Source organism: Phascolarctos cinereus, unplaced genomic scaffold (assembly GCF_003287225.1).
Source record: "Phascolarctos cinereus isolate Bilbo 61053 unplaced genomic scaffold, phaCin_HiC Scaffold_2;HRSCAF=192, whole genome shotgun sequence".
Lineage (NCBI taxonomy): Eukaryota > Metazoa > Chordata > Mammalia > Diprotodontia > Phascolarctidae > Phascolarctos > Phascolarctos cinereus.
In genome coordinates this window covers 347,643,856-347,715,944 of record NW_027555625.1, presented here as the reverse complement: position 1 = coordinate 347,715,944, position 72,089 = coordinate 347,643,856, and the positions used below count along the sequence as shown (strand labels likewise).

At 39.0% G+C, this 72,089-nt stretch overlaps 1 protein-coding gene across 3 annotated transcripts; it reads right to left on the bottom strand.

Moving 5' to 3' along the window:
- Window positions 1-39,413: 39,413 nt before the first annotated feature.
- On the bottom strand, window positions 39,414-61,659 carry CUNH5orf15 (chromosome unknown C5orf15 homolog). Of its 3 annotated transcripts, none has more exons than XM_078150366.1 (4): window positions 61,449-61,659; window positions 45,770-46,314; window positions 41,747-41,895; window positions 39,414-39,602 (listed from the first exon to the last, which is right to left on the bottom strand). In XM_078150366.1, exons 1-3 carry the CDS (start codon window positions 61,606-61,608, stop codon window positions 41,764-41,766), a joined length of 837 nt encoding a protein of 278 aa, XP_078006492.1. In that variant the 5' UTR covers window positions 61,609-61,659; the 3' UTR covers window positions 39,414-39,602; window positions 41,747-41,763. The 3 variants fall into 3 exon arrangements, with proteins under 3 accessions (XP_078006492.1, XP_020846835.1, XP_020846834.1); XM_020991176.1 differs by having other exon boundaries at window positions 41,762-41,895; XM_020991175.2 differs by having other exon boundaries at window positions 39,414-41,895.
- Window positions 61,660-72,089: the final 10,430 nt, after the last annotated feature.

Sequence of the window (72,089 nt, the reverse complement as noted above, 5' to 3'; positions counted from 1 at the left end):
CTCAAGGGTGTCTGGGTTTAGTTATTGATATTAAACTGGGACTGTTTAGGGAAAAAAAAATCTCTGAAAGGAATTAGAATTTGATCCAGCTGCTCCCAGCATAAGTATGTGCACCAAGGAAAAGAGGCTTTTTTAGTCCCTACTACATAAGTACACTGGATTTGTACATAAGTACAAAGAATTTATAATTTCAGTATTTTATAAGTGTGTGGAGTTTCTCTCCTCAGCTGTGATGCAGATCATACATGAGCTATGACTTATCAGATAACTCTTAAGGGGTTGCCCCAGACATTGAGTGATTAAGGGATGGCTAAGTGGCACAGTGGATAGAGTGCCAGGCCTGGAGTAGGAATACCTGTGTTCAAATCTAGCCTCAGATGTGTGATCCCGAGCAAGTCATTTAACCCTGTTGGCCTGTTTCCTCATCTGTAAAATGAACTGGAGAAGGAAATGGCAAACCACTCCGGTATCTTTGCCAAGAAAACACTAAACGAGATCATGAAGAGTTGAACACAACTGAACAGTTTGAGAGATTAATTGAGTCGCCCAAAGTCACACAACTGCTAAGAATGAGAGGCAGGATTTGAATCCTGGGTCTTCCCACCTCCAAATCTAGCACTTTGCTGTTCCCTTATTATGCTGCTATGTGCAGATATAGTTTCCTTTTTATTCTTGAATTTGTTCTAAAGCTATTAAACCAGCAGCCATTCCAAGATGATCCTGTTCAGGTCTGACACAGCTCTAAGCTCAGCTAGTTATATACTGTGCTTTGGGTAAAGGGGGGAGAGGAGGAGAGTGGAGATTGGAGACCAGGGAAGGCCTTCCTTCTGGACCTTTCGGTTTAAAGAATACCATTCAAACAGCTCAGGCAACTCTCTTAAGCTGTAAAGCCAGAGCTAATGCTCTTTGGGAGAGGGCATTTCCTCAATGGGAGCTTTAGCCCCACTGGTGCAACTGACCAGTGAAATCACAGATGGACCAAAAAAAAAATCATGACAATATCTCACGTTTGTAGAGTGCTTTAATGTTAACTAAATGTTTTCTTTACCACTACCCTGTGAGGTAGGTAGACCAATAATATTTATTTTACAGATGGGGAAATAATGTCTGTCCAGGTATCTGTCCTTCATGTGTGAATGGGCTTCTCAGAATGCTAAGGGGCTACTTTATATAATCTCTCATTATATTACTTAGGCAAGCACCTCACCTCTTCCTCCCTGATTACCTGAATCAGATGGGAGGGACTAGAAGACTGTTGCTGATATTCAGGCAGCCACGCTTTCCTGTGGGCCAGTTTTTTGTCATGCAAATCATCTACTCCATAGCCACTGTATTTTATATGCAGCCTCTACAAAATAGCTTCTCCAACCTTTTCACAGAGTGAGATCCCTTCCTCTCCCTCCATGTGGCAGGTAGTTAGGAATTTAACAAGCATGTCCACGGTCCTCTCTGTATCCTGGAGTTCACTATCCAGTATATAAAAACATTCAAGTCCATTAACACAGGGCTGATTCATCTTTTAGTTGCCAAGACCATTAGAGGCAGGTCCTCTAGCTCTCTCTAGTAAAAATCTATGCTTTCACTTCAATGCAATGACCAAGAGGGATTCCAAGGAACCAGTGATAATCTAAGCTACCCACCTCCTGAAAGGTGACAAACTCAGAACACAAAATGAGACATATATTTTTGAACATGGACAACAGGGGAATTTGTTTTGTTTAGTTCTATACATTTGTTACAAGGGATTTTAGGTAATACAATGTATAAAGCACTGGGTTTGGAATCAGGTAGACTTGGAGTTCAAATCCAGCCTCAGACACTAGTTGTATGATTCTGGGCAAGTCACTTAATCTCGTTCTGCCTGAGTTTCCTCAGCTGCGAAATGAGGATAATAATAGCACCTACCTCACGGGGTTGCTGTGATTAAAAGGTGATAATATTTGTAAAGTGCTTAACACAGTGCCTACACATAGTAAGCTTATTAAATTCTTATTCCTTTTTTTCTTTCCCTTTCCTTCCCTTCTCTTTTAAATTGGGAGCAAAGTAGCTGGAAAATAAAAAAGCGCGTTAGTTGGAAAAAGATAAAATTTTAATGGAGGAAGAGGTACTTTCCTAGAGCAAGTACCTACCATCGTCCTAACAACTTTGCAATACGTTCCAGCTGTTCAGAGGGTTCATCTCCAGGTAAGTAAACAATCTAGGTCTCTCCCTGCCCCATATGGTCTGTTAGCTCAGGCTTTGCTACTTGTTTCAGGATCCATCTATCACCTGAGCCCACATCTCTTTGGGCACAAAGTCACCAGCTAAGAGGGTGCTTGACGTTCCAGAAATACAGAGACATCCTCTACACTCCATCCTTCCTTCCCTAAAGAAGACTTCAAATTTCATGAGCATTCTGGACCTGTAGTAGCAAGATTATTATTGCTATACAAACATTCACAAACATCTCACACAAGATGGCAGCAACCTTGTCCTCCTTCCTAAAAACCTCTCCTAGTATTTCAAACACACTCAGAGGGTTCATCGAAATCCACAGAATGTTTTCAATGGTACCCTCATCACAGTTTCATTAGTGCTTTCCCTCCACCAAAATCAATGGTCTGTTGTTAGGATCCATACTCATCACTGTATACCAACCTCCTAATAACCGGGATGTGTTGTTCACCATTTGAACATACAATAAATCACAATTGCATAAAGCTTCCTAAGTTTATACCTGACTGGGCACTTGCAAAATTGCTGTCCCAACTGGGCTACTTCTAATTTTGAAAGCTTGTGCTGAAAAGGAAATCGAATTCTCATTGAACCTAGGTGTCGTCCTTAATCTCTCTCTCCCTCTCTCTCTCTCTCTCCCTCTCTCTCTCTCTCTCTCTCTCTCTCTCTCTCTCTCTCTCTCTCTCTCTCTCCCCCTCCCCCCAATACCTAGTCAGTGGTCAATTACTGTAGTTTCCACCTTTGTAACACATATTTAGTGTTTGTGCATGTGTGTGTGTGTGTGTGTGTGTGTGTGTGTGTGTGTGTGTGTGTATGTATGCTCCCTTCTCTTCTCTGACACTGTAACCACCCTGGTACAAGCCTCCATTACCTCAGACCTCGACCACTGCAATGGTCTGCTGGTTAGTCTAACTGTCTCAAGTATCTCCTCACTCTAGTCCATCCTTCAATTAGTTGTCAAATGGATCTTCTGAAAATGCAGGTCTAATTATATCACCTCTCCCCCTATTCAATAAACTCCAGTGGCTCTGTATTGACTCCAGGATCAAATATAAAATCTTCTTTGGCTTTCAAAGCCCTTCATCACCTGGCCCCTTTCTTCCTTTACAGTCTTCTTATGTATTACTTTTCCCTTTACGTGCTCTACAAATGAATGTCACTGGCCTCCTTGCTCTTTGACTCTCATCTCCCAAGTCCAAGAGTTTTCTCTGGTTATCCCCTATGCCTGTAATGTTCTCTCTCCTCATCTATGACTCCTAGCTTTTCTGGCTTCCTTAAAGTTTCAGCTAAAGTTCCACCTTCTACAAGATTTCCCTGTCCTCAATTTTAGTGCTTTCTCCCTGAGATTACTTCCAATTTATCCTGTATATAGTTGTTTATACATAGTTTTTTGCATGTTGTCTGTGAGCTCCCTGAGAAAAAGAACTATTTTTTCTGCCTTTCTTTGTATCCCCAGTGCTTTGCACAATGCTTGGCACATGATAGGAGTTTAATAAATGCTAGCTGACTAGTCAAACCCCCAAATTATGTCAGAGTTCCTTCCAGACATGAATGTCCCAGGTACACTCTGGGGAATGATTATTCTCTGGCTTATTGCCTCTTCACCTATTTGAAAATTCAATATCTGGAACTAATTTCCACCACCACTCTCTCCAAAGACAGTTATCAGCTAAGCTTGAAAGCACATAGCTCAAACATATTACATATTAAAGGGCATAGAAAAGATTTGCATCAAAACTCTTGGATTCCTAGGAATCACCCTCCTCTAAAGATTTATACCATCTCTGTGATTCACAGTAGCAACTTTGAGTGAGTCCCTCTGAAGGTAAAAAGCTGTGGTTTGTTCATCCACATTGATGCTCTTCCTCAAATTCCTTTGTCTATCCCACATTTCTCTTTTACCTGTAATTCACCTCTTATCTCTAACCACGTTCCACCATTCCACTGCAGCTTTTCTCTCCTCCATTCAGGTTTTCTGGGTTCTCTTTGTCTTCATCACTGTTGTTGTTCTTCACTTCCATTCCATTTAACTCTGCTCCTTGAGTTTCATCTCTCCTCCACAAGTAGTGCCTGCTACTGTCTATTCAAGAAACTAGCTCTTGACTAGCTAGCTTCTAGAAAGGTTAACCTGTCACTTCAACTGACAACATTACAACTCTTTCATGCCTCCAGGCCCTAGTAGCTCCAGTCTTCAGAAACCTCCTAGTTCCTTTTCACATAAATCTCCAGTCCCGTCTTTGACTGTTCAAACGTCCCCAGAACCTGGACTATGTGCTTCCTCCTTACGTTAGCACCTTACACTGAGTCTTAGGGTCTAGAGAGACACTCCTATTATCACTATACAGGCATACTTCATTGTATTGTGCCTTATTTTATTTTGATTAATGGATATTGTATTTTTTTTTACAAATTGAAAGTTTGTGGCAATCCTGCATCAAACAAGTCTGTCTGCACCATTTTTCCAACAGCATGTGCTCACATTGTGTCTGTGTCACATTTTGGAAATTCTCACAGTATTTCAAATTTTTCATTATTGTTATATCTGTTATTGTGATCCGTGACCAGTGATCTTTGATGTTACTATTTTAATTATTTTGAGGCACAATGAAGAATACCCATGTAAGATGGCAAATTTAATTGATAAATGCTATGTGCATTCTGACTGCTCCACAGACCAGTCATCTGAATCTCTCTCCCTTTCCTCAAGCCTTTCTATTCCCTGAGATAGAACAATATTGAAATTAGGCCAGTTAATGACCCTACCTGTAAGTGTTCAAGTGAAAGGAAGAGTCAACTCATGTGGCAAACTTCATTGTTTTCTTATTTTACAATTTTTTTAATTTGCCACAGCCAGTGGCAAAGAATTAGAAATTGATGGGATGACCATCAATTGGAGAATGGCTGAACAAATTGTGGTATATGATTGTAATGGAATACTATTCTGCTGTAAAAAATGATGAGTAGGGTGGTTTTAGGAAAACCTGGATTTGCATGAACTGATGCAAAGTGAAGTGAGTAGAACCAGGAGAACATTGTATGCAGTAACATCAATATCATATGATGATCCACTGTGAATGACTTAGCTGTTCTCAGCAATACAGTGATCTAAGACAATTTCAAAGAACTTATGTTGAAAAATGCTATCAACCTCCAGAGAAAAAAACTGATGGAGTCTGAATGCAGATCAAAGCATACTTTTTTAACTTTATTTTTCTTGGGGTTTTTTTACCTATTTTTTTCACATGATCAATATGGAAATATGTTTTGTATGACTCCACATGTATGAGCTTATGTATCAAATTGCTTGCCTTCTCATTGAGGGGGGAGGGAAGGGAGAAAGAGAATTTGGGATTCAAATTTTTTTTTAAATGAATGTTAAAAATTGTTTTTACATATAACCAGAAAAAATAAAATATTTGAAAATAATTTTTAATTTCAAAGAATGTTTCAAAATAAATTGCCATAGCCACCCTAACCTTCAGCAACTACCAACGTCATCAGTCAGCAGCCATCAATATCGAGGCAAGACCCTTCCCCAGGAAAAATATTACAACTTTCTGAAAGCTCAGATGGTGGTTAGTATTTTTAGGAATAGTGTTCCTTAATTAAAGTAGATAGATAGATAGATAGATAGATAGATAGATAGATAGATAGATAGATAGATAGATAGATATAATATTACTGAAAACTTAATAGACTACACTATAGTGTAAACATAACTTTTATATGCACTGGGAGAAAAAAAACTTTGTGTGACTCACTCTATTGTGATATTTGTTTTATTGTGGCAGTTTGGGACTAAACCCACAATATCTCTGAGGTTTGCCTATACTTGTCTTCCCATATTCCATATTCCTCTAGATCAGATGGGGCAAGTTTTGCAAATTAACTGAGGCTGGCCTTTGAGAATATCTATGGACAAAGAATTCCTCACACTCCATTCAACTGTGTAATGACTCCAAACTTAGGTTGGTTTTCAGGTGACAAACCAGTTCATCATTAGGACCACACTCAATGACTTTCTAGTTTGGTAGCATCTGTCAGTGCTTGCTTTCAACCAGTGAAGGGTCTTGACTCATCTCATAAGGGAATTGTCATAAGGAACTATGTTTGTTTAACCTGAAAAAAAAGAAGCCTGGATGAGGAAGTATGAGGTGGGAGGTGGGAGGGAGTTGGACATGATAGTTCTTTTTGAGCATCTGAAGGGTTTTGGAGGAAGGATTAGACTTTCTCCTAAAGGTTCGTGGGCGAAAGGTTTAACCCTTTCTTACAATCAAGGAAGATCTGAAAGCTTAACTGTACTTTAAAGAGCAGCTTCAGAAGCCAGAATTAAAATTTCCCCTTCCCACAAAGTCATTCTTATTGCTCTCCTTGATTTCCAGTTCATGTCAAGCTATTAGAGATGGCCATCCATCAAAACTACAGCTTCTCCTACTGGAAACCACCACAGTTTAAGATGTCTGGCCAGCTATGTGCTGGAAATAGAAGCTATGATTTCAAGCCCTTATTTGACCTTCAATGGAATTAAATTGTTCACTCGGTCTAATTTATTTACCCTCAAGTCGTGGGAAGTAATCACAGAAGGTGGCCTTAAAAATACAAAAGAGGGGCAGCTAGGTGGTGCAGTGGATAGAGCACCAGCCCTGAAGTCAGGAGTACCTGAGTTCAAATCCAGCCTCAGACCAAATACTTGACACTTACTAGCTGTGTGACCCTGGGCAAGTCACTTAACCCCAATTGACTAAAAAAAAAAACAAAAAAATACACAAAAGAAATCCTTGTTGTTGTTCAGCCATTTCAGTCATGTCCACATCTTCATGACCCCATTTGGGATTTTCTTAGCAAAAAGATTGAGTGGTTTGCCACTTCCTTCTCCAGCTTATTATGTGAGAAAACTAGGGAAATAGGGTTAGGTGACTTGCCCAGGGTCACACAGCTAGGAAGTGTCTGAGGCCAGATTTGAAGTCAGGAAGAGGAGTCATACTGTTCTCAGGCCTGGCACTCTATCCATTGCACCACCTAGCTATCCCTCAAAAGAAATTAGCGACAGATATTTAAATAAATAGGGATTATATCATTTATGGATCAAATACAATTATAATTATATATAAAATAAAGTATAGTACATAAAATAAATTATAATAGGACTGGAGCTGTGATTTCATTGATACAGAAAACTTTGGGGGGGGGGGTAAGGCAATAGGGGTTAAGTGACTTGCCCAGGGTCACACAGCTAATAGGTAGTGGTGAGTGTCTGAGGCTGGATTTGAACTTGGGTCCTCCTAACTCCAAGGCCTGAGCACCTTCCACTGAGCCACCTAGCTGCCCCCAGAAAACTTCTGGGTGAAGAAACTCCCTTTACCAATGAAAGTAAACCCCTTCTCTGCAATTTATAATTGTAGAGAGTCACCTAGAACAGAGGTTCTCAAACTTTTTAGTCTCAAAACTCCTTTATACTCTTAAAAATTATTGAGAACCACCCCCCAAGAGTTTTTGTTTATGTGGGTTATCTCTACCAGTATTTATCATATTAGATATTAAACAACTTAGTATTATTATAAAGATAGTTTTGATTTCAAAGACTGAGAAGTTAGCTGACTCACCCAGGATCACATGGCTAACACATGTCAGAAGCAGGTCTCAAGCTTAGGTCTTCCTGACTCCAACGCTAACTCACCATCTACCCTGACACACTGCCTCTCTGATAATATGATGATAAATCAATCGCAAATTTGAATTACTTTTGGCCATGATTTTGAATAATGAAAAGGAGTAAAAGATAGACCACAAGATCCCCAGCTGCTTCTTTTGATGAAACACTAGGGCAATTCCAAGCCCCCATATCTGGTAAGGAAGTGGATCATCATGGATGATATCCAAAAAGCCCTTTCCATCAAGATGGGGTTAGTCTTCCAGAGTCCCCTCAGCTAAAAGAAAAGAAAACACACACAGCAATTCCAGAAAAGTATGAGTCACAACTTCATCCAAATCATCACATAGCCTCTGCTGTGCCCCATCTTTTTCTTCTGATTCAGTATAGCAATACCTGCAGTCAGCTCTAAATTATCTGTGCTTATGGAGCGGATGTTGATAGATAGCATCAGGTTTGTGGTTAAAAAGAGCTGAGTTCAAACCCCACTTTTGAACTATATCAGCTGTGTGAATTTGGGCAAATCCCTTAACTTTTCTATCCCAAGTAACTCCTTATCACTTATCCATGAAGTCCTGGATGAGTTTCAGTTTGTATTGTATAAAGAAAATTCCATACCATGAGTTTCCCCATGCTGGCTGAAATCACAGAACTTTCCTGCATTGATGGATGTAAAGGGGCTCATGAAACAAGTAATCAAGCGGCAGATTATGTCTTCTACACAAACTGGCCTTGTAATTTGCAGAGGCAGCATGATATAGTGGAAAGAATGAGAGCTTTGGAGTCAGAGGACCTGGGTTCAAATCCCAGATCTATTCTGTAATACCTATGTGAATTTGGACAAGTCACTCCCTTTCTCTGGCTCTCTGTAAAATAACAGGGTTGGCCAAGATGATCTTTCAGCATCCTTCCAGTTCAAGATACTAATAGATCTCATCTTTTTTTCCCCTCTTTTTATGGCTGATTCCCTTTTCTAATTACACTTCTCTCAGGCTAGCATTCAGATTCATTTGCCTTCCCTGGACAGAGAAAAGAAGTCTAGAATGCTAGAAAAGAGTTTGGAAATAAATTTTCTCATAGTTGATTGACATATGGATAAAAGTTATCTTTGAAAGTCCCTAGAACCTTTCAGGGAACTATTCAAGATGCTCTTAAAAGAGTTTAAAGGTCTCAGAAGCTCAAATTCAGAGAACTCTGAGATTAATGTTTTAAAGAGTCACCTTAATTTTGCTTCTCTAATGTTTCTAAAAGATAAATATATATCACCTTTGGACCATAGCTATATAGTTTCTCACTGGCAAACTGGTTTTTCCCCCTTTGTGGTACACATGAGCTTTCAAATTCATGAACACACTGGGAGTGTGTATAAGTCACATTCCCTCCCTCCTCCCTCTCCCAGGAGATACTTGCCCACTATGTAAATGAGGGAGGGAGGAGGGATGAAAAGAGGATTTTGGCAAGTGAAAATTTTTAGATGTGTCCCTCTGGATACTTATAAATACATTCAAACCTCACCAAGATAAATTCCCACGAATAAGGGATGGTTACCTTGATCATCCCAGGGCAGACAAGAAGGGCAAAGCTGACCTGTTATACATCCCATGGTTCCAAGGCAAAACAAAGGTTATTAATCCAAAATTCCTCTTTCTTCATCCCCGGTTATTGCGCTCTCTCTCTCTCTTCTCTCTCTCTCTCTCTCTCTCTCTCTCGCTCTCGCTCTCTCGCCAGAAATCCCATATTTTCAAACATAAAAAGAAAAAAAAACTTCACCCTTGCTATTAGCCATATAGATTCACACATCTGTAATGTTCACCCCAATAGGAGTCAAAAATATTCACAGGCTTGTGAATAGTCAAATTAGTGCTAAAAAATGCAGTGACGACAGCTGTGTTCAGAGGCTATTTTTAAGGGTGGCAGGATCTGAGATTCACCAGAGCTGAGAACTGTGGTTCTAATAATTTTTATTAATTTTGAAATATGCCATTCCTTCCAACCACCCCAGCTTTTTGACTCATGCCAAATCCATTCACAGCAGTGTCTTCAGCATCCAGAGGCTGACACCACAGTACAGAGAAAACAGTCCAAACCAGCTGCCATAAGGATATTCAAATTGGTTTTTAAATCTTCATTATTCTAATCTGTGCAGGGATTCTAATCCCCAGTGAAAGAAGAAAGTGATGAGGTACTTTCTTTCTATCCACTTATCCTTCCTACCTGTGTGTATTTTAAATATAATGAGCTAGATTGTAAAAGAGACATTTCAAATAAGGTTCAAATGAGCCAAGGGGCATAATCACATTTTACGACCTTTAGCCAGGTAATCGAGACTTTGCAATTAAAGCCAGCAGTGCTGGGAAAAGTAGGTAGGTGTTCCTCTGGCATCTCAGTAGGCATAGTGACTGCCTAACTGACAGTCTCCCATCTGCTGCCATGTGCCAGCAGAGTTTTGTCCCCAGGTTCTGTGAATTGATTACCAACAGGTGCATCCCACTTGCTCAAGAGAAAATAGCTCCTCAATTTGCTCCAACTTGTTAGATCAATCCCAATCTCTGGGAAGTTCTTTTGGTGGCCAGCTAGGGAAAATACTGGGGATAGGCGGTGCTAATGGACACACTCAACAGATCAGAGATGGGATTTCTCACTTGCTCTCACTGTTCTGTCCATCTAAAATGCCATCCCCACTAATCATATCCAATTCATAGCCAACCTTTAGGCCCAGATAAAGCCCTGATTCCTCCACAAAGTTTTTCCTGAACATTCCCACCCACAAGAATTTCTCTCTATTCTAAATTCTGACAGAATCTGATAATACTCTGAAGACTACCTGATACTATCCATTCAATTAAGCAATGACTCAAGATGCATTTATGATCTTTTATCTATCTATCTATTATCTTTCATTTATTATCTCTCCCAGAACCTCTATTTAAGGAGGATTCTCAGCCTGGCACTATCTATTCTTTTCCTACCTGCCTATATTCCTTTGCACTATATATTCCTTCTCCCCACCTTTTCAATTTCCTTTTCAGTTTCCTTCTTGTCTTCCTCTATTAGCTTGTAAGCTCCTTGAGATGAGGGACTTTCTTTTTCTTATTTATATCCCCAGTGTTTAGCACAGTGCTTGGTATAAAGTAGGTGCTTAATAAATGTTTATTGGCTATTTTTTATTATTATAAGCCAGACACTAACAAGGCACAGAGGATATGAAGACAGAAAAGAAGCAGTCTTTTCTCTCAAAGAGCTTACATTCTATCAGAGGAGATAACACGTCCACATATAAAGATATATAGAATAAATACAAAATAGATACAAGTCTTTGGGTGGGTATAGGGCACTAGCATCTGGGGATGTCAGGAAAGGAATTCTATAAGAAAAAAAGGAGCTAAGTCTTCAAGGTAGTAAGGTACACTATGAGGTAGATGGAGGACAGAAATAAGTATTTAATAAGAGCCTACTATATGCCAAATACTGTGGCTTTACAAGTATTATCTCATTTAACCCTCAAAACAAGGTAGACACTATTATTATCACTATTTTACAGTTGAAAAGACTGACACAGCAAGCAACTTGCCCTGGGTCACACACTTAGTAAGTGTCTGAGGACTGTTTTTGAATTCAGAACTTTCTGACTCCAGCCCCAGGACTTTACCCCCTATACCACCTAGCTGCCTCTGGGGATTAATGAGAAAAGGATGCATTCCAGGACTCAAGGATAGCCAGTGCAAAGGCAACAAAACAGGAAATGGATTGTCTTGTGCTAGGGACAAAAATAAGGCCAGACTGGCCAGCCTAGGGGACAGTGGGAGAAAGGGGCCAATGAATAATGAGGCTGGAAAGGAATAAGGGGGCTAGGTTTTGAAGGTTTTAAAAGGTAAAGCTGTGTTGTTTCTTTGTTTCTCCACTAAACAACTTAGCACACAGTAAATGTTTGGAATATTTGTTGATTCTAACTTTATTTACTGTTTCTGCCAAAGGTAAAAGTGAAGTAGGAAATGTTGACTCATCCAGAATTACCCCTATAGGTAGGTGGGAAATGTTTTGTTAATGTGTTCTGATTAAAATGAGATTGTACTCACTGCCATGTAAAAATGATTTGTAAACCTTAAAGTACTATATAAATTCCAGCTGTTCATATTCTGTATATTTTTTTCTCCTAAGCCGAAATGCTGATAGACAACTTATACTGAGAAAGGAAAGAGAAAAATTCAGGGTGAAGGGGTGGGAAATGACACCAGACAGCACACGAACTTTTCCAGCCTCTAGGACAGGAAAGTGTTTAATTATAAAATCATAAAATCTCTGATTTGGAAGGGATGTGTAAGACCATACAAAGAAAGGCAAAAATAAAATTAAAAATTCAGTTCCTGCTCTCAAGGAGTGTGCATTCTAATGGTGGAGACCATGTGTAAATATCTAGGTACACAAGATAAATACAGATTATATGAAAATAATTAGTAACTAGAAAGACCAGGAAATGCCTTTTGTAAAAGGTGGGATTTAAGGTAAGTCCTAAAGAAAGCCAGAAGAGTTGAAAGTAATGGGGCAGAGCATTCCAGGGCATGAGGACAGCCAGTGCACAGGCATAGCAACGGGAAAAGGAGAGTTGTGCTGGCTGAGCTACAAATAGACCAGTGTGGCTAGATCAGAGCACAAGGAGAGGAATTAGGCATACAAAATTTGGGAAGGTAGGAATGGGCAGACAAAACTGTCTGGTGGGTTGAAAACTAGGCCAGACTACCACAAGGGATCAGGTGATCATGGGACAAACCATGAAAGAAAGATTACCAGGTTGTGGCTGGGGGGAAAAGGGGTCATCTTACTTGATATAAAACTCCCTGTCTCTCTCTATAAGATCCTATAAGATCCCTAAACACCAGAGAGAAAAGGAGTCTACTACCAGGGAAAGTGACTCCCTGCCACTGGGTTAGTCTCTATTTCATGGTATGTCACATGGTGTTCTGACCCCATGTGATAGTCTGATATGATAATCTAAGCAATTCAGCCTCTTATTTTAAAAAGCCCTACTCTTCACAATAATTCATGAAGTAGCATGCTACAATAAAAAGAACACTGACTCTGAAGATACAAGATCTAGGTCAAATCCTAATCTGACTCTTACTACATGTGTAACCCTGGGCAAGGCACTGTCCCTGCCTTGGCCTCAATTTCTTCATCTGTAAAATGAAGGGGTTAAACTATATTGCCTTTGTCCTCCCTTCCAACTCTGGATATATAACCCTATGAGATATCTTTCACTTTCAGTTTGGGTTTGTTGTTCAGTCATTCAGTTGTGTCCAACTCTTCATGACCCCATGGACCATAGCACACCAGGCCCTTCTATCTTCCAATACTTCTCAGAGTCTGCCCAAGTTCATATTCATAGTTTCCATGTCACTATCTATCCATCTCATCCTTTGCCATCCCTTTTCCTTTTGCTTTCAATCTTTCCCAACATCAGAGTCTTTTCCAATGAGTCCCATCTTCTTATCATGTGGCCAGAGCATTTAAGTTTCAGCTTCAGTATTTGACCTTCCAGTGAATAGCCTGAATTAACTCAAGTGACTGATTTAATTTCCTTGCTCTCCAAAGGACTCTCAAAAGTCTTTTCCAGAACCACAATTTGAAAACATAAATTCTACAGCACTCAGCTTCTCTTATCCTCTCACATCTCTGATTCCATTACCGACTTGGATGAAAGCAGAAGAATTTAGATGAAAGATCTGCCCTCCAAGGACAGGGAACACATTGGTTTTGTTTCATTATCATTAATGACACATTTTTATATGACCCACAATACCCACAATAGTTCTAGATACTCAGCAAATACTCAAAAAATACTTTCTGATTAATTAGTATCAATAGATATTCAGGATCCATTGGCAATAGGTGTGCCTATTCTCTAAGTTTGGTCAGTGAGAGGGGAACAGAAGCAGATGATGGTGGGAGTGGAGGGAGGGTGGTGTCAGCACTGAAGGAGGTCAGTGTGTGGGGAGACCTCGAGCTGGAAGAAATATATGGAACACAAAGCTCAAAGAGGACATCTTGGAGCTTCCCCTGGGGCTAGACTTACAAGATCCAGTGAGTCTAAAACAGGAGGTAGAAGAAGTTTCAGCACCAAGGGCAGAACCACAGTCTGAGGCTAGACATTCATTTTAGATGAACTAGGCAGGTATTAAGGAGAACACAGAGAAAGAGGACACAGTGGAAGAAAGGCAGGCAGGGTGGGAAAAGCAGAGAGAAGAGGAAAAGAGGAGGAGATGGCTGGAGAAGAAAAAAGGGAGAAAGAGGAAGGGGGAGTATAGGGATGGAAAAGGAAAGGAAGTTGGGAAAGAGAAGGAGACAAAGACAGGGAGAAAGGAAGAGAGATAAATAAAATGAATTTGTGAATGCATTTGGAAACTCTCAAGTGTTAGAGCATGGGGATCTATGGAGGGAGGCAGAGGCTTGACATTCAGGGGTGACACCTTGAGAGGACATATAGAGAAGCCTATCTCTCATGCAGGTAACTGAAGAAGGGACATTAAAGCCCCAGTCTGTGATTCTGAAGCAAATACTGCTATGGTCAAGTCAATAGAGAAGGCCTGAAGTTCAGAAGAAAAAAAAATTTGGAGCAGGAAGGATTTAGTAAGGAAGCTTTCAGAATTTCATATTTAGAATTGGAAGAGATCTCAGAGGCCATCTAATCCAATCCACTCATTTTACAGGTGAGGAAATGGAAGTCCAAGGCAATTAAATGACTCACTCAAGATCATACCGGTAGTGAGCATAACAGTCATTCTAGTAAGGCTTGGCCTTTCAAGGGGTCACTAAAGAACTAGAAATTATATTTCTTCAATATCAAGAAGAAATTAAGACATTGAGGACCTGGAACTAGGAGGTAAATTTTCTATTACAGTTGCAATTTTAAAATTCTCTGGAAAGAGATATGGGGAGAGAACTGGGGACAGAAAGTTGGAAAAAGCAAGTGGCAGTAGGAGCAGGAGAAAAAGCATCATCAGCAGGAGATGGGGGACACTTTCCAGGAGACTGATTGTAAGCCTAACTAAGTAGATTTACTACTTTCTCTGTTTCTCTCCCTTCTGTTTTATTGCATGATTCAATGGAAAGCATAGTTCATTACTAAGTGTTTCTATACTATCTTAAATTTTGCTTACTGGTTATTTCTATTTTTAACAATGGTTTTCTAGATAAAGAAAAGTAATTTTAATTGTGTCCTTAGTTAGAGTTTTGCTATAGGGTGTGATAAGTAGGGGAGAGAAGGGGAAGTTTGGATAATTTATTTTGCCAACATCAACTTTCAGTTTAGATTGCCTGGGGACATAGAATAGTTTATGAATTGCATTTATAATTTGTATTTTTAAGCTTTATAGCTTTGCAGAGAAAGGAAAGTATGTAGAACTGAGACCTTTCCCATGTACTAGAACCCTCACATATTAATTTCATTACCTCCAAAAAGTCAGGTATAAGAAATATATAGAAATATATGTCAGGAGAAACAATCCCAGTCCCAAAGACAGAGTGCTTTTCATCCAAACTGTCCACCTCAGAATTTGAACCCAGGTAATCTGATTCCAGAAATAGTATACTTTTCACTATCCCATGCTATCTCCTGGGAACTCTGGACTCTCACACCTAGAGCTAAAGCTTGAGATAGTAGACTCATAAAATCTGAACTCCAGAGCTTTCTCCACCAGCTCCACCAACTGGACCTCAAATTGGGTTAATTTCAAGGACAAAATCTGTCATAAAATGTTCAATAAGGATCAGAGATTGCTGAGAAATACCCACACCTGATGGCCTATAATTTATGTGGAGAAATGTCCACTTTAGCTTGCTGTGTTATTCCTTCTTTCATATGTTGTTTCTCACAGTGTGTAGAAATGCACTCAAACCTTAAGAAGTGCCGTGGTGTAATGGATAGAGTTCTGGATTTAAAGTCAGAAAGAATTGAGTTCAAATCCCACCACAGACACATTATCTGTACAAGCTTGGACAAGTCTCTTAGCCCCAACTCATCTATAAAATGAAGGAATTGGAGTAGATGGACTCTGAGTTCCCTTCCAGTTCTAAATCTATGATGTATGATCTTCCCTTCAAACTAAGATAAATGGCAGGTAATCTAGCAAAGTAGAGAAGGGCAAAAACAAAAGCAGGGGGAGTGAGAAGGAATCAAGTTAGAGGAATAGAGCCCCATGCCATTTACAGCACTCTTACCCACGATGGCAGAACCCATAGCATGTACAATACCCCTTCCTTCTAATCCCTTACACCTGTCTCCCTATGTCCACAAGTTTCAACAGACATGTACCATACCGTAAATAGGACACTTCATAACCAGGTCAATCCTAGGAAGTGAGGGTAGGACCACTCAAAGCACAAAAATCTGGCTGAGTAACTCAAGGTGATGGGTTCCTTGAAGAGCCATAAGAATGTTAAAGAGTTCAGAGTTAGAAGAGACCTGTGAGGTCAGCTCAACTCCCTCCATAAAACTCAAAGTAGTTCACCAAACAAATTATTTATAAATATCAATCACCTTTCATAGACTCGTCTTTGACAGACATCATACTGATAGATCAAAGGAATGCCATACACGAAATATTCATCTGAAAAAAGTTTCTAATGAGATTCTTATAAAGAAGAAGCTGAAATCTGGGTTAGATCCATGGTGTCAGACTCAAATAGAAATAGAGCCACTATTCCATACATAAGGACACCTGTAGGCCATATATTGATTTAGTTTTTAAATGTGATATCATCTATGTTTTATTGTATTTTTATTTAGCTTGTTAAATATTTCCCTATTAGATTTTAATCTGTCTTGGAGGCAGAAATGTTGTGGGCCTCGTGGGGCCTGCTTGCCACATGTTTGACACCTCTGTGCTACATGTAACAAAGTTCGGTGAACTAATTGAGTGAGACCAAAAGAGTAGTAACAAATGAATTAATATTGATCAGGATAGAGATCTCTAGTAGAATGTCCCAGGAATCTGTCTTCAGTTTATACCGTTCAACATTTGGTTGAAGGTATGGGATGATGTGATTATCAAAATTGTAGATGATTACAAAACTGAAACAGTCAGCTAAAAATCAGATGATGGGATTGGAATACAAAAAGATTTTAATTGGAGGGAAACACTGGGTTGAATATAATAATATGAAACTATGTGCAAAAGTAGGAAGTAGTTAAACTCCAAAACCCATTTATGCATGTACAGGATGGTGAATACGTGACTAGACAATAGTGAATGTGAAAAAATATATTGGAGATATTAGGCGATCAGAAGCTCAATTTGAATCAATACTGTGACATGACTAGCAAAAGTAAGGTATTAATGGGGCAGCTAGGTGGCACAGTGCATAGAGCGCCAGCCCTGAAGTCAGGAGTACCTGAATTCAAATCCGGCCTCAGACCAAACACTTGACAGTTACTAGCTGTGTGACCTGGGCAAGTCACTTAACCCTAATTGCCTAAAAGTAGAAATAATGATAACAATAAGAACACCAACACCAACAATAATAATGATAATTTTTAAATAAGATATTAAGATTTTAGGTAAACTTAACAAAAGTATAGTGTCCGGAATAATAAAAGTGAAAGGACCTCTATCTTTTATAGTCAGAGCACATGCAGTGATAGTGAAGGGCTTTGGGAAGGTGGAGGAATATACGATGGAAACTTAGTAGAAAGCAAATTGGATCAGGAGCCAAAGGACATCATTTCGAATTCCAATTTTATCATGGCATAGATAGATGACCTTGGAAAAATCATCTCTTTGGGCCTCTGCTTTGTTTGCTTGTTTGTTTTTGTTTTATAAGCACTGTGACAACTTTGGGAATTTGGGGATAATGTCCCTTTTAAAAAAAAATTATAGTATTTGATTTTTTCCAATTACATGTAAAGACAAGTTTTTAACATTCATTTTAAAAATGTTTTGAGTTCTAAATTTTCTCCTTCCCTCCCTCTCCTCCCCCCTCCCTAAAGTGGTAAGCAATTTGATATAGGTTATATGTGTGCAATCACATTAACATATTTCCATATTAGTCATGTCGTGAGAAAAGAAATAGACCAAAAGGGGAAAAAAATTAAAGAAAGTGAAAATAGTATGCTTCCATCTGCATTCAGAAACAGTTCTTTCCCAAGATGGGAGTAGAATTTTCCATCCCAAGTTCTTTGGAATTGTCTTGGATCATTGTATTGCTGAGGAGAGCTAAATTATTCATAGCTGATTATCAAACAATGTTGCTATTACTATATATGATGTTCTCCTGGTTCTGCTCATTTCTCTTTTCATCAGTTCATGTAAGTCTTTCCAGGTTTTTCTGTAGGCTTCCTGCTCATTATTTCTTATAGCACAATAATATTCCATTACATTCACATACCACAACTTATTCAGTCATTTCCCACTTAATGGGCATCTCCTCAATTTCCAATAATTTTTTTTTCGGCTAGGCAATGAGGTTAAGTGACTTGCCCAGGGTCACACAGCTAGCAAGTGTTATGTGTCTAAGGCCAGATTTGAACTCAGGTCCTCCTGAATCCAGGGCCAGTGCTTTAACCACTGTGCCACCTAGCTACCCCTCAATTTCCAATTCTTTACATCCACAAAAAAAAACTGCTATAAATATTTTCGCACATGTATGTACTTTCCCCTTTTTTATGATCTCTTTGGGATCCAGACCTAGTAGTGATATCAAGGGGGGTACATAGTTTGCCCTTTAGGCGTAGTTCCAAATTGCCCTCCAGAGTGGTTGGATCAGTTCTCCACCAACAATACATTAGTGCTCAATTTTCCCACATCCCTTCCAACATTTATCATTTTCCTTTTCTGTCATATTAGCCAATCTGAAAGGTGTGTGGTGGTACCTTAGAGTTGTTTTAATTTGCATCTTTCTAACCAATAGTGATTTAGAACATTTTTTCCTCTGACCATTGATAGCTTTAATTTCTTCATCTGCAAACCACCTGTTCACATCCTTTGACAGTTTGTCAATTGGGGAATAACTTGTATTCTTATAAATTTGACTCAGTTTTATATATTTGAGAAAAGAGGGCCTCTCTTTTGTTATCTGTAAAATGAGAAGTTTGAACTTAACGATCTCTAAGTCTTCTTCCTGCTCTAAGATTATATGCTTCTATGAAGTATTGAGTTCAGATCTGAGCACATCATCTTAGAAGAAATTTTAACAGAGATCCAAGTGACCAGAGAGGTATCTGGAGACATCTGGAGAAAAGTGAACAGTGAGAAACAAAGCAGATAATTAGATTTAATTACATAATTGGATTGACTTTGACTTAGGGTGAGGCAGCATGGAGCTATTTACCAATTAAAGGCACTTGAGCAAATAGCTGTCATCCTGTCAAGAGAAAAGATGATGCCCACAATAAAGAAATTAAGCCTCACTTGGGCATCCCTATGGCAATCAGTTTGACACTGCGGTTAGCCATGATAGTTATCCAAGCAAGCTAGGAAAAAGAAGAAAAAGTATGTAGAATCTCATTTAGGCAAATTTGAGAAGTAATGAGAATGTTGTAGAAATCTTAGGGAAAAGACAACATTTGCTCTTCTACCAAAACACCCAGATATGAGAAATGCAAGCTGATCTCTGACCTAGGGAAGACTAAAAGGGCTAGAGGAAGACTTACTCCAACACTTCAATGGATCTATGATCTCACTGAAATTTCTATTCCCTCCTCTCACATGCAAATCTCAACGCCTAGGGGTACAGGTAGTTTTTCATTGCAAGGAATTATGGAATATCCAGAAATGATAGGTTTTAGATTTAACAAATGGTTAATTCAATGATGTTGGAGAATGAAATGTGGATTTCTGGACAATGGGATAAAAATGAGCTCTTATGGATGGAATCCACTTAACAAGAGCTGGTAAAAGCATATTTGCTTTCAGTTTTACACATTTGATGAAGAGGGAGAAAAGAGACATAGTTTATACACAGATCTTCTATCTACCATAAAATGGTGAATAGAATTAGCAATTAAGAGTAAGAGAAGAAAGGACCTATCATTCATAGGAAACAATTTCCAAGAAGAAAGCTACAATAAAATCTATGATATTATATGGCAATACATGAATGTATGAAGCAGATTATCAGATTTAATCTCAAGGAGACAAAGATAACTTCGTAAGTATGATGCGACTTAATGGGATGAAAAACCATAACTGGCTTATAGCTTTGGGAAAAAATGGATAATCTGGGGAGATGAAATAGTATTATATACTAAGAAGATATGGGGGCAGCTAGGTGGCATCAGCCCTGGAGTCAGAAGGACCCAAGTTCAAATCCAGCCTCAAACATTTGCTAGCTGTGTGACCCTGGGCAAGTCACTTAACCTCAATTGCCTCAAAAACAAACAAAAGTACAAAAAGAAGATATGCCCTGCATCATAGAATCACAGAATTTCAGAGTTAAGGGTGCATTCACAGCCACATAGTCCAATATATACCCCAGGTCCCCACTAATACATAATCTGAAAAGTGGTCATCTAGTCTCTGTTAAAAGATCTCCAACGGAAGATGTGGTAAAATTGGAACACTAATGCATTGTTGGTGGAGTTGTGAACTGATCCAACCATTCTGGAGAGCAATTTGGAATTATGCACAAAGGGCTATAAAATTGTGCATACATACCCTTTGACCCAGCAATACCACTTCTAGGTCTGTATCCCAAAGCAATAATAAAAATGGGAAAAGGACCCACATGTACAGAAATATTTATAGCAGCTCTTTTTGTGGCAGCCAAGAATTGGAAATTGAGAGGATGCCCATCAACTGGGGAATAGATGAACAAGTTGTGGTATATGAATATAATACAATACTATTGTGTTATAAGAAATGATAAGCAGGTGGACTTCAGACAAACCTGGAAAGACTTGTATGGACTGATGCTGAGTGAAGTGAGCAGACCCAGCAGATCATTATACACAGTAATAGCCACCTTGTGAGATGATTAACTTTGATAGACTTAGCCCTTCTCCATAATGCAAGGATCTAAGACATCTCCAAAAGTCTCATGATGGAAAATGCTATCCACATGCAGAGAAAGAACTATGGAGTTTGAATGCAGATTGAAGCATACTGTTTGCTCCTTTTCTTTTTTCTTATGTTTTGTTTTGTTTCTTCTTTCTTGTGGTTCCTCCTATTGATTCTAATTCTTCCTTACAATATGACTAATGTGAAAATATGTTTAATAAGAATGCATATGTAGAGTCTATATCAGATTGGGGAGGGAGGCAGAGAAGGAGTGGGAAAAAATTTAAAACTCAAAAGCTTATGGAAGTGAATGTTGAAAACCAAAAATAAATCAATTTAAAAAAAAAGAAATGATGAGCAGGTGGACTTCAGAAAAACCTGGAAAGACACAAATTCATTCTGAGTGAAGTGAGCAGAACCAGGAGAACATTGTACACAGCAACAGCAACAGCAACATTGTGCAATGACTAACTTTGATATATAAGACTTTACATTTATCCCTATTTAATTTCATCTTATTATCCAAATACTCTAGAATGTCAAGATCTTTTTGGGATCCTGAATTAGTCAACCAGTGTGTCCATCATCCCTCCCAGCTCTGAATCATCTTCAAATTTTGAGATTGTACCATCTATTCCTTTACCCAATCACAGATAAAACTATTAAACGGAAAAAAGTTAAGTATAGGTCCCTAGAGTACTCCACAGGAGACATCCTGACAGGTTGCCATTGAATCATTAACCATTATTCTGAGTCTAGCCATCTAACTCTCTGGTCCATATGTCTCCATAATCTCTACAAAAATACCATGAGATACTTTATCAGAGGCTTTGCTAAGTTCTAGGTAAGCTATCTACAGAATTGCCCTTATCTACCAGTTTAGGAGCACTGTCAAAAAAAAGGAATTAAGTTTAGTCTGGCGTGACATATCCTTGATGAAACCATGTTGGCTCTTGTAATCACTGCTTGCCTTTTTAGACACTTACTAAGCAACTCTGATGATCTATTCTAGAATTTTTTGAAGAATCAAAGCCTATAGTTTGCAGACATTTGTGATCCCCATTTAAAAACAGGGACAACATTGGACCTTCTCCAATCCTGTGGTACTTCTCTCACCTTCCCAATTTTTCAAATGTTGCTGACAATAGATTTCTAATAGTAATCAGATGTACCAGTTTTTGGTAGTTCTCATATATATATATATATATATATATATATATATATATATATATATGTATATATATATATGTATTATATATGTGGTATATATATATATATATATATATATATATATATATAATATATATAGTTCATCTAGGAGATGACTTCAATTCACTACTGGAAATTAGGTTTATTTTTGTTGTTGTTTAGTCATTTCTTAGTCATGGCTGCCTCTTCATGACCTCATTTGGAGTTTTCTTGGCAAAGATACTAGAGTGATTTGTCATTTCCTTCTTCAACTCATTTTATAGATGAGGAAACTAAGGCAAACAAAGTAAAGTGACTTGCCCAGGGTCACACAGCCAATAAGTGTCTGAAGCCAGATTTGAACTCAGGAAGATGAGTCTTCCTGACTCCAGGACCAGCACTCTAGCCACTGTACTCCTTAGCTACCCTGTTAGCCGTTTTTTGTTACCCACGTGAGTGAATCTAGAAATTCAAAAGGGAAAAAAATGGGCATGTAGGTCAATATCAACTAAAGAAGAAAGAGAAGCAATATTTTCATGGGACATATTGATCAATGCTCATCTGCATTGGTAAATGGAGTTTCTTCACCAATGAAATCACATGTCCAGAAAAAAAAATACTATAGACCACCCAGACAGAAGAAGGAATTAGTTAAGGAAATAGATTACAAACTTGAAACAGAGGCATATGACAGAGGGATAGCAGTGGAGAATTCCAACTATCTAGACTTCTGCTGGAGTCTAGACTCTGCTAAATGTCTTTGATCCAGGGAACTGGCCTTCTGGCTGTTCATTGAACAAGATGCTCATCTCAGATTTTTTTTCTGGTTGCCCCCCAAACTTGGAACACTCTTCTGCCTCTTCAACTCTGTCTACTGACTTCCCTGACTTCCTTTAAGTCCCAACTAAGGCCTATCTTTTATGGGAAGCCTTTCCCAAACCCTCTTACTTCTAGTGCATTCTCTCTGTTAATTATTTCATATTTATCCTATACGTAGCTTGCTTTGTATATATTTGTTTAAGTGCCGTCTCCCTGATTAGATTGCAAGCTTCTTGAGGGCAGGGACTGTCTTTTGCCTCTTTTTTGCACCCCTAGTACTTAACACAGTGTCTGGCACATAACAAGCATGTAATTGATAGAACAAAGAAGAGTTTATTGATTGATTGATTCATTGATTGATTGAAATATGAAGAGCAGTTGATTTATTATTCACTTGCTTTAATGATAATTTCTTACTTCAGAAGGTAAAGGAAGAAACAAAAGAACCTAATGGTTTGGACCTGATTCTGACAGGAGCTACTAAAAGCAGAAATAATAGAAATCATAGTGGAAAAATTCTATCACAGAATTTATGATGGGAAAGGAGAAGAATCAGGAGTAGTCTGAAATTCATACTATATGTTTGGAGAGTACATGCCAAATGACTCAAGCCAATTACCTATTATAATGTAGGAAGAATCTGGCCCAGGTGAGATGATTAAGTTCTCAAGAGTAAAATACTAAAGACATAAATATCTTTCCAATGAGAAGAAAAAGAGGATGCTACTCAAATGTGGGTTCAGCAGCTCAGATTTTTAAAAGACACATACAAAAGATGCAAGCAGTAAAGGGTGTGCTGGTAAATGTTTAACTACCAGGCTTTGGGGGGGAGAGGGGTGGAATACACTGCAGGACAAGCTTTTAATTTTAATCTACATTATTAATATTTTTCCATCACTTTCTTAAGTCTGGACATTCAACAAAACAGTAAATCAAGCCCTGATTTGTAGCATTTGCCTTTGGCAATTGCCAAAGTGTAAGTGCTTATACCAAATATTTAACAATCTTCTTGGGAACCAGCTCAAGCTGGTTCCAGCATACCGCTACAGGCAATGGAAGGTAACTGAGGATTAATAAGAATAGCAAAAGAAGAATAGCAAAGCCCTGTAAAAATAGTATTAGAACTCTAAAACCTAGAATGGGCTGAGGATAGCCATAGTGATAAACCCAAGCAGAAGGATTTTTTTTTTTGGAGGCAATGGGGGTTAAGTGACTTGCCCATTGTCACACAGCTCGCTAGTAAATGTCTGAGGCTGAATTTGAACTCAAGTCTTCCTGACTTCAGGGCCAGTGCTCTATCCACTGCACCACCTAGCTGCCCCAGAAGGATGTTTTTGAGTTAAGTTGGGGCGTGAAGAGAATCAGAGGAGGAACAGGACCACTGTTCAAGGTGACTGAGATCATAATAGAACTTAAAGCTTACTCTGGAAAGGACCTCAAAAGCCCTCTAGTCCAAATCCTTCATTTGACACATGAGGGAACCCAGGTCCAAGAAAGTTAAGCAACTTGTCCAACATCATACAGGTAGTAAGTATCAGAGGAAAAATTTGAATTTCAATGTTCAGACATCAGAACCATCACTCTTTCTCTAACTTTGTTCCAAAGAGAATACTTTGATAAGAATAGAATAAAAATAATTCATAGAAGATAAACAAGGTGGTAAGAGAATAACTAGCTGGCCTAAGTGATTTCAAGTCACCAAACATTGATAAATTATACCCAGAATACCAACAGAATTAGTAGATATGATTGCTGAGTTACTGATGGTGATCTGACAAAAAGCATAGAGAACAAAAATTTTTTAAAAAACAACCCTGAGAGACTAGAAATGTCATGGGTCTAAAAAAGCAAATGTTCTTTATTTAAAAAAAAAAGGAAAGAACAAATACAAATTCTTTCAGGAAAAATTATAGAAGGCATTTTTTAAAAGGATGGTTCATAAGCATTTAAAAAGGGAGACAAGGATCAGTAGAAACTAGCATGGCTTCACAAAGAACTGTTTCCTTTTTAAAAGAATTACTGACCTAATTGCTGCAGGAGATCACATATTTGCAGTCAGAGTTTGTCAGCAAAAATAATAATAAAATTAATCTCTAGATCACAAAGTCCATACTCTGAGTGACAGTATTATTTTTAATTTTTTAAAGTGCTTTACAGGCCTTCAGCCCACTGAACTAAACAGAGTTCAAGAAGCACACAGCGCAAGTATATAACCAAAGAAAATACCCAACTGATCCATGCAAGACCTGTTCGAATATGTGTGTGTGTGTGTGTGTGTGTGTGTGTGTGTGTGTGCGCATAATTTTACTAAGCAACAGGAAGAATAGTAATTGTCTCTTGGATGTGAACTGTGCTTGATACTTTTCCAAGTGCTTTCATCTCCATTATGTCATCATTCATATGATGCTTCTTGAGGGTCAGGAAGGAAGGACTTCACTGCAGGCTTTTAGGAAAGGTTAGGATGACCTCCTAGAGGCGTTGTGGAGGAGATTCTCATTCTGGCACAGTGACCTCTCAGTGGCTCTAAGGAATGCACAGGAGCTATTTTATCTGAAATTTAGAGATTAGTACACTGTGACTCAGAGATTCGTGTAACATAAAAAAAAATCACTGGGACAGGATTAAAACTCACATTGCCTGCCTTCTGGTTCATTGCAAAATTGTCTGTGTTATCAAGCAACAAGCATTTACCAAGTACCTACTGTGTGCTGGGCACTGGGGTTATAATTATCAAAAAAAAAAAAAAGAATCCCCACTCTTAAGAAGCTTACCTTCTTTTGCAGCAGAAATAGTCTTCCAACCTGCCCAGAAATCTTCCATGACCAGAATTACCCTCTTCCCTTCAGAGGTGACTTAACCAGTTCCTGAAAGCTCATTGTATCACAAGGCAGTCTGAAACCCAGACTTCTTTTAAAATGACTTTTGTGTGTGAACAAGTGTATAATTCAGAAGCATAGGTTCTCAGGGCTATAAAAAAGCTTAGACATCGTCTAATCCAGCCCCCTCCTCTACTTTAGAAATGAGAAAAGTGAGGCCCAGAGAAGGGAAAGCATTTGCCCAAGGTAACCTAGCTAGTAGGTGACAAATGGAATATTAAATCACAATTCTCCTACCTCCCAGTTCAGAGACTTTTTCTGTAGACCTGGGGTTGGGAGGCAGGGTCCAAAGACTCTATGAGTAGGTTTCAGGTGGTCCATGAACTTAGATAGAGTAAAAACAAATTACATCCTTATTGTAACATGATCGATTTCCTTTATAATCCTTCATATTTTATGTATTTAAAAATGCTATTATTAGAAGTTTGTCTTTAGGCTTCACTGAAGTATCAGAGGGGTCTATGACACAAAAAATTTAAGAACCTCTGTTCAAGGACACCATGTACATACAGATAAATATTCTTTAATACTTCAAAATATCTGTAATTTCATCAGTTTGGGCAATTTCTCCAACAGCACTGTTCACAGTTTTTTCTACACCTTAGTGGATGATATATAGTATATGTGTGTGTGTGTGTGTGTGTGTGTGTGTGTGTGTGTGTGTGTGTATGTCATTATGGCAAGAAAAAAAAATCACCTTTTGAAGAGCTTCTAGTAATTACTTTCTCCAAATTTAGTGAGATGTATTATCACTAAGATAACAGGCAAACAGTATGTCACTGGTCTGTAGGCAAAGCATTTCCATCCCAGCAGGAATTTCAAGAGTTTTCATTTACTACTCTGTGGTAACATATCAGAGGATGGCTTTAGTCTGGTGAACAGGTTTTTATATTCAGTGCCTACCCTCTCTCACAGATTTTCAGTGAAAATCACAGTGAGATGATGGATATAAAGATACTTAATACAAATACAAGAGACTGGATTTTTTTTCTTTTTTGTTTTTTTTTAATCAACCAATTTACTTATCACACAAACAATCTTGATAAGATCTAAATCTGAATGACTTTTGGAAAAATGCCAAGAACTCTTGCTGTACCAGATACCCCAAGAAAGCATTAAGGAGAAGATAAGCTATTCCACCTTTTAAAAAATTGAAAATGTAGCTGTTTCTAATTAAAAGGAAAATTAAAGAGGAGAAAAAAGAGAAGACTGAAGTCCTCATGGAGCTTGGGCAGATGCCTTTAACTTTTCTGTTTTCTCAGCTATTATTGATGTAGTACCTGGGGTACCTCTTCTTACACACAAGGACCCCAGAATAGCCATCACAGGTTGAAGGTATTCTGTGGGTTCATATTCTCTCAAAACCATAGCTCACAAGACTTCACCAATGTTTGTTTTTTCTCCAGTTATCCAGAGGGCAGAATTAATTCAAACAAAAGATGTTTAATGAAATAACATAGTAGAGAAGTCACCATTGAGCATTTACCCCATAAATCTGGGGTTTATTCTCACACAAATACATGCACATACAGAGGAGAAAGGGGGAATACATAGAAATCATAAATGAAAGGAACATATGAGGGACTGCTTCCCCAAATCCCACTCACACCAGAAGGCCAAGTCCACAGACAGTGGCTGCTTCTCATTAGTCTCACGTCTTATCAGGTACCACTGAGAGGCTAAGGTTTATATTACTATTATTCATAAGCCCCCACCAGTGTGCTCCCAGTTATTAATCAATTGGAAGTATGCTGGAAACAGCTCTAACCACTTCTTAAGCTTTCATTGTTAAATTTTCCCTGTGAGCATTTACACCACAGAAATCAGCAAATACTACAAACCAGGACTGGTTTATTGTTTTATTGATTGTCTAAACTTAAGAAAGTGTTAATAATGCATATTAAACTTTTTTAAAAATCTATGTGTACATAGATTATTTTTCTGGAGAGCTTGATTGTTAAACATTTGCCAGCACACTCCTACTTTACTCCTTAAACATTTCTTAAGGTCAGCAAGAATGCAATAGAAAGGTCAGGAAATGGAGAAATCACAAGACTAGAGGGCTGATGGCTGTTGAATAATAATAACAATAATAATAATAATAATAATGTTATTCTTGTTATTGATATAGTGCTTTAAGGTATGCAAAATGTCTTACATCCAGTATCTCATTTGAGCTTCACAATAACTCTAATTGAACTCCATTAGCCTTTAGAAAAGGTATTTACTGAGAATACATACCGAGAACAGTGGTTTCAAAAACGTTTCCCCATAATTCTTGCCTCACACACAAAAGGTTCCTGGGGAAAATGGGCTCGTGATTAAAGTACAGTGATAATAAGACATACATGTAGACGCAACACATGTAGCCAAAAGGAAGACATGTGACCAGAGCACATGCTTTGGCAATATTTTAGCCAGTGAAAAACCTGGTTGTCTCCCTATACTGAGATTATTTGGGCCTAAGGAAGCAGGTGAAATATTTGAGGGAAAATGTTTAAAGGAGAGATGTTTAAAGAGGGGCTGCAAAGCAGCACAGTGACATGCCCATCCAGAAAGTGCCCCAGACTGCATCATTACACCTGAATTCTAGTCCTGGAACTGCCACTAGCCTACCACATAGCCCTGGGGAAGTCACTTCACATTTCTGGGCCTCCATTTTCTCCTCTATGAAACCAGACATTAGACAAGATAGATCAAAGATTTCTTCCAGCTCTATGACCCTATGGAACACAGGACTCATGAGTAATATATTCCTACAACGTATTCTTTTTTTCTTTTTCACCTATTTATTTCTGCCCTATTCAGGCTTCTTAGAAACACTAAAAAACAAAAAAAAAATTGCTAAGGAAAACAGTCTTCATTTCTCTAATTTAGGTGATTCTGTCTAATATCAGCAACTCTAGGTTTTGAGACTTTCAACATTCAGCAACAGAGAGTAATCTCCAGTGTTGTTTTTGGTCCCTTTTAGAGTGTAGTCACACTGCCCCCTCCTGGAAAGTAAGTAGTAATAAAACTAAAATCAAAACAGTCTCAGAACTGGAAGTCACATTTATCTACCTTAAAGATCAACTTTTATTTTACAGAGGGAGAAACTGAGGACCAAAGAAGGGAAGGAACTTTCCCAAAGTCATAGCAAGTAAGGGGCACAATTAAAACTAGAACTAGAGAGTGGATTTTTTGTTATTGTTATTCAGTAATTTTTCAGGTGTATCCGACTCTTCCTGACTCCATTTAGGGTTTTCTTGGCAAAGATACTGGAGTGGTTTGTCATTTCCTTCTCCAGCTCATTTTACAGGTGAAGAAACTGAGGTAAACAGGGCTAAGTGACTTGCCCAGGGTCACACAGCTAGTAAGTGTCTGAGGCTGGATTTGAACTCAGGAAGATGAATTTTTCTGGATAGGCACTCTATCTACTGCACCACCTAGCTGCCCCAGGGTGGATGTAGGATGTTATTTCAAGGAGTTACTATTATAATGATCTGTCACTCCACTGCTCTGGATCTCAATTTTCCTGTATAAAATGAGTGGGGCAGCTAAGTGGCTCAGTGCCAAGAAAACCCCAACTGGACTAACAAAGAGTAAAACACCCTGTATATATGTTTGTGAGGAGTGTTTGCCCTGGAGTAGAGCATTTGGCTTCAGAACCCATTTCTGACTTTCACTATCTATATGAACCTGATTATTTTAGCTCTAAATCCTTTGGTCCTTTTTAGGTTTCTTTCCACTGCATTGCAGGGCCTCCCTTCTAGATCAGGAAGGTGTTGATAATTTTAACACTTAATGGGCACTTACTACATGAAAATTGCTCTGTGTGTGTGTGTAAAACAGAGACAGTCAGTGTCTTGCAGGTAGGGAGGCATCACAGTGTGCTAGAAAAAATGTATGTCCTGGAGTAGAGGACTTGGCTTCAGATCCTCTGACGTGCTCACATCTGATGTTCTCCACCTACGTGAACATAAACAAGTACTACCTTGAACCCCAGTTTTCTTATCTACAAAATGTGAGAGTTGGTCTAGATGTTCTGACCTACACAGGTCAGATTACACTTTAGGAAAATCACCTTGGCAGTTGAATAGAAGATGGATTTGAGTGGCGTAAGATTTGAGACTGAAAGACCAATTCGAAGTTCATTGCAAAAAAAAAAAAGACTAAGATCTCTTCCAGGTCCACAATTAGATCTAAAATACTTACTGCTTAATTGGGAATATAAGACTAGAACACAGAAAGCTTTTAGAAAACAATACAAAGAAGTTTATTAAGCAATTACTATGCTGGGTAGCTGGGGATACAAAAGCAAAAATGGACCAACACTGTTGAAAATACCTCAAACTACAAATCCTAAGGTAATGCATCTGTATTTCCTTTCTCCCAGTGGGCACCCTCATGGGATACTGAAGCCCTTTGCCTGGACATGGAGAGAATCTATTTAACTTTTTTTTAATTTTATATATTTACTACCTTCTTGATGTCACTGGTCCTCTTCGAGAATGAAGGACAAATAACAATATCTACATTGTTTTTAAAAACATGTTAACTACAAGAGAGAGAGAGAGAGAGAGAGAGAGAGAGAGTGAGTGTGTGTGTGTGTGTGTGTGTGTGTGTACTTAATAGAAATGTTCCAATGAAGAGGAGAAGAAAAGACAGATTTTACACTAAGGTGTTTTGCCAGAGTTCTATCTCTGGCCCAGAGCTCAAAACTAAAATGAATACAATTTTGCTATAACTTTTCAAAGAAAAGAAAGAATAGTTATAGCAGGCAATGAATCAGTGGTAGGTTAAGGGACTAAACAGAGGTAGTTGAACTTTCCTTATCACACTACATCCTATTGCTACACATGGAATTTGTGCATTTCTACCTATTTCTTGACAGATCAAACCCAGTTAAATTTAACCCATGGTGGATAAAAACTATGAGTGAGTTCTCACAACCTAGCTATTTTAATTTTAATCAAGATAAAATAATTTAAAGACAAGTAGCTATCAGAATAAATCATTTAACAAAACAATAAACCTGGTGATTAAAAACAGGCTGAAAGAACCCACAACAGTGATTTTGATCATGTTTTGAAGGCCAATTGTATATGAAATCTCCTTCCAATGTATTGGCAGATATCTAGTCCTAAAATTCATCATGGACAAGTAATCAGCAAGAAACATCTTTAAAGAAAAGCTCATCCATATGATATCATTAGCACATTACCTGTTCACCTTTTTTCACATGGTCACTCTCCATAGAACACTCTGTGTTATACTGTGCTATTACTATGGAAAACTAATTTAAAATCTCCTCTAAAATACATTGGGAAAGACCTGAAACAGGGTAGGAAGGTGGTTCCAGGGTAAGGAGTACCTATGACAAGCTAGAAGACTTGCTGTGGGAAGCAGCTGTGCTGCTATCTCCCAAAATGAAGTTGGGGTTTCAGAGTGGTTCAGGAAGCAGGGCTTGTTGAGGTAGGGAAGTAGGGAGAAAGGGTCCTTCTTCCTCCCTAAAGAGAGGAAACAAAGCCAGTGTTTCATAGTGTTCATTAGCACAGTCAGACTTAGGGAAAAACAAGAGTGCTTGCTTTCCTTCCCTTGCAGGGTCCACCTCCAAGCTTTGCGACAAACCCAAGACCATAAATGGAGGAGAAAACATGTAAATACCTAGGTATACACAAGATTAGAAAGTAATCTCAGAGGGAAGGCCATAGCAGCTTGAGAGACCAGGAAAGACCTCTTGCAAAAGGTGGATCTGAATTGTCTTAAAGAAAGCCAGGTAAACTAAAAGGCAGAGGTGAGGTGGCAAAGCATTCTGGGTATGGGGGTTTACCACTGCAAAAACATGGAGAAAGACAATGGAGTGTTGCATGAGAGAAACAATGAGTAGGCCATTGTAGCTGGATTATAGAGTGCAAGGAGGGGAACAAAGAACATGAATATTGGAAAGGTAGGAAAAGGCTATGAAGGATATGAAGAGCTGTAATATAAATATATGTATATATACACACACACATATATATACATATATGTAAGATATATACACATAAGTAGGAGATATAGATATATACATATGTACATATATAAAAATGCCTACAATATAAATGAAAAATGTCACTAAAAAAGTCAAATTGACTACATAAAAAACAATGACAGTCCTAGAGAAGCATGCCTCCCTCCTCTTGACATCTGCCTTGCTGCTTCATGCCTCTCCCCACCAGGAATAGCAACATTCTGAACTTGGACCTCCAGTGACCAGCCCCTCTTCCCCAAGTTAATGCATTCAGCTTTGGCACAATGTCTTAGGACTGAGCTGGGAGAGTGCTAGTGAATGTTTAACAACTAGCTTTCCAAAAAGATATATTTTAAAAGTTTAACTTGCATTGTTAACATTTTATCAATCACTTTCTTAAATTTAGCAATCAACAAAAAATTAAACAAAATAAAGTAAACCAAGCCCTGATGTGTAGCATTTGCTGATTTCTGAGATGTAAATGTTCACATAAAAATTTAGCAATTGGATTTCTGGTTAGCTGACTCCAGCACAGCCCCAAACTGAGCTATCCTGAAAGTGAATTTAAGTAAGTGAGTAAGTGAGTGAATGAGTCAGTGAGTGAGTGGTCACCTAACCCAACCATACACTGAGTCAACGGGACTTACCTAATATAGGCATCTTGTCACCTGTCCTGCCACTAAAACTTACCTTTCTCTCATATAACCCCTAATTCCTACAACCTCTTAGTCTATGAATAGTAGTAAAATCAGTGCTATGCATTGCTACTGAAAAGGGTTTGCTCACAATCCCTGTGAATATCTCAGACCAAAAATCCTTTCCTTGGTCCCCATTTCCCTCTATTATAGCCCCCTTGTAGAATGTAAGCTTCTTGAAGGTATGGACAGTCTCATTTTTGTACTATATCCCCAGAACCTACCACTGCGACATCGACAATGAATGCTTTTTTCATCCACAGAGCTGGAATGTTATATACATTATTAGAAGGCAGTCACTGTATCAGGTGTTTTGTTTAAGTGTTTTTCTTTATTACAAAGGGCAGGTACAATGGGGGAGGGGAGAGAGGCAGGTTTGCTCCCCAGAAACAATTGCACTGAAAAGATAAAAGGCAAGCAGAAAGGAAAAAAGGGAGAGAGGTAAGAAGGAAAAGAGAGAAGGAGGGAGGGAAGAAAAGAGGAAGGAAAGAAAAGTGGAAGAAGGAAGAGAGGAAGGGAAGAAGATAAGACAAATGGAGGAAGGAAGGAAAAGGAGGGATGGAGGGAGTCAAGGTGTGAGAGGAAGGAAAGATGGAAGCAAGGAAGAGCAGAGAAAAAAGAGGAAAAGGAAGGAAAGAAAGAGAGGAAGAGAGGAAGAAAGAAGGAAGAAGGGAAGGAAGGAGGAAGGAAGAAAGGAAGAAAAAAGACAAATGATCTGAGGGAAACTGGGATTTCTGAATTAGTTTACACATAGCACAGAACTGGTCAGTAAGGTAACGAGTAGCTAGCAATAGAACTTGAGCTTTATGGTCCATACGTTATCATTTACTTCATTCAATAATTATACTTTCTGAATGTTGGACAAAGATCAGTAAGATTTGGTCCCTGCTCTTTCAGAGCTTATGACCTAGTACTAGGCTTCAAAACAAAAAAAAGATTTCCTAGATGAACCAACTACACCAAAGTCCATTCCCTCCTCATTCCCTCCACAACAGAATCAGAAAAATATGACAGAGCTACAGGAGAAACAAGGCTCCTCCAAGAATTTACTGAGCTAGTGGCACATGCCTACACGCTATGGGGGTGGGAGATACTAAGTCATAAAAGACACCATTTGGACCTATGTTCAAATCCTGGCCCTGCTGCTTATAATCTGGGATCTTGGGAATCACTTCATTGGGCCTCAGTTTCCTCATTTGTCAAATGGGATTGAATTACGTAACATCTGAGCTCACTTCCAGCTCTGACACTATGATTCTTGCCTACAAGTAGCTGCAGATAGAATACACCACACATTCCTTTGGCACCTCCCTGACTCACTCACTACACTCACCACAGTGGCTTTTTTTTTCCAGACCTTTTCAACCCTCCTCAAATCTCCCACAGATCTTCCTCCCAGCTGAAAATCTTGTCTCATATTTCACTGAAAAATATTGAGGCCATTTGCCTGGAGCTCCTTCTTCCCTCCTCCTCATCTCACAGCGCCAGGATGCCTTCTGCTGCTGCTTTCTTTCACTCTGTCTCACATAAAGTGGCTCTCCTCGCCAAGACTAACCCCTCTACGTGTACAAGTGATCCTTTTCCATCCTGCCTTCTGCAGCCTTTCACTGCATCCATTATCCCCACTCTCTGTTATGTTTACTCTCTCCTAGTCTACTAGCTTCTTCCCTATTGCCTACAAACATGCCCATGTCTTTACCATCACTAAAAACCCCTGAAGTGATCCATTCTTCCCTGCTAACTATCATCCTATATCTCCTCTCTTTTGTGGTCAAACTTCTCAAGAAAGTCGTCTGCAACTGACGACTCCATTTCCTTTCCTCTCATTCTCTTTTTAACTCTTTGGAGTCTGGCTTCCAATGTCATCACTTATTCGAAACTGCTCTCTCTGAAGTTAACCAGTGATCCCTTAATTGCCAAATTTAATGGCCTCTTCACCCTTCTTGACCTTTCTGGAGGCTTTGATTACTCTCTTCTCCTAGATATTCCCTTCACTCTAGGTTTTTGTGACACTGCTCTTTCCTAGCTCTCTTGCTACCTGATTGCTCCTTCTTAGTCTGCTTTGCTGGATCTTCATCCAGTGTCATCTCTGCTAACTGTAGATGCCCCCCCCCCCCCACCCAGGGTTCTGTCCCAGGCCTTCTTCCCCTCTCCCTCTTTTTCTCCCTCTAGTGATCTCCCCCTAAATGCTCTACATCCTATGTGCTTCAGCCTCCTTCTGGTTCCTTAAAATCACTCAAATTCACCACCTCATTGTTGTCATCAACCACACACTCTCCCTTTAGCCCACACATCCATTTAGTTTCCAGGTCTTGTCATTTCTACCCCTCTCTCATATGTGTACCCCTCGCTCCACTAAGAGCCATCACTTTAGTTCAAGCCCTTATCATCTTTTTCCTGGACCATCACAGTGGTCTGCCGGTTGGTCTCTCTGACTCATCTTTCCTCTCTCCAACCTACCAAAGTGAATTTCCTACAGCACGGGTTACTTCCCTTCTCAGACTCCAGTGGCTCCCTATTAAGTCTAGGATCAAATACTATTTCATCTTTATCTCACCCTTTTTAGATTTCTATTTTTGTTTGTATATATTTTGATGCAGTTGGTAATAATAATAATAGTTATTAATAAGTAATTAATAAGTAGTATATACATTATAATTTATATACTACTTTCATGGTATCTAGACAGGAAGATATGTTTGAAGATGATTCCTTTTCAGGTTAAAACTTTCTTATTAGATTTTTAAGCCTCCTAGAAGATACTTTTTAAAAAATCAGCTTGGGGGCAGCTAGGTGGTGAAGTGGATAGAGCACCAGCCCTGGAGTCAGGAGGACCTGAGTTCAAATCCAGCCTCAGACACTTGACACTTACTAGCTGTGTGACCCTGGGCAAGTCACTTAACCCCACTGCCTAGCCAAAAAAAAGAAAAAGAAAGAAATTATGTGACTTGCCAGGGTCACATAGCTAGTTTTGAAGTCTAAATTTGAACTCAGGACTTCTTGATTCCAGGCCCAGTGCTGTATCCACCTACCTGTCTCAATCCAAAATTTTCTTCTTAATGTCTTAACCAATTCACTTCTCCAAACTGCTTCCCTCTTTGAAGACCTTTTCTTTAATCAGTAGCAGTGATGGAAAGAGATTCTATGCCTTTAAGGTCATTAGTTTCTTACTCAAAATGTCATTCATGTTCCTTGGCAATTGTCTCTAGGTTTTCTGGCTCTATCATTCATGCCCACATAAATTAACCAGCAATGGGTAGTAGTTACCAGGTTTGACAAGGCTTGAGGGGTTTCCTGTCCCTGGAAGACAGGAGATCTATTATTATCATCAGGCCCATTGGACCCCTTACAATCTGGTTTCTGATTCTATGATTCTATTGAATCTGCTCTCAAAGGTTGCCAGTGGTCTTACAGTTGTTAAATCTTCATTCTTTTTTACCTTTCTACAACTTTCTATACTATTAAACACACACTCTACCTCTTCTGTTCTATTCTCTTCTATTCTCTTCTACTTATATGGCACTACTCCCTTTGTGTGAATACTCCTTTTGTATCTTTGCTGGGTCAATATCCATCTTCTATTGTTCTAAACATGAATATCCCCAAGACTGTGCAAGCCTTTTTCCTTCCTTCCTTCCTTCCTTCCTTATACTCTCTCCCTTGGTGATCTCATCTGTTCCCCTGGGTTAAATCACCTGTTAAGTAACCTGTAAGCAGATGACTCCCAGATTTAGAAATCCCATTCTCAATCTTGAATTCACCCTGTATCTATGCTTAACTGAACTCAATTCGTATCTCCAAATGCTTGCTGAATCCACCTAGATGTCCCTCCAACACCTCATACTGAAATGTCCCATACTGATTTATCTCCCCTAAACCTTATCTCCTAGCTTCCCAATTTTTCCCAGTTTCCTATTTTTTTGATGCCACCATTACCCTCAGTCACCAAGATTCACATCACAGTCGCCCTATGGCTTTACCTTCTCCTACACCCCATATATATATATAATCAATTGCCTAGGCCTGTCAATTCTACTTCCATCAATCCCCTCCTTTCTACTCACATTACCACTACCCTAGTTCCTGCCACTTGACCAGCTAGGTGGCACAGTGGATAGGATACCTGGACTAAAGTCAGGAAGACACCTTCCTGAGTTCTATTCTGGTCTCAGACGCTTACTGTGTGACCCTAAGCAAGGCACTTAACCCTGTTTGCTTCAGTTTCCTCATCTGTAAAATGAGCTGGAGAAGGAAATGGCAAACCACTCTAGTGTCTTTGCCAAGAAAAAACCCCAAACATGGTCACAAAACGTTGGACATGACTGAAACAATTGAACGGCAACAAAAAGTTCCTTTTCTACCTCTTGTCTGCACTAAAATAGTACCTCCTAATTCAGTTTCCTGCCTCCAGCGCCTTCCAACCCCTATTCCAATCTATCCATTACACAGCTGTCAAGATCATCCTATTACATTTCCTCACTCAAAAGTAGTCAAGAGCTCCATGTTGCCTCCAGAATAGCATATATGATGGGCTTTTAAGGCTCTCCACAAAGCTACTTGGTTCGAACCTTTCTTCAGCTTTATTCCACATTCCTATTAGCTTTCCCCTAGTCACAACACTCCCATCTCCCTGAAATCTCAAAAACCCTTCCTGTGGCTGGGAATGTACTCTTTCCTCTTCTCAACCTTTCTGAATCCTTCTCTTCTTATATGGCATGTAACTTTCTTCATTTAGTCTACTGTAACACCCACTCCAAACATACACACACTTTTACACTCCTCAAATCTTCCTAGAGTACTTTGTTGGGCTCCCCTTTGTGTCCAATCACTCCCTGATTTGCATTAGCCTATATTATACTATCTTGTACTATCCATCAGGTAAAGTATGTTTTTAGCAATAATATTCATCTTCCCAGCTTGAAACCGAAGAGGCAGCATTTCCATCCTCCTCTAACCTTGTCTGCACACTCCTCTCCCTAATATAGTTAGCCCATGTCCGCCTAGCCAGAGACTTCCTTCACTGGGCCTCTGAACTAGAACAAGGATTGAGCTGAGAAGCTGAGAATCATCTACACTTTCTCCTAAAGAGATTTCAATATCCTTTACTAAGACAATAGCTGCTTCTTTTAAACTTGCTGTCTGGGCAGACTGTGCATCTCGTGTCTGACCTAGGGACCTGCCATTCAACCACCTTGGTTTTAGGGATGGCTTCTCTTCTATTTCTACCCCAGCAGGGAACCAAGAAGACTTGAACCTAGAGTAAGAAACAAAAGGGGGAGGGGGAGAGACTAGGAACAGGAGGGGCCTAGAATAAAGATGAGGACTTTGAGGTCAAGAAGTAGATTAGTAAGGCAGAAGGGATAATTTAGGGTCTTTGAGAAGTCTGAAGTGCAGGGAAAGGGGGCAATTTGGGGATTTAGGAGCCAGAAGGAGTACTCTAGAGCTAGCTGGTCCCTGAGGCAAGAGGCAAGTGTGAGGTAAGGATGGGGAGATTGGAATTGTAATAAAAGAGCCATGGAGTCAACTAGCTTGAAACCTGTCACAGCTACTTCCTTTCAAATGGGATTCATTAGGCAGAATACCTGCACCTGTGTAGGAATGACTTTCCTGCTTTTGTCCAAAGCCCACCTTCATATACTATGCAAAGATTAGCAACCCTTTGCCACCACAAATTGCTGCTATAAATATTTTTGTATATGTGGGTCCTTTTCCCTTTTTTATAATCTCTTTGGGATACAGATCTAGTAGTGGTATTGCTGGATCAAAGGGTATGCAGTTTTATAGACCTTTGGGCATAGTTCCAAATGGTTCAGTTCACAACTCCACCAACAAAGCATTAGTGTTTTTTTCCCCACATCTTCTCTGATATTTATCACATTATCACTGTTTCGTCACATTAGCCAATCTAACAGGTATGATGTGGTAACTCTGAGTTGTTCTAATTTGCATTTCTTTAATCAATAGTAATTTATACAGCATTTCTTCATGACTATAGATAGCTTTACTTTCTTCCTCTGAAACCTGCCTGTTCATATCCTTTGACCATTTATCAACTGGGGAATGACTTGTATTCTTATAAATTTGGCTCAGTTCCCATCAATTGGGAAATGGCTGAACAAGTTGTGGTATATCAATATTATGGAATACTACTGTGCTATAAGAAATGATGAGCAAGCGGATTTCCGAAAAGCCTGAAAAAACTTTGAAATGATGCTGAGTGAAGTGAGAAGAACCAGGAGAACATTGTACAAAGTAACAGCAACATTGTGTGATGACTAATTTTAATAGACTTAGCTCTTCTCAGCAATGCAATGATCTAAGATAATTTCAAAAGACTCATGATGGAAAATGCTATTCACATCCAGAGAAAGAAGTATGGAGTCTGAATGCAGATCGAAACATACTATTTTCTTTTTTTGTTGTCGTTTTTTTATTTCTCGTGGTTTTCCCCTTTTGTTCCGATTCTTCTTTCACAACATAACTAATGTGGAAATATGTTTAATATGATTGTACATGTAAAGCCTATATCAGACTGAATGTCATCTTGAGGAGGAGGAGAAGGAGAAATATTTAGAACTCAAAATCTTATAAAAGTGAATGTTGAGGGACAGCCAAGTGGCACGGTGGATAGAGCACCGGCCCTGGAGTCAGGAGGACCTGAGTTCAAATCCAGCCTCAGACACATAACTCTTACTAGCTGTGTGACTCTGGGCAAGTCACTTAACCCCAACTGCCTCATCAAAAAAAAAAAGTGAATGATGAAAACTAAAAATAAATAAATAATTTTTGGATGGGTAAAAAAAGATAGCAACCCTTTGCCTTGCCTGGACAGAAAGTTTAAAACAAACAGCTATTGTCTTACTAAGGAACTTTGAGGTTCCTTTAGGAAACAACATATACAGTCTTCCACTTGTAACCATCCACCTTTTTTGGCCTATGAGTGCCTTTCTACAAAAAAAAAAAAAAAGAGGAAAAATCCAAAATACAAAGTTATAACAAAACTAGAATTTTATTTGCATTGTTGATACACCATGCCTCTCAGCATCACTGCTCAATGATTTCAGCACTTCCTCTGATATCTGCTTCACTTTCTGCTGGACAGCTGTTTTTTCCTTAGGTCTTCCTTGTAAACCTTCTCAAGCAGGCACCTGATCTGGGCCTGCAAATGAGGAGGAGGAACTGGAAAGGGAGGAATAATAACTTATATGGTCAAGATAGATTTGAGTGCTCATTTCTAACTTAAGAACTGCCATTAATTTAGATAACACATGGGACAGACTGGTGGGCTTATATGCCACAATGTATAGTACATGTTTTGCTCCATGTAATAGTCTGGTAGAAATGCACCAATTTTGACAGCCTCAATTCAATTCAATAAAGATTAACTAAGTAGCTGCAGAGTACTTCTTTTCATGTCAGTCTGATCTTCCTTTCTTCCCACCTCACCCCACTTCAGGGATACTTATTGACTATCTGGTACTCTTCATCTAGTGAAACTTGTAGACTCTATTTAGAACTTTTTGCTTTCCTTTTAACTTATATTTGGCTCAGTTATCATGTGTGTTCCTGGGCTGAAAAAAAGGAACCTGAGAAGTCAAGCAGGAATGGTCCCCTGCTTTGTCTGAAGAAACTATGAAGTTGAGAAGCAGAAATTCCTACACTGACTTACAGATACTTCCCCCACAAAGAACCAAGTCAGAGTCTGAAGCAATAACAACAAACTCATTTAGCAGGTCAAATACCTGCTATTATTAGACAGAATAAAATACTCTGTAATAAACTCAGTCTGAAGCCAAGTCACTGAGCTGTTGTTTTTCTCCAGATTATCTGAGACACTATGACCAATAGTATTTAGGAGTTTAATTTACTGGTTATCACACTTTACAAAGTCTGATTAACAGTAAAGTGTTTTACAAAGTTATCTGACCTGGTTATGTACAACTAAATTATTGCTTCCTAACAGCAACATAAGTATATGCTGAAATGCTATACATGACACAAGTTACTGTGACATCACAGATTTACATTCTTACTATTTATTTTTAAAAATTCAAAATATTAAATGATGCAAGTTCGAACATGATAAAAATTACTGCAAGAAAATAGTTCTGATAAATGACATTTGTGCTTCACTTTCTCAGTACTAGCAGAGTAAAATGTTTAACTGAAGGAAGTAAGCTGAACTGCTTCATCTGAGTAGATAAGAGAGCCCACTGATTATTCCCATGCTTAATAAATTTAAAATATATCTGAGGACATCTTCCCCCCCAAAAAAATCATACAATGATTCTTATGAGTCACCTTCAGTTCAAATCACTTTTCTTTACATAGTAATCAATTTTGACCATCACTAAAAGGTATGCAAAAAAAAAATCAGTCATTTTCTGTATCTGTGAACAAGATGACAAACTTAAAGAAAAAAAAAGGTCGGTGTACCCACAAAAATCTATGTGATTTAATTCAAGTATAATTTGAATATGATAGATGTGGGTAGATGCAGTCTGATACATCTCCCATCTTAATCTTATTATAAAATAACCACCTAACAAGTACAACATTTTTCATGATAATCCATTCCTTGCCACTGAACTGTCAACGTTGGAACTCTGAAGAAGCCAATGACTTTTAATCATTGGGTACCTCATATATTTTACATCTGACTCAGACTTCTAATTCTAGGTTTAATTCAATAACACAAAAGATAAATTACATCTCCTTAACAATTAAGTGAAGAAATTGCAAGTATAAAGTCCGTCACACCAGAAGTTTCAATATATTTGGTGCGTCACTAACTTGAACTCTTGGCCTATATGAGCATTCCCAATTGCCTAAGAGTATTGCAGAAGTCCTCTAAAAAATATCTAAAGTACTTTTCCTGAAGAAAAGTTCTATTTAAATGCAAGGCATTATATCTGCTATGTTCATTTATATTAGTTTGATAGCACAAGGAAATTTGTGCTTTAAAAAAAACCTTCAATATTTGGCTACCAAAGAGACTACTGCAGTGATGCCAGACTATTGAAAATTTACATAAACATTCTGAGGGACTTAAAAACTAGCTTCACTGGCACTTTCAGAGGATACAAGATAAATAAATCTAAAAAAACAGGGTACACAAGATAATATTTAGCTCCACATTTTCAGTATCAGATCTGAATGCAGCTGAAAAAATAATAAAGATAAACATTATAAGCATCCCTTATCTCCAAATTACCATGACAAAATGAGAGGTCAACCTCTCATTTACGTACCAACTGTTTATGGCAAATATCTGCATAATATGATATAAAAAGTCAGACAAAGAAAATGACTAAATAAGTAACCTCAGATCACAGTACTTTCAAAATATATAATCATTAGTAATCTTCAGAGAAGGCATTGCTTCATTAACATTCTGATCTAGTCGATGATATTCCACAGTTTTGGAGCAAAGACCATCACGCCATTTTCTGCTCTGAACCATTAGGAAGATCTGAAAGAAAACAAAATTATTAAATGAGCAGATGACTAAATAGAAGTAGAAAGTAGAGCTTCAAATAACTAACAAAACCTCTGTCTCTCTAATAATAACATGGTATCTTCTGTTCTTTTTTTTTCTTTTTTTTTTTGGCTAGGCAATGGAGTTAAGTGACTTGCCCAGGGTCACACAGCTAGTGTTATGTGTCTGAGGCTGGATTTGAACTCAGATCCTCCTGAATCCAGAACTGGTGCTCTATTCACTGCACCACCTAGCTGCCCCTTCTGTTCTTTTAAAAAAAAGATTATATTAGTATAAATTTTGATATTTAAATCTGACCTGCCTAAAATTGTTTTTATAAATAAATACATATTGAATAGTAGTAAATAGCCAGAAACAAAACTTGAAATCTTTCTGCTCTACAGCTAAGAAAACTGTTTTTCTATAACTGTATTTTAAACTTAAAAGACCATTCTTATTGTACTAATCAACCAAAATACTAGTTATATGAAACACTTAGAAAAACACACAGTTGAATCAAGTGAGGGTTTCTCAAAGATAGAGGAGAGATAGCAGTATTTGTAGGCAGCAAGGAAGCAGCAGAATGGGGACGGCAGAAGAGGAAATTTGCTTGGAGAAGACAGAACAGGTTGGGATCATTTATGCATATTTGCCTTGGCATGAAGGAAATAGACAAAAAATAAGACTGGATCCCAGGGACTAGGGTTATGGAACAGTTTCTTCTCTACACTATTCCTCCATCAAGAAATAACTAATTCTATGTGATTCAAGGGACAAAATGTAAGAGAGAAACAGAAGGAAAATAACCCTTATTAGAAAAGGCCATTGCAAAGTAATAACACTGACATGGAAGGTACTGACAGATTTATCTTAGTAAGAAAGGGAAAAGTTAAATAAACAAAAGAGAGAGTAAACAATAATAATAAAAGTATATCCAAGGAATTTGGGATTAGTCAGGATAACGGGAGAGAGGGAAGTTGAGGGGAAGATACCCAATTCAGATTATTATAAACAAAACGAATGGAAGAGACTAATTGCTGACCTAAAAGGGAAAGCAAATTTCTATTATGTATATATGTATGTGTATTTATATATTTATGTAAATAGCTCATTTTAAAAATTCACACACTTAATAATTATAACCCTACATGTAAAATTATCATGTAATTCCACAATAGGAAGAAAAAGACACAAGGAATGGATAAAAAATCAAAATCCACTATGTGCTGAAAGTATATGTGTGTGTGCATATAAACATATATATATACATACACACACACACACATTTTGTGTATACATTTTTTAGTCATTTGTCTATGTATACATTTTAGACATTTGAAGCACTCTGTAAATATCTATGTATGTATACACATAACACTAAATTTTGTGTATACACACATAAACGTAGATATTTAGAGTGTTTCAAATAACTAAAATAAGCAAGAACTGCAATAATGATTTCAAATAAAGAATCAATAAAAATTAATAAAGTCAAGAGAGAAAAAAAGAATATTATATTTAAAAATACTATAGACAATAAAAAAAACCAACATTAATTTACATGCACCCAATAACATAGACTCAATTTTTAAAAGAAAAGCTGGGGGCAGCTAGGTGGTACAGTGGATAGAGCACACTGGCCTTGGAGTCAGGAGGACCTAAGTTCAAATCCAGCCTTAGACACTTACTAGCTGTGTGACTTTGGGCAAGTCACTTAACCCCAAGTGCCTCAAAAAAAAAATGAAGTTAGACAAACCTGTAGGGCAACTAGGTGGTACAGTGAATAGAGCTCTGGCCTTGGAGTCAGAAGTACCTGAGTTCAAATCTAGCCACAGACACTTGACACTTACTAGCTGTGTGACCCTGCGCAAGTCACTTAACCCCCATTGCCTCACTGAGAAAAAAAAAAGCAATATTGTGGGGCAGCTAGGTGGCACAATGGATAGAGCACTGGCCCTGGATTCAGGAGGACCTGAGTTCAAATCCAGCCTCAGACACGTAACACTTACTAGCTGTGTGACCCTGGGCAAGTCACTTAATCCCCTTGCCTAGCCGAAAAAGAAAACATTGACAGGAGACTTTAACATTCCTCTCTTAGATGAAACTAAAGGATAAACAAGAAGGGAACTTTGCTCAATGACTTGAATGACCCATGATAACTTTTAAACAAGAATATTAAATTATAGACATATTCAGTGTCCCAAAAATCTTAGTGCAGTTTTAAGCTATTAAAATGTATTAAGTTTTAATAGCTTAAAACTGAATTAAGACTTTTTGGGACACCCAGCATATGAGCATCCCACAGATCTTTATGATATGCTAAAACAAAAAGAAATCACACACAAATATAAAAAAAAGATATAATAAACTATCTTTTATAGGCAGAAAGACAGCACAGCATAGTAAATAAAGAGCTGGTCTCAAAGCCAGGAAGACCAGGGTTCAAGTCCTACTTCTGATAATTCTGGCTGTGTGACTCTGGGTAAATCACTTACCCTCTCAGTGCTCTAAACAACTCTCTAAAACTATAAGTTCCAGTGAAGATGGATTAATAGAGAGTTTCCTTATCTGGGAGTGCCTTATACCAATGAAATCATGGATCCAGCCCCCAGTCTCCTTACAAGCATGACCCAATCAAATTAGCAATGAATAAAGAAAATATAAGAAAAAAAAAATCTAGGACACAGTTAAAACAATCAAAGGAAATTTTGTAATTCTGAAAACCTATATTAATAAAACAGAAAAATAATAATAATAATGATAGAGTGAATCAATGCACTTAAAAATACTAGAAAAAAATAAACAAATTAGCAACCCTAAAACGAGCAAAAAAAAAGAAATCTTAAAAAGTAGAGAAAATAAAATGACTAAAGCATTGATAAGCAAAACTAAAAGCTATTAGCTATCAAAAAATCAATAAGCCATTTGACAACTTGATAAAAAGAGAAAGCAAAGTGATTACTAAAATAGAAATGAACAAGAATTCACAACAGAAATTTCAAAAATGGGGCAGCTAGGTAGCACAGTGGATAGAGCACTGGCCCTGGATTCAGGAGGACCTGAGTTCAAATCCGGCCTCAGACCAAACACTTACTAGCTACATGACCCTGGGCAAGTCACTTGACCCCATTGCTGAACCAAAAACAAACAAACAAAAAAAGAAATTTCAAAAACATCAGAAACTATTAACATGATTACATGCCAGTAATATTGGGAATTCAAAGGAAATTAATGAGTTGCAAAAATATAAAATACAAAAACAAAACAAGAAATAGATATTTTAAATAACCCGTTCTTCAAAAAAGAAATAAAACAAGTCATGAATGAAGTGCCAAAGTAAATTTACAGGCAAAAAAAAGTTAAATACTTTTAAAGAAAATGAATTCCATAGCACAGTCCACACTCAGTTTATATAGAAAACATTATTTTTAAAATCTACTTAATTTGCTCTTTAAGGATCTAATTTAACTCTCAATCAAAAGTATAAACATGTCACCACTGAGCTATGCAGATTTAATACACACACATACAAGATTGGAATCCAGATATGTAGATTGCTGATTAGATATCCTCAAATTCCACTGCCAAATTAACCTTGTTCTCACTTGCAAAAATGTTACTATCAAGAGTAGTCATGTTTCCTGGCACTACTGTTTCATTTTCTGATTAAAATTAATTTAGTCAGAAAATAGTTATAATTTCAAATACTCTTTTATGGAGATGTACCAAAGTATTAATCATATGAACCAAAAGGGGAAATAAATCTGTTCAGAAATAAAACTTTACGTAGGCAACAAGGACCAAAACACAAGTAATTAACTCAATATTCAACAGTATTTGGGAAAAAATTGAAAATTCTCAAATTCACCTTTCTTTTGTTATGATATGTGATATAAACAATAGCAATCAAAAGAGCAAAAATGATGAGATGAAAAAAGAAATGGCCGTCCTCCTCTTCTATATCTGATGATGGAGACTTAAAGGATTTTATCTCATGAAAGCTGTTCAGATTAACAGTCTGTTCAAATCCTGTATAACCTGTATTTTCTTGCACTTGCTCATCAGTATCATCTCTGGTATTGGGAGTCCAGTCATAGTCTTGTTCTCCATAATCTCCAGTGTCCAAAGCATCCTTGCCCACAGATGGAGAACTGTTCAGTGTAAGAAGCTCCTCTTCCTCTATTCTAGTATCTTCAGTAATATCAGCTTCCATTTGGGGCATGGTAGCAGGTGATGGAGAGACTACAGATGTGCTCACTTCATTTTTCTCTGAGCTGGGCACAAGGGCTGGGGCACTGGTGATGGAAACATTAAGTCTGGTGTGGCTAGCAGATGGCAGGCTATTTGATAACGCAGCTTCCACGGTGTTTGAGGATTGTTTCACAGTCACTGGTGATGTTCGATTCTCCTGAGCTGAAACAAATGAAAAATAAGGAACGTTAAACTGTAAAGTCTACTTTCATATGCACAAGACTGAAAGCATTACTTATTTATATTTCTCATAGGCTTCTTATTACATTATTCATTTTACTAAATTGCTATAGCTTTAACTGTCCAGCCTCCACTAAAGTCCTATTCTGATGCCTCTTACTTGCCTAGCGGAAAGAACTCATTAAATCACATATCCTTGAAGTTGTAAAGTTAATTGACCAGAACTAGTTAATAAGGCTCTAAAGATTCTCTGAACAGCCAACAGGAAGCTAATTTTTTTAGTGTTATTCTGTTTCTTTTTTTATATCACTGTTATTTTCCAGTAGTCTACCTCCTCCTCCACAATAAAACTCTTCTAACAAGGAAGTAAAGCAAAACCAGCTGACACACCAAACATGCCTTGACACCACATGACTTACTCTACTGCTGTAATCTACCATTTCTCCTATCAAGATGGAAAAATGTTGTTTTTTGCTTTGTTTTGTTTTATTACCAGTCCTCAGTAGTCAAGATTGGTCAATGTACTGGCATGAGTCTTTTACTATTATTTTCCTTTACATGCATTACATTATTTTCCTTTATATTACTATTACATTCCTTTAAATTATATTACTTTCTTTATATTGTTCATACAAGTTTCTCTGAAATCTTCATATTCCACATTTCTTACAGTGCAATATTTCATTATATTCACATACCACAATTTGTTCAGCCTTTCCCCAACCAACATGTACCCAAATTGTTTTCACAAAAAGTTTAGGTAAATTTATTAGAAACAATTATCCAAAGTATAATAATTGCTTTGTCAGATATCAATGTACTGTATTAGTGGCTTCTAAGAGAGAAAACATTAAATCTCCAAAGATGTAGGGCAGGATGACCCCAACCTGCCCTGCTATCTATAAATGCAGAAAAACCTGCCAAAATAGGAGGAAGGGAAGAGGGCTCAAACAGACCCCAAACAACTTTTAAAAGGAGACTAATACCTATCCTAGAGCAAGGTAACCAACCTTTTCCATTAAGACCCCTTTTGAACAAAATTTCACAGACCCACAGAATGAATGTGCTATTAAATATCTCTTCTTGGCTGAGAAAACAATAAGCTACTATGAATCTGGTTAGCTGAAAATGAGTTTATAGTTTATTAATTACAAGAAAAATTATAATATATATTAAGATATTTGGGCTATATAAGCTATGCTTGCTTAGATATTCCACTGAGTCATTTTAATGATATGTCTGGTGTTATTTTTGCAGTTTTCATAGAGGAGACATCTTATTAAAGCAATGAACATTTTAAATTTATATATGGTTCCACATATGGATTTCTGGATTTATTTGAAAGCTCTAAAATCTAAAATCCCAAAGTTGGGGAGCACTAATTTAAAGGCTTTACTCTGTTTACGGAAATAAGACCTAAATGACAGATATAAAAAGTCACATCATTAACAAATGAGAGAAGCAAGGAAAAAAATACCTTTTATATCTACAGAAAGAGAAAGAGTACATGACTAAACGGGGTAGAGAGGATCACAGAAGATAAAATGGAGCATTTGGATTACATAAAATTAAAAAGCTTTTGGTTTGGAGAGGCTTAAGGAAAACAGGTATATTACTGATGTTGGTGGAGCTATGAGCCAGTTCAGCCATTCTGGAAAGCAGTTTGGAATTATGCCCAGAAAGCTGCTAAACTGTGTATAACTTCTGACCCAGTGATACCACTACCAGGCCTATACCCCCAAAGAGATCAAAGAAAGAGGAAAAGGAACTATATATACTAAAATATTTATAGTAGCTTTTTTTTGGTGGCATAGAACTGGAAACTAAGGGGGTACCCTTCAATTGGGGAATGGCTGAACAAATTATACTATATGAACATAATGCAGTATCACTGTACAGTAAGAAATGATGAAAGGGATGATTTCAGAGAAACCTGGGAATACTAGTATAAATCAATGCAGAATAAAGTGAGAAAGACTTTTATAAACTTATGCAGAGTAAAGTGAGTAGAAGCAGGAGAACAATTTATATAAATAACATTGTAAAGACAAACTATGAAAGAAAGACTTAGGAACTCTGATCAATGCAATGACCAATCATGATTCCAAAGGATCAAAATGACACATCACCCATCTCCTGATAGGTGATATGCTCAGGGTACAATATGAGATATATATAGATATAGATATAGATATATATCTACACACATATATACACTTATGTGTACACTTACATATGTGCATGTATGTATAATTACAAAGTCAATGTGGGGATTTGGTTTTGTGTATGTGTGTATATATAAATATATACGTATATATATAGATATATATCTATATCTATATATATATACATATATATACACACACACATACACACACACACACATACACACCTCTGAGAAGGAGGCAGAGGTGTACTGGAGTCAGCTCAGTCTGGTCTGCTGATTTCTAAATTTTCAGCGTAGCATCTATAACTCAGAAAGGCAATCTCTACAAATCAAGGTATGATTATTTTGTAGATTGTTTAAACATAAGTGTTAATGTAGATTAAACTCACAAATGTGTGTGCCTGTACATTCTCTCCCCGACAAAGAAAAACAATTACCAACACACTCCAGGAAAGAGAAGATTGACAAAGCAAAGAAGCAAGGTCCCATAAACAAAACATATCCTCCAAATGAAAGACAAGTCCTATAACTGAAAGTATAATGTATGTAAAACACTATCTTTTTTTCTGATAAATCACAAATAGAAGAATTTTTCACCATAAGTAAAATGGGGTCCTTGTCCCATTGTACTTCACAGAAAACTTACTATTAACCATGCCAGGCTTAGAAATCATAAATCTGAAGTCTGGCAACTTAAAGTGAAGCAATCAAAAATTACATCACTTAAAGTCTACCCAAACACAGTGTTAATGAGGCTAAGATAATAAGCTGTATCACAAATCATTAGAGCTGAAAGGGACCTTAACAACTATCTAATGCAACCCTTTTGTCCTTCATGTTTTATTCCATGTTATCTACCATAACTACCTGCTGTCTCAAAAATAAGTGCCACTACTGACAAGAGTTTCTGGGTAAGGAGATAGGAGAATGACAGAACATCACTCCATCTTTAAAGCTAAAGAAATTAAAATCTATATCTAATTGACGATAGTTCAGTAACATCATTCTAAGCCAAAAATATTACCTGACCCTTTAGACTTTGCACTGCACTTTGTTTTTAAATAGACGCACTTTCCAAGTGATGTTGTATATTACTGTTATCTATGTAGATATCTTTGCTATTGCATGGTAATCCCTGTGAGAGGTTAAACTTTATGTCTCTTCTAACACCTAGAAGAATATGCTGCAAGAGTAGGCATTTAATACAGCAGATGAATGTTGTCAGGGAAAGAAAAAAAAAAGTCATGCAATGTGTTCTATTACTTCCCCAGAAGAGGCCAAAGTGACAAAAGGATAATTATGATGCAATCAACCACAATTACATTCTGAAGCTGTTAGTATCCAAGACACTACATATAAATATTACAATTCTTTAGATTTAGTGTTTCCCTCTATTCTTATTATATGCCAACTCTACAAAAAGACACTGTAATTATAAGACAATGATAAAAACCACAGCACATGCTATATTTACACATACTACCCTTTTCCTTCACCAAAGTACTGTCTTGGATGGGCATAGACTGGCGCGTGGCTATTGTGAAGCAGGAGGTTTGAAAATAAGGGGTACTCAGAGTAGAACAGCTCTGATATCACTTTGAAGCATGGAGGTTACCCAGTGAAGTTAACCAGTGAAGCATGAGCTCTGGCAGGTCACACCACACTAGAAAGTCTTTGAATATGGGCAAAGGACAAACTTTGCACATACTGTCCAATGACTAGCCTCACCAAGTAGGTTCAATACTACAGGTCTGCCAAGTAATGGTAAAGTCATGAAACCACAAAGAGGGGCTACAACCTGCATTGTGGCAGGAGCTACTGGAAAATCACAGATATTTAGAATGCATGTTATATCTTTATTATTTTTCAAGGTTGGCACATTTAAAATGTTGACCTGTCATTTTTTATTATATGCTACTGGGTATAAGTATGTAAGTCTACCATCACTTTTTAGTAGCCCTGGAAAAAGTAAACAGAATAGGTTTAGGTATTCACTCTCACCAAAGCTACAAAAAGTCCAACTCAGCGTCCAGAATAAGGTTATGATTTCCCTTAGAATGTAAGTTCCCTGAGGGCAAAGATTGTTCCTTTTTTTTTTGTCTTTACATACCCAACCCCTAGAACTATGCCACGTACACAAGAAGTGCTTACTGAATTTTTTCTTTGAATTAACTTGCAATGTGAGCCCGTCATAACCTGTCCTCTATTATATTGATGATGCAAATTATGTCGAAACTATTGTTTGTTAGTTCTCTGTACTGTTACAAGTATGGCAGCTATGCAAAATACCTGTCACCTTCTTCTCCCAATGCCCCACCCCCAGACTCAGGGGGAACATCTTCAAATACATGAAAACTATCAGGCTGTTTGCCCTGTAGCAGAAGGATTAGGTTTGTTCTATTTGGCCCCAGAAGGCAGAACCAGAAACAATGAGTAGAAGTTGCAGAGCCAAATACAGGCAGATGTCAGAGAATACTTTTCTGAAAATTATAGCTAACCAGTGAGTAGAATGGGCTGCATCAGGAGGTAGTTTCTCTTCTCTTAAAAAAAAAAAGCTAAAGTTCTATTTATTTAAGATTTTACTTAGGACACAGTCATGTACATACATAAAATGTGTGGTCAAATTTTCAGCAGTTATCAATGTGTAGGGAATTACTATGGGAATTACTGGAATTTTATACTTTCAAAGTTATAAACTCTACAACTCAAAATCTAGAAATTAAACAACCAACTAAATATTTATACTAAATTGCTTTATACTTCAAGGATATATAATTTCATTGGTGTGAAAATTCACTCCCCCAACCAATGCATAAACGCTCTATTTGTGTAAACAGTCCATAAAAGCTGCTGAAGCTAGAAAGTACAAACTAATGATGTGTCTCTCTGAACTTAAGTTAGTCTGATCTGGCAAAACAAGTATGCAGCCTATTACCAGACCCATATTCAACTCAGTAGGACTTGCCAGGATCTATTAAATTACTGTAAAGTAATATGTCAGACATTATATTGAATCAAGTCATTCATAAACTTTCACAAAGAATATTAACAGTCTAACAGATACACTGTTTACGTAAATACTCAAATTTGTGTGTCACAGTTGGTTGAAAGCATGCTTCAGGTGGTAACCATAAAGCTTAGGACTCAATCGGATTGAACAGTATGGAATTGTTGAGTAAAGTTATTTATATTAAAATTGTTAAAATCCTCACTGCTGGGCAGAGCCAAGATGGCAGAGAAAAGGCAAGGACTCATTTGAGCTCTCCCTCAAACCCTCCAAACACCTTTAAATAATGCCTCAATGGCAAAGAATTGGAAATTGAGGATGCCCATCAATTGGGGAATGGCTAAACAAGTTATGGTATATGAATGTAATGTGCTATAAGAAATGATGAACAGGCTGACTTCAGAAAAACCTGAAAAGATTTATATGGTCTGATGCTGAGTGAAGTGAGTGGAACCAGAAGAATGTTGTACACAATAACAGCCATGTTGTACAATGACTAATATTGATAAACTTAGCCCTTCTCAGCAATATAAGGATCTAAGACATCTCCAAAGGCCTCCTCATGGAAAATGCTATCCACAAAGAAGTAACTATGGAGTTTGAATGCAGATACAAGCATACTATTTGCTATTTTTTTTCTTCTGTTGTGTTTTGTTTCCTCTTTCTGGTGGTTCCCCCTACTGGTTCTAATTCTTACTTACAACATCACTAATGTGAAAATGTTTAATAGGAATGTATACGTATAGCCTATATCAGATTACGTGACATCCTGGGGAGGAGGTGGAGGAGGGGGAGAAAAATTTAAAACTCAAAAAGCTTATAGAAGTGATTGTTGATAATTCAAAATAAATTAATTTTAAAAAATAACAATGCCTCAAAACAAATTCAGGAGTGGCAGAACCCACAAAAGGACAGGGTAAAACAAGAGTACAGGCCAGCACAGGCCACATCCCAGCAAACCAGCACTAGGCATTGGAGGTGACTAAATCAGTAAGTGCAGTTGAGTTTCCAGATCTCTCATCCCATAAATAGAAGAGATGTCAGACAACTGGTCAGAAGATAACAGGGGTCCCTTTGCTAGCACCAGGAGTAGGACTCTTGTTGCTTTGCCCATACTTGGATCTGAGCTGTAGTCCTAGGTCTCAGTCCCAGGGCAAGGAGAAGTACTAGCACACTGGAACTTGTGGCCAATAGGGGAGCAGGGATCCTGGTCTCAATTCCAGGGTGGAAATGGGTACCTGTGGTCAATCACAGACCACAACATAGGCCAGGAGAGTGCAACTCTCCGTAGATCATACCACCTTAGAACTGAAAACTTATCGGTTCCCAGAATTATTGCTGAAAAAAGCTGCACAAAAAACCTGAAGCTTGGGACAGTGCCCCCTCCACTCCAGAAGCACAGCCTCACTTTGTTAAAAGTCAAGAAATAGGCTAGAAATAATACTAATAAGTAAACTTGTAGGTTTAATCCTCAGATGACTTGAAACAATGTTACACACTGCACTCCTGCCTTCAGAACTTTATATCATTGATCAGAGTAGAATGTAAGCTCTTTGCAGGCAAGGAGGTCTCACTTTTGCATTTGTATACCCTGCACCTAGCACAATGCCTGGCACATAGCAGGTGTTTAATAAATACCTGTTGGAAGGAAGGAAGGAAGGAAGAAAGGAAGGAAGGAAGGAAGGAAGGAAGGAAGGAAGGAAGGAAGGAAGGAAGGAAGGAAGGAAGGAAGGAAGGAAGGAAGGAAGGAAGGAAGGGAGATAGACTGGGAAAATGAGCAAACAGTAGAAAAAGATCCTGACTATAGAAAGTTACAATGGTAACAGGGAAGATCAAAATACAAACTCAGAAAACAGCAAAGTCAAAATTGCTACATCTAAAGCCTCAAAGAAAAACATGAATTGGTCTCAGGCCATGGAAGAGCTCAAAAAGGATTTCAAAAATCAAGTAAGAGAGGGAGAGGAAAAATTAGGGAAAAAAATGAGAGTGAAGCAAGAAAATCATCAAAAAAGAGTCAATGGCTTGGTAAAGGATGCACAAAAAAAATACTGAAGAAAATAACACCTTAAAAACAGAATAAACCAAATGGTAAAAGAAGCACAAATATCCAATGAATAGAAGGCCTTGAAAAGCAGAATTGGCCAAATGGAAAAAGACGTACAAAAATTCACTGAAGAATTTCTTAAAAAGCCAAACTGGCCAAACAGAAAAGGTACAAAACCTCACTGAAGAAAATATTTCCTTAAAAATTAGAATTAGGCATAGCAGCTCTTTCGTGGTGGCAAAGAATTGGAAATTGAGAGAATGCCCATCAATTGGGGAATGGCTGAGCAAGTTGTGGTATATGAATGTAATGGAATACTATTGTGCTATCAGAACTGATGAACAGGCTGACTTCACAAAAACCTGGAAAGACCTATATGGTCTGATGCTGAGTGAAGTGAGCAGAACCAAGAGGACTCTGTACACAATAACAGCCACGTTATACAATGACTAATATTGTTAAACTGAACCCTTCTCAGCATTACAAGGATCTAAGACATCTCCAGAGGCCTCAGGATGGAAAATGCTGTCCACATCCAAAGAAAGAACTATGGAAGTCCAATCACTATCACTTATTTTTACCTTCTGTTGAGTTTTGTTTCATCTTTCTGATGGTTCCTCCTATTGGTTTTAATTTTTACTTACAACCTCACTAATGTGAAAATATGTTTAATGGTATGTAAATGTAAAGCCTATATCAGATTGTGCGCTGTCTTGGGGAGGGGGGGGAGAAAAATTTTCAACTCAAAAGCATATGGAAGTGATTGTTGATAAATCACAATAAATTTTTTAAAAATTAGAATTAGGTAAAAGTGGAAGCTAACAACTTCATGAGATATCAAGAAACAATAAAACAAAATCAAAAGAATGAAAAAAATGGAAAATGTGAAATATGTCACTGGAAAAACAATAGACTTGGAAAATAGATCCAGAAAAGATCATCGAAATACTATTGGACTACCTGAAAGCCATCATCAAAAAAAAAGAACCTAGACACCATCTTTCAAGAAATTACCAAGGAAAACTGCCCTGATATCTTAGATTCAGCGGGTAAAACAGAAATTGAAATGATCCACCAATCACCTCCCAAAAGAAATCCCCAAATCATCTCAAGAATATTATAACCAAATTCCAGAGCTCCCAGGTCAAGAACAAAATACTGCAAGCAGCCAAAAAGAAACAATTCAAATATTATGGATTCACAATCAGGAAAACAAAAGATTTAGCAGTTTCTACATTAAAGGATTAGAAGGCTTGGAATATGACATTCCAGAAAGCAAAGGAGCTAAGATTACAACAAACAATCACCTACCCAGCAAAACTGAGTATAATCCTTCAGGGGGAAAAGTACAATTAAAGTACAATTCAGTTAAATACAGGACTTTCAAGCATTCCTTACGAAAAGACCAGAGCTGAATAGAAAATCTGACTTTCACATACAAGACTCAAGAGAAACATAAAAAGGTAAACGAGAAAGAAAAATCATAAGGGAGTCAATAAGGTTAAACTGTTTACATTCCTACATGGGACAATGATACTTCTAACTCCTAAAAACTTTCTCATTATTAGGGTGGTTAGCAGTATACATAGCCATAGGGCACAGGTATGAGTTGAATATGATGGGATGATTATCCTAAAAAAAACTAAGGGGTAGGAAAGAGGAATGAACTGGGAGAAAGGGAGAGCTAGAATGAGATAAATTATCTTACATTAAAGAGCGAGAAAGCAGCTTTTATAGTGGAAAGAAAGATGAGGGAGGTAGGAATCTTATGAATGAAACTCTCACTGGACATTGCTGAAAGAGGGAATAACACACACACTCTGTTAGGTACAGAAATCTATCTTCCCCTACAGGAAAGTAGGAGGGGAAGTGGATAGAGAAGGCAAGGAGAGGGGATAATAGAAGGGGAGGACAAGTTGAGGGAAGTAAAAGTCAGAAGCAAAACACTTGAGAATGAATAGGGTGGAAGGATAGAGTAGGATAAATAAGGAAAATAGGATGGAAGGAAATATACAGTAATCATAGCTGTGAAAAAAAATTTACAGCAAGTTTCTCATAATGATTTCATTTCTCAAATACACAGAGAATTGAGTCAAATTTATAGAAATAAGACCCCCAATTGATAAATGGCCAAAGGATATGAACAGGCAGTTTCAAGATGAAGTAATCAAAACTATCTATAACCACATGAAAAAAATGTTCTAAATCACTATTAGAGAAATGCAAATTAAAACACTTCTGAGGTACTACCTTACACCTATTAACAATACGACAGAAAAGGAAAATGATAAATGTTGAAGGGGATGTGGGAAAATTGAGACACTAATGCACTGCTGAAGTTGTACACTGATTCAACCATTCTATACAGCAATTTGGAATTATGCCCAAAGGGCTATAAAACCTACATACCTTTTAACCAAACAATACCACTATTAGGTATGTAAGCTAGAGATAAAAAACAAAAAACGAAAAGGACCCATAAGTACAAAAATATTTACAGCAGTTCTTTCAGCAGTGGCAAAGAATTGGAAATTGAGAGGATATCCACCAGTTGGGGAATATGGAAAGTTGTTATATGATTGTGATGGAATACTATTGTGCTATAAGAAAAGATAAGCAGATATCAGTGTGTGTCTTGGGGAGGGAGGTGGGAAAGGAGGGGGAGAAAATTTAAAACTCAAAAGCTTATGGAAGTGATTGTTGATAATTCAAAATAAATTAATTAAAAAAGAAGAAAAGATAAGCAGGATGCTCTCAGAAAAACCTGGACTTAAATGAACTAAAGCAAAATAAAATTAGCAAAACCAGAACATTGTATACAATAACAGCAATACTGTATGATGATCAACTGTGAATGATTCAGTTATTCTCAGCAATACAATGATTCAAGACAATTCTGAAGGACTTATAATGAAAAATGCTATCCATCTTTGGACAGAGAACTGATAGAGTTTGAATGCAGATTGAAGCATATTTTTTCTTTATTTTTCTTGTTTATTTCATTTTTGTGTTTTCTTTCACAATATGACTAACATGGGGGCAGCTAGGTGGTGCAGCCTTGGAGTCAGGAAGACTTGAATTCAAATCCAGTCTCAGACACATAACACTTACTGTGTGATCCTGCACAAAGTCACTTAACCCCAACTGTCTCACCAAAAAAGAAAACTAACATGATTAACATGGAAATATGTCTTACATGACCACAAGTGTACGACCTATATAAAATTGCTTGCCTTCTCAATGAGGTGGGCAGCAAAACGAGGGAGAGAATTAGGAACTGAAAAAAATTTTTTAAAACGAATGCTAAAAAATGTTTTTACATGTTAACTAGGGAAAAAATAAAACAACTTTTTTAAATCCTCACTGCTGCATTTCAGAATCCTAATTTCCTTCTAAGTTCAGCTCAAATATCACCTCCTTCTCCCATAAAATTGCCTTGGATTTATTTTGAATATAATTTCATGTGTACTTGTCCTTTGGTTAGAATAGCTGAGGGTGGGACAAGTTAAAGTTTGTCTTTGTGTGCAATACCAGGTGCTAAGCAGAAATTTAACAATGCTTGTTCATTGCCTGATTATCCAAACAGGAAATGCTAAACTCAATCTGTAAAGTCAGAACACCTAGTGTTGGCTCTTCCACAAACTAGCAGTACACTTTCAAAAGTCACTTTCTCACTCTGGACGTCAGTTTCCCCGTTTGTAAAATTTGTGGTATGGACTAGAAATTGTCCCTTCTAGGTCTAATACTCCAAAACTCCTTTAACTTATCTGAAGTATTATTCAATTGAAACTATAGCTACCAACTCAGACCATGATAGCACAAATCAGAGAAATGGCCTCAATATAAATGGGTAGCATAGCAGGATGAACAGAGACCAAGCCTCAAAGCTGGGAAAGCCTGGGTTCAAATCTTCCCCTCTGAGACATATTTCCTGAGCCTGGGCAATCACCTAAAGAATCAGTGTTCTACAAAACACTCTATTTTAAGTTGAAGAGAAGGTGATGATCTGCATTGGTAGAATTTCCTCACACAGGATTTCTCTGTACTAGGGACTGTACCATAGGTGCAATTAATATTCCTTATTCCTCAAGTCAACAAACTAGGTGACACAGGATAGAGTGCCTGTTCTGGAGTCAGGTGGACTGAGTTCAAATCTGGCCTCAGACACTTACTAGTGATGTAACCCTGGGCAAGTCACTTAACGGTTTGCTTCAGTTCCTTCATCTGCAAAATGAGCTGGAGAAGGAAATGGCAAACCACTTCAGTATCTTTGCCAGAAAATCCCCAAATGTAGCTACAAAGATGGCTGGACATGACTGAAACAACTCAACAAATTGCTCAAGTCATCTCTCTTACCTTTCCTCATTTCCAATTCTAATGTTCTGGGTATCTATGCTATGGCACAACTATGTTTACTTACTCAGTCTTTACATAAAATTGCCTTTCTTCATAAAATTTACATGTCCATATTTTGGGCTTCCTTCTAAATGAATAAGCTCATTTATTTTGATGGCAGTTCTATTTTGAGGTTCCTTCAAACTAAAATATGAGATGAAAGGGGCACTTAAGATCAAATCTAACCCAGGAAAATTTCCACTAACTGACTAGAAGAACTGAGTTTCTCTTAAGAGAAACCTGACCATTTCTCTTTAGATTTCCCACAGAAAATACACATTTAAAAACAGCTTTTCTCACACAATTTAGTAACCCAAAAGGATAATCTGACTAGCATCATTTGAGAAACAGGGATAAAGAGCTTCAATCAGAGACATGATGCAGTGTCGAAGTGAAGAGTAGAACCTGAAAACTGCCCATTGTCTCTAATCTTAGGCAAGGTCTGCTCCTTGCATATTTTCCCTTGTATGTGGTAGGTGCTTAAATAAGGGGCTTGTTAAACTGAATTGAGATTCTAGTTTCAGGCTGGGAAACTCCATCCAGGTCTCTGCCCTGGCAGAGCTGCTGGGTAGGTGGGTGACTGTCTTCTGACAGTATCAAGCAAGTACAGCTGTTCTGACCCCTTTGTTGTTCCTAACTGATAACCCAAAAAGGCTTGGGAAGTACAAGCAGATCATGCTTCAGAAACTCCATTCTGTCCTGGAAGGAAAGGTTTTGTTCAATTTCACAAATGATTAATTGGTTGATTGATTTATTTTTCTCCCCCAAAGTCTCATGCCACAATTTGCAGATATTCCTGGTTGTTTTTTTCATATAGCATTTATATTCACATCTTGTGCTTCATTTACAAAGTTCTATTTTCATTGGTATTTATTAGAATAATGGTCCTTGAAAAATCAAGTTGGACAACAGGGTAAAGACAAGGATCAAAGGTTAAGGAGAAACAACTGCCCCTGCAGAAGTAGAGGGCCATGTATGCAGCACTTCAACATTAGACCCTTTCTTTGTCCTTTTAACTTCAGTCACCAAAACATCTCACCTTTGAACTTTTGTGAAGTAACTTTTCCTATACACAGCAAGTTTGCTCATATCCAAACCATCCTCCCAATATTCTCAAGTCCTCTCTACCACAAAGACATTTCTCATTTTCTCTCCCCCTGTCTAAAGTAGCCCCTGCTCTTTAGCAAGACAACTCATATGAGTTACTAAGGTCTCGTCTCTTCAATCCCCCCTGTTTAGAGGCTCTGAATCTCCCCTACTCCCTGCCAACAGCCATTCTTCAGTCCCCCCCAAAGAGTGATTCCTACTGCTCAGTCCCAGAGCTCCAACTCTTCAATTCCCCAACTATCACATTCTCTAGTGAACCCCAACCATTCCTCAGTTGCCTCAGTCAGCCCTTCTTCAGTTCCCACCCAGGACCCAAAGTATTCATTCATGTGCTCCACAGTTTAGAAAGGACAATGATAAGCTGGAAATTAGAGAGAAGGTGGTAGTTATTATAACTGTCTGTTCTTTGACCTGAGGGTAAAACTAGAAACCATCGGTAAAAGTTACAAAGAAGCAAATTTATTTAGGCTTAATGTAAGGGAAAGAAATGTCCAAAAGTGACACTTCTCTATCCTTACTTCTAAGTTCCCTTTAGTGATGTAATTTCCCTTCAATTCCTCCCATCACCCCATTCCCTAGTCCCCCCTTTTTCAGCTATACCCAAGCCTCAATTCAACTACACCAACTCTTCAATCCCCTAGACAACCCTGAGTATCCCTTCTCTTCAGGGCATCCCACAGATGCTCTTCAGTTTTATTTTCTAATCTTCCCAGTGACTTTTCAGTACCCTCACAGCTCCCCCCCCCCAACCTTACACCATTCCTCTGTCCTTCTAACACACTATACCAAGTACAGTCTGATGAGGACAGTTACCTCCTTTTTCCTGGAAATTATGGCTCTCTGATGTAGCTCAAGATCCCATTATCTGTTTTGACTATTGTATCAACCTAACTTACTTCTGGCCTTTGTGGGTTTGGCAGGGACAGGGGTATAGCTCCTCCTCCCAGAATCGCAGCGGCCACCACCAATGTCCTAGTCCCTCTTTCCAGATCTCAGTGTCCCAAGTTTCTGTTCCTACTAAACGTGACTCCTCATCCTAAACCTCTTTACCCAAAAAAACTCCACAAGCACCCCTGCCCTGCTTCCCCTGGCCCTACACACACAGCCTCAGTTATTCCAGACACTGTCTGATTTGCACCCTGGCTTCACAGTCTAAGACCCCAAACCCTCCTTCCCAGCCTTCCTTAGTCACTCTTGGGCTTGACCCCCTCCCCAACCCCAAGCTTCTCAGGTACCCTGGTCCTCAGGTTTCTCCTCCCCCACATAGTGTTATACCGAAAAATTAGCGAGTTGACCACCCAGGTTAATTTTAAATTGTGGACTTTATTAGCGCGCGGCTGCCAGGGATATTCACATCCAAATCAAGCAGCCCCCATCAGGGGTCGAGCTAGGGTTTATATAGGGAGTATACAGGACAGGGAGGCGGATGGATCTTTGAAGTCTGGCTGGTCAAGGACACCCTTCTCCCTCTGTGTAGATATGATAATGCTCTGCAAACTTTCTTACAAAGGAGGCTTCCAGAGATATGATCTGAGGGCTGTGGCCTGAGCAGCCAGATAAGGGTCTGGCTAAGGAATTTGGAGTTTTCCATGGCCTACAGGGTTCTACTACCTAAATGGTAAAATAATGTTCTGCATTACAATAGCTTCAGCTGGTCCCTGGGCCCCTCCCCTAGGCATCCCGGCCCCCTCCTCACAGAGCCCCTCCCCCCTTCAGTCACTCCTGCTACCTCCTCACAGAGCCCCTCCAATCACTCGCCCCCTCCTCACAGAGCCCCCCAATCACTCCTGCCGCCTCCTTACAGAGACTCCCCCAGTCACTCCTGCCCCCTCCTCAGAGTCCCCCCAGTCACTCCTGCCCCCTCCTCACAGAACCCCCCAAATCACTCCTGCCCCCTCCTCACAGAGCCCCCCAGTCACTCCTGCCCCCTCCTCACAAAGCCCCCCAATCACTCCTTCCGCCTCCTCACAGAGCCCCCCCTTCAGTCACTCCTGCCCCCTCCTCACAGAGCCCCCCCAATCACTCCTGCCGCCTCCTTACAGAGACTCCCCCAGTCACTCCTGCCCCCTCCTCAGCGTCCCCCAGTCACTCCTGCCCCCTCCTCAGCGTCCCCCAGTCACTCCTGCCCCCTCCTCACAGAGCCCCCCAAATCACTCCCGCCGCCTCCTTACAGACACTCCCCCAGTCACTCCTGTCCCCTCCTCAAGTCTCCCCCAGGCACTCCAGGGCCCTTCCTCACAGATCCCTCCCCCGAGTCCCCCGGCTCCTCCCCCCCAGGTCGATGACCCTTGACCCCCTCCAGGCCCGGGCGCCGCAGGCCCCGACACCTTCCGGGCCAGGCCGGCCGCTAGGCCTCGGTTACCCAGACCCCTGCCTGGAGCTCAACGGGCCCTCACCGCTGAGCAGCTCCGGGAGGACGAGCAGCAGCAGCAGCAGGAGCAGAGGCGAGGCCCGGGCAGGGAGGTCGGGGCGGCGGCGCAAAGGCTCGCGGAGCCGGGGCGGCGGCCTTTCCTGCAGCGCCACCTCCATGGTCCTGCGGGCGGGAACAGAAGCCATGGCCGGGACGGGCGGAGCCGACCTGCACGCCGGTTGCTAAGGGTTGCGTCGTCTGCGTGGTGACGTCATCGCCGGCAGGGCGGGGCCCCTCCCGCCCCGAGGCCCGAGGACGAGGCTGGGAGGCTTTGGAACTGCTAGGGGCGCCCTAGGGCAGGCAGGAGTGGGAGGTATCCAAGAGCTCCCCTGTTCCTGGCCCCTCATTTTAGAGACGCGGAAACTGAGGGCCACAGGAGGGGGCAAGACTTGCCCGAGGTCGAGCAGGGAGTTATCAGGAGGGCATAGGCAGTGCACCTGTGATTTCATTGGTACTCCGAGTGAGCAAGCTCCTGCCAACGCAGGCATTTAGCTCTTTTGCCAACTTGAGAGGCTTAGATGTTGCCTAGAGTCCTACTCAAATTGTAACAGGGGGAGAGGGAGGGAGGTGTCACCAATCCGTACATAAAGATCCCAGCGGGCTCCTATTGACTTAATTTTAAAAGGCAATGTTGTCATCTGTGTTTTATTGCAATTTTGTTTAGTTAAATATTTCCTAATTACATTTTAACTTGGTTCCTGCTGTGGGTTTGACACCTCTGATCTGGAGATTAAAGGGGCTTGTCCAGGGTCTCCCAGCCAGGAAGTGTTAAAAGCTTCCCGGGAACCAGGTCTTTCCAAGGGGCGTGAAAGTTTTATGTTCCATTCCCGCTTTAGCCTGAATAAAAGATGACATCCAGGACTTCTTGATGGCCATCTCGCATCTGAAGGGTACCTCCCATGGTGGTTCACCGCATATACTAGGACCTTGCTAAGAGGACACAGATAATTCATTCCTCTGATCGATGGGGCAGCTTCTGAGATGAATTGTTATTGAAAATCAGAGACACTAGATTCCTTTGAGAGGAGCAACTTCTCCATCCCTAAATTGTATAAAATCAAGATATGAGACCATCTCAGGAAGCCCCTTTACTTTCAGAATGTTTCACAGGTAAACACACCGTTTGTTAGGCAGGAGAATACAGGAGGGCTCCTGACGCTAACAGGTGTTCTGGCACAGGTTCATTTTGATCCAGGAACACAGCTCCAGAGGGGTTAAATAAGCTTGCTTTATTCTAGTCTAGTCTTCTCAAAAGGGTTGCTGATAAATGGGAGAACCAGCTCCTACAGCATTCCCTAATCACTCTTCTTGCAGGGGCCAGTGGGAATAGGAGTTGAGTGCAATTCCTCATCCCCTAAACCTCAATGGGGGAGTAGGCTGAGGCAAACACAGATTTCCCCCAAGCCTTGATGGGGGCCAATCAAGGCAGGTATATGCATTCCTCTATGCATTACCCAAAATGGGTTCCCCACTTACTGACCAGTGCCCGCTTGATTTATATAGGGCAACAGACAAAGAAAGCATCTTGCCAACATTAAGCTCACAGGTTAACTTTAGCAATATCACCATGACCTAGCACAACACATGTGTACATTATTTCACCTCTGTCTCTCACCAAGCAAGTGTGGTGGAGACATTTACAAACCATGACCGTGAGGAATGTTATCTAGGATCCTAGAACTGTTATCTAAAAAGGAATAACAAAATCCTCCTTACACACACTAAAATCCACCTTACACAGAATTTCTCTTGTCCTTTTTCCCTTGCATCTTCTTTTAGAGTTTAGCAGGCAGAGACATCAAGATTTCTCTTTTCCCAGAAAAGTAGCTTATAATAGCATTTACAGAGTGTTTTAAGGTTTGCCAAGCACTTTAAAAATTTTATGTCGCAACACTGGACAGTAGGTGCTATTAGTAACCCCCATTTTACAGATGAGGAAAGTGAGCCAGACAGAGGTTAAGCCACTTGCCCAGCACCTCACATTCAGACAGCTATTACGCATCCAAGGCTTTGAACTCAGGTCCTACCTGACTTCAGGTCCAGCATTCTATTTACTGTACCACTACAGTTGCCTGCTACCTGTAGCAGAATCTGGCAGAGGTAGACATGTATATGTCTGCTCAGTCCCAATGAACAATTGGGTTCAATGTTTGTCAACCCCAAATTCCTCTGTACAAGAAGGGGGATTTTTAATACCCCAAGTAGCATGATCCCAGAACTTAGCCTTCTAGTACTAGCTTTGGAAATTGTTTCATGGATAACTAACTCCAGGTTTGTGTTCATAAGTTTGAGCATTTGGGCACCAGCCTCCTAAGGGAGACTTCCTTAACAGTGTGCTTCTTAAAGAAAGCAGATCACAAAGGTAAGATCACCCTGCTGTTAAAATCATGAGGGAGTATGCTACAAGGAGAACAAAAGATCTGTATCTTGCAAACTCCACTATCAACTTTTCTGTAACTCATGCAGTGTAGGCCCTGGGAAGGTGATTGCCTGTTCAGAAGCCCCATCCCACAAAGTTTATTTTCTTTCTGGGGGGATATTTTAACGCTTTCTGTGTTTCTGTATCCACTCATGGGCTTCTGTTAGTCCTTTGTGTCTTATGCAGTTTCTCTGGTGGTGAAATAAAGTCTGTCCCAATGTCAGAGTTGTACACTGAGCTCCTGTATGGGAGTTAGGGACCTTTAACACACATTCGGGGAAACCTAGACACAACCTATACTCAAGCTTTATCTTGAAGATTTCTCTGAAGTAAAACTCTAAGGTAGAGATGCATAATGAGCCTAAGAGAGAAACTGACCCTCTATGGGTTAAGCTTCCAAGAATAGACCCAGTCTGTATTATGTGACCAAAGAGTCCATAGGGAGTCCTGGGCCACAGGTTACCAAAAAAAAAATTATCTGTGTAGAGAGAGAAATGCCAAACTTAGAAAACTGTTTGGGTGGTAGGGATGAAGACAGTGATTTGTATTAATAAACAAGACACTTTCCATTCCCTGCCTATATTCAAGAGCAGATACAATTTTCAAAACCTCCTTTCATATGCAATTTTTTTGAGTCCACACATTGCACAAAGTGAAGCATAACTGTACATATCCTCTTCCCTTTTCATTGCTGTAAAAGTTCTGAACTTCACGTTGTACTTGGAGAAAAACTAGAAACCAGAGCTCAGCTCTCAACAAACCTTTACAGAGAGAAGGTTCAATGTTCTATCCGTTCATCTAATTATATGAGCCTTTTCTGGCTGCCATGAGTTACCAGGAATATATAGATCCAATGATGTCAATGACTGAGGCCTTATTCATCCCTTAACCCACATACTGCCAGAAAATGATGAATACCCTCCTTATTGCAAGGTTTCTTGGCTATCCAATATATGAAACCTCATACAGCATGTCTTTCCTGTATCGTTTGGCTCGTGTGTACAGAGAAACCACTGTGCCCCAGTCAGAACCAATTCTCCAGGTTTCATTCCTATCATCTGTTTTCTCAAAGATTCCACAGGGTTTAGTATAGAACAAGACATACTTGTTTCAAACACACCTTCCAGAGCCTCACTTTACAGACTGTACAGTCAATTCTGTCCTTACCTTCAGACCGCCCTTCATGTGGTATGGTAAAAAGAGAACTAGACTTAGAACCATGAAGACCTGCATTCAAAGCCAAGTCCTGTTACTTACTACCCATGTGATATTCACTCATTTATTCCACAGGAATTTATTATATGCCTCATGTGTAGTGGGTACTGTGAAATGAAGGAACATGTTCTGATGGGGGACAGAGACAACATGTACACAGACAGACAAATTCAAAGAACATACAAAGTAATATACCAGAATTAGGATAGGCTTCACGTAGGAGGTAGTATGAGCAGGCCCTTTAAAAAAAAAACTAGGAGGGGCAGCTAGGTGGTGCAGTGGATAGAGCACCTGCCCTGGAGTCAGGAGGACCTGAGTTCGAATCTGGCCCTAGACACATAACACTCACTAGCCATGTGACCCTGGGCAGGTCACTTAACCCCATTGCCTAGCCAAAAACAAACAAACAAACAAAAAACAAAGTAGGGATTCAAAGAGGCAGAGGAGGAAGGCCATGGTGGGCATGCAGGTCAACTTATGCAAGGACACAGAGATGGAAAGTGGAACAAGTTCAGGGCCAGTTTAGTTAGAATATATAGTACGCATAAAGGAAAATGATGTGCAATAATATAGGAAAATTAGGCTGTGAAAACCTTTATGTGCCAAACAGAGGAGTGTGTATTTTACCCAAAATACAGAGCCACAGGAGGTTTTGGAGTGGAGGAATTAAGGAGTCAATCCTGTGCTTTAGGAATATCAATTTGACAGCTATGTGATTGTTTGAAGGGAGTCACTTGAGACAGGAGACCAATCTAGCAATGGTGAGAGGTACTGGGGGCCTGAATTAGGGTGGTGGCAAGAAAGGGATGGAGTTGAGGGTGAGAAAGAGTCAGGGATAATTTCAAGTTTGCAATCTGGGTAACAAGGATGGTAGTAGCTTTAACATAAAAGAAAGTTAGGACATGGGATAGGTTTGAGAAGGGGAAAGTGGAGAGGAGATAAGTTCTGTTTGGGGACATGTTGAGTTTCAGATGCCTATGAGACATATAGTAAGTCACATTCAAACAGCAGTTGGTGATTTAAGACTGGAGCTCAAGAGATTGGGGTTGAAGATAATAGATTGAGGAGGTATCTTCATGGTGAGAAATCAAAATGCATTTATTAAGCATCTTTTTGTGCCCAGTACTGTACTAGGTGCTGGGATAGAAATATAAAAGTTAGGGACAGCTAGGTGGTGCTTCGGATAGAGCTCCAACCTTACAGTCAGGAGGACCTAAGTTCAAATTCAGCCTCAGACTTGACACTTACTGAGAAAGTGACCCTGAGAAAGTCACTGAAGCCCGATTGCCTTATCGGAAAAAAATATATATATATAGATATAGATATAGATATAAATAGATAGATATAGATATAAAAAAAGTTAGTCCCTCTCCCCTACCCCCCAGCTTACATTATATTAGGGAGATAGTGCATAAATTGAGGATTGATGCTCTGGGAAGGGAGGGATAAAACGAGAAGTGGACAGTATATATGTGCATGTGTGATGTCGGGGTGATGGCAAGATGTCTGCATTGAGTGGGCCTTGTACTAGTGGATGGCTAGCTACATGAGATAAAGCATTGTCTAGAGTTCTGAGTTATCTAGATACAAGGGTATCTAGTACTTTGAGTACTGATACTCTCCTCCATAGGCAGTTCCACCCCAGAGCTGGTCTCTAAGATAAGTGCATTAACTCCTCTGGAATGTGGAATTAGGTCTCTAGGTAGTCTGATTTGGAGGGTTCCTAGTGTGAAGAAGTGAACAGCAGGGTAGGCAGTGAGATGCCCACACTGACTAGGTCATAGTGATGAGGTAAATGATAAGGTGAGATGAAGCCTGCTCTGGGAGATAGTGAACCCATAATAGAAGGCCCAGGACAGAGTGCTGAGACATAACCACTCTTTAAGAGAAAGCACACATGGATGATGATGTGAGCAAGAGATGGAGGAGGAGACAGGTAAAAAAAAAGAACCCTGAAAGAACTGTCAGGAAAATCCATGGAGGAAAAAGAATTCAGGAGAGGCAGTAGTCAACCAGTTCTGTCAGGGTGATGGCAGGGGTTGACTACTCCCTTCTTCTCTTTCCAAGAAAATCCAGGCTAGAGAAAGTATTCAGAAGAGGGGGTAGTCAAGTATCAAATTCTGAAGTAAAGAAGGATGAGGACTGAGAAAAGGCCAAGATTTAGCAATCTTTTGGTTGCTAAATAACCTAAAAGAGACCAGTTTCCTTTGAGTAACAGAGGAAACCAAATTGCAAGGTATTGAGATGTTAATGAAAGAGGGGCAGGACTTCTGGAGGTAAGAAGCAATGAAGGTGAACAGCTTTTTCTAGTGCCATGAAAGAGAGGATAGATATAGGATTATAACTTTGAGTAATGGTAAGGTCAAGTAAAGGGTTTTTTTGGGATTTGTTTTTGGGATTTTTGGTAAACTTGGAGAAGACCTGAAGATGTTTGTAGGAAGCAAGGAAGGAGCAAGTAAAAAGAGTTTGAATATTAGAAGGGAAGGGATTGTAAGGGTAGACACAGGAGAGGATGGGGTCAAGAGCACAAGTAAAGGGGTTGGCCTTATTAAAAAGAGCTAACTCTACATTAGATACTGGGCTAGAGTGACCTTAAAAGTGAGTCATTCTCTTCCTGAGCTTCAGTGTGCTTGAATGTTAAATGAGGTTGTTAGATTAGATGGTTTCTAAGGTCCCTTCAACCTCTAAATCCCATGAATAACAATAACTTCAATTGTCCATTATCCTGAATGCATTTTTCCTAGAGTTATCTATCATTATTAATATTCCATGATAGTGAGAATGTAGATTTCCACAATTAATATTTAAGTAGACAAAATTATTGAAAGGGTAGCTAGCTGGCGCAATGGATAGAGTGCTGAGCCTAAAATCAGAAGATTTATCTTCCCAAATTCAAATCTGACCTCAGACACAAACTAGGCTGTGTAACCCTAGGTAAATCACTTAACTGTACTAACTCTGCCTCAGTTTCTTTGTCTATAAAATGAGAAGGAAAAGGCAAACTGCTCCAGTAACTTTACCAAGAAAACCCCAAATGGAGTCATAAAGAGTAAGACACAACTAAAGTGGCTCAACAAAAATTATTGAAAGGAGGCAATGTGGTACAGTGGAAAGTGTGGGAACTAGAATAAATAGAACCAAGATTGAAATCCTGACTTCCCGTTCCTAGCCATCACCTGGGATAAGTCACTTCACTTTAAAAAACACCAGATGTATTTGGAAGGAACTTAGTGGCTGTACAAGGGGAAAGTAAGGTGGGAGCGAGTACATTCCAAGTATAAGGTACTTGTGCAAAGCACTGTGAAAAAAAGGGAATATTTTGGACAACACAGAATTTACAAAAAAAAGGTAACAGGAAATGGACTGGAGAGGTAGGAAGGAGCCAGATTGTGAGGGCCTTTAAATGCCAGGCTAAGGAGCTATCCTAGAGGCAACAGGGGAACCATTGAAGAATTTCCATAGTCTGATCTGTTAAGAATAATGGTTCCTACATATTAGTAGCTTATATTTATATAGCACATTCAAGTGTATGAAGTGGTTTTGCATATGTTATCTCATTAATCTTCCTAATAACACCAGGAGACGTGAATTACAAGTATTATCCCAATTTTACAGTCAAAGAAACTGAGTCTAATTGGCATAAGTGACCGCATAATTAATAAATGCCATAACTGAGATTTTAACCCATTTCTTACATCTCTGAGTTTAGTTCTTTCCACTGTAGTGTTGCATCTCATGCAATAGACAGACACTAGGACATCCTGGCACAACACTCAGACTCACTGATTGACCAGTCTGGGAAGGCTGGAGGATTTGTGGATGCAACTAAGCATTTCAATCCAGCATAGTATGCCCGCATCACAGAAGATGCTATGCTCTGAGCAAAGCAGAATGACAGTAGCACAAGGGAAACATGATTAGTGCAACACTAGAGACATCTCCATCCCAAATGTGCAAACAGACTATTTGTGCCCTACCTGTGCTAGAGCCTTTAGAGCTCATATTGGACTGCTCAGCCATAATTGAACACGTTGTACCTTGACCCCAACATTGTGATATTATCAGTCCTCTTCAAGTTCAAAAGATGAACAAGAGTAGACCCTGGGCAAGTCACTTAACCCCAATTGCCTAAAAAAAAAAAAAAAAAAAAAGAACAAGAGTAAAGCAACTTCCTAAACCAGTCTATGCTATTCACAATACCAAGACTGGTCAGCCACAAACTCAGCAAGAGCTCAAGTCCGGCTTAATATGTAAACTCAATCCTGGGTAGTTTAGAACAGGGAGCAGAGAATGGTTTTTGCATTTTTGAATAGGATAAAAGTATTAGCTTGCAGTCATGCAAAAATAGGCAGCTAAACTCTGGCCTAGAATATCCTCCAGAATAGATTGATGGCTACACACAGTCATGAAAGGTTCTCAAGTTCCCTTAATATTCTCTAGCAACTAAGCACTCCATATTCTTCTCCATGGATACTCAGCTTATTAAATCAATAGTGTATCCTGGGATTGGGACAAAGAAGCCATTCTGCTTTACCTGAGAAGAAATAGTTTAGAAGAGAAACCAAACCCTAGGCTTCATCTTACTGTTGGGTAACTGGATTGGGGTAGGGGATTGTTCCCATAGGCTCAATATAAATGGTGACTGACATCAGGGTTTGGAAAAAATCCTAAGAGAATCTAAAGTTTCTTTCCACAATCCTGAAGCCAGAGAGGAATGAAAACAAAACACTCTTAACTTCCTCCAATTAAGTATATACTTATCTATTTCTATATCCTTGCAATAGAATATAAGCTTCTTAGGAAGGATTCTGGGAAAATGGCCTGAGGTCAGAAAATTCCAAGCTCTCCAGATTTTCCCCATAAACAAGTTAAAATAGTGCCTCAGGGCCAACACAGAGTAGAAATAAACAAGAGTTGGTGGTTCCCTCCAGGGACAACCTGAGAAGATCTGAAGACACCCAGGTGAAATGTAAACACCTCCAGGCTAGTTCCTCTGAAATGGCAAGTGGTGAGCTCAAGGGCTAGAAGATCAGAGATAGCCTCAGGCACAGCCACAGGAATTTTTACCTCCCAGGCAGCAGGGGAATCAGGTATCTGAGCAGGGTAAGATTGAGGGAACCTCTGCTAAGGGACACCAGACCCAGCTGTGCTGCTGCGATGTGACCCTAGGTGAGAAGGCACATACTGGTTGAATGAGTACAGAAGCAGTGGGGCAGGGACACAGCTGGCTTACAGGAGAGCGGAGCTCTCAGTTCCAGGCCAGAGAGGAGAATTGAAGAAGGATCTGAGGCCAGAGGTACCATCTCCCATACCCCAGGACTAGAGGTGATTACAATACGCTGTTACAAATTTTTTTAAAATGAGCAGGCAAAGGAGAAAGGACCTAAGTATAGAAAGTTACTATGGGAATAGAAAAAAACTGAGGTTCATCTTCAGAGGAGGATACTGAAGCAAAAAAAGCTTCTCCTACCCCAAAGCGTAACATCAAATGGCCACCTGCCCAAAAAAGAATTCACAGAACTTAGAATGAAAAAATGGAAGAGAATGTGAGACATCTCATAAGAAAAACTGATCTGGAGAACAGATCAAGAAGAGATATGGTGGGGGGCAGCTAGGTGGTGCAGTGGATAGAGCCCCGCCCTGAAGTCAGGAGGACCTGCATTCAAATGTGGCCTCAGACCATACACTTGACACTCACTAGCTGTGTGGCCCTGGGCAAGTCACTTAACCTCAATTGCCTTAAAAAAAAAACCAACAACAACAAAAAAAGAAGAGACATAGTAGAGCCAAAATTAGAATCAACAAGACCTAACATCGGCAACACTAAAAGACCATAGGTCTTGGAACAATATACATTGAAGAGCAAAAGACCTGGGGTTGTGGCAGAAAATATCATACCCAGCAAAGTTAACCATAATCCTGAATGGGGAAAAAAAATGGATTTTCAATGAATTGCCAGACTTTCAGGATTTTGTTAAAAAAAAAAAAACCTGAACTTAATATAAACTGTATGTCTGATTGTTATTAGTCATTAGGTAGTTTGAAAGATTAGGGTAGACTTAAGTATCATGTGATTGTAAAAGGTAAAACCATTTAGAATGCAAAAAGAATAATTATACAAATGAGGTGCCAGAGGAAGAACTGACACAGAGGAATTAGATGGGGGAGGAGAGGTGGTAGTTCTGGAACCCTACTCTCATCAGGAATGGGTTAAAGAATTATATATCTAGAAGGGTGTAAAAGTCTTCTAAATTCAGAAAGAAATTAAAGGCTACAGGGATGGGAAGAGGGAAGAGGATAAGGGAGAGATTTTTTGAGGGAATTCTATTCACATCAGATCTAGGTTAAAGAGAAAACAATATATATATATATATATATATATATATATATATATATACATTTAGAAGATGTCTTCTAAATTTATAAAGAAATAAGAGGGTGAGGGAATAGGATAAGAGGCAGGTATAGAAGGGTATCTAGATTAATGGGAATGGAATAAAGAGACAATAACATATTTGAAGGCTATAAAAGTCTTCTAAATTCAGACAGAAACAAGAGGATAAGGGGAAAGGGTTGGGGGAGAGGATAAGGGAGGGATCTTTGGTGAGTAGGGTAGGTTAAGTAATAAGAAGGTAACGTAGTGGGTAGGAGTGTAGGAGTCAGGAGGGATAGGAAATAAGAGATACACACAAACACAAAATAAAGATCAAGAGTAGAATTTATTGGGGGGAAAAAGCAGGGGTGGTAATCATGATCTCAGACAAAGTTAAAGCTAAAATAGATTTAATCAAAAGAGAAAAATAGGGAAACTACATTATATGTCAGCCATATTAATCAATATTTAGACTATTCAAAATAACTAGACAGTATAAGGTTGGAATATTGTTGTGGTGTGAGAAATGATGAGTTGGTGGACATAGAAAAATATGGACACTTGGACTTATGAAGGAAGAGGTTATCTACCCTCAAGAGAAACAGAGGACAAACAAGTAT

Excerpts from the sequence above, each read along its gene's own strand:
- CUNH5orf15 (XM_020991175.2), bottom strand. The coding sequence starts at position 61,608 with ATGGCTTCTGTTCCCGCCCGCAGGACCATGGAGGTGGCGCTGCAGGAA. Across the intron at positions 46,315-61,448 it reads CCTCCCGGAGCTGCTCAGCG|CTCAGGAGAATCGAACATCA; the intron begins GTGAGGGCCCGT and ends CATTTGTTTCAG. Across the intron at positions 41,896-45,769 it reads CATATCATAACAAAAGAAAG|ATCTTCCTAATGGTTCAGAG; the intron begins GTGAATTTGAGA and ends GTTTTCTTTCAG.